The 71,317-nt window shown below is 48.6% G+C and overlaps 1 protein-coding gene across 3 annotated transcripts; it reads left to right on the forward strand.

Annotated features, from left to right (window-relative positions):
• Positions 1-8,909: 8,909 nt before the first annotated feature.
• Positions 8,910-51,659, forward strand: CAPN9 (calpain 9). 3 transcript variants are annotated; one of them, XM_040967855.1, is made up of 20 exons: positions 8,910-9,217; positions 17,579-17,648; positions 20,578-20,696; positions 23,444-23,577; positions 26,009-26,177; positions 27,463-27,546; positions 30,256-30,341; positions 32,584-32,661; positions 36,806-36,966; positions 38,273-38,430; positions 38,594-38,802; positions 41,972-42,008; positions 43,366-43,446; positions 44,505-44,562; positions 46,433-46,497; positions 46,931-46,999; positions 47,299-47,377; positions 48,597-48,713; positions 49,230-49,288; positions 51,390-51,659. In XM_040967855.1, the coding sequence occupies exons 1-20, from the start codon at positions 9,005-9,007 to the stop codon at positions 51,414-51,416; spliced, it is 2,073 nt and encodes a 690-aa protein (XP_040823789.1). In that variant the 5' UTR covers positions 8,910-9,004; the 3' UTR covers positions 51,417-51,659. The 3 variants fall into 3 exon arrangements, with proteins under 3 accessions (XP_040823789.1, XP_040823790.1, XP_040823791.1); XM_040967856.1 differs by lacking the exon at positions 32,584-32,661 and having other exon boundaries at positions 8,916-9,217; XM_040967857.1 differs by lacking the exons at positions 17,579-17,648; positions 20,578-20,696 and having other exon boundaries at positions 8,916-9,217.
• Positions 51,660-71,317: the final 19,658 nt, after the last annotated feature.

The raw sequence follows: 71,317 nt of genomic DNA on the forward strand, positions 1-71,317 counted from the left end.
TTGTCAAAGTGTAAAGTGTGATAATTTTCCAATTAAGTCCAAAATTTGTCTGCTACCCCAGGCTGAGGTTGGTGATTCTGTGCTGTAACTGAAGAGCAAGGTCAGTGGAGTGCCTCGCTTTGCTCTCAGATTGTGTCTTATTGTGAAACATGTTTCGCTGATAGTTATCCCTGTTGTAGGGTCTCAGTGATCATTTTTCTTCTGTTTTCAGCAAGACACAATAGCAGTTATCTTCTTTTTCCATCCCCAGAAAAGTTCACGATTCCTAACTGAAGTTTACAGAATGTTAAACTCTTCCAAGAAAACTGTGCCTGAGCCCAGTGGGTTCTACACAGAGCTGCACAGTACATAGAGCTACTCGTAACAGCTGGGATCTGACAAATTGGGTAGAAAGAAACATCTCTAGTGTGCATCCCAGAAGCTCTCTGTTTATGTAGTCTATGGTCAATCCTGACAAATAAAGACTACGTCATACAACTAAAGACTGGCCCACTAATAGACAATGCGCCAACACAGAGTCCCATCTGCCTGTCCAAATAAAGTTTTACTGGAACACAGACACATTCATTCATTAGTTCACTTATAGTAGACAGCTGCTTTCATGTTGTGAACAGGATTGAGTGGTTGTAACAGAGAGTAGAAACTACCAAGCACATTTATAACCTGCCCCTTACAGAGCAAGCTTGCTGAACCCAACCCTGCTCTGTTAATTCAAGATGCCAATGGCAGAGGTGCCAGAGCTGCATTTGAATATGATGTTTCCATGTAAAAATTAGCTTTAGACACATCTACCGTGTGTGCAGCACCTGTGTAATATATGTTGTTACTTTTCTTTCCATATAGGAAGGAGTGACCTCCCAGGGAATTCTGCACATAATCATAACCAAAAGTTTCGACAACATAATTTATCCAACTCGTAATGAATATCCCAGGCAGAAACAGCCATCGGGGCCTATCCGGACAATGATTAGAACTGCCTGTTGAAAATGGAATCACTAATGAAAACTTGCTGTTGGCAAAGCTTATATATGCAACATTTGAGCCTTGGACACTATGGAAACTTTGGATTGATTAAAAGAAAACTGTGAGTAGAAGAAGCTGTTGTCAGGACAACCTAAGGAGGACAGGTGCTAAGTGATTAATCAGCTCTTCTGTATAAACTTTAAGTGGGAAAGAATTTGTCCTGATGAAAATTACTTTCAAGTAATAAAAATAGAAAATGTTTCATCAGTTAACTTTCAGAAAAATGAAACTGATTTAAGTAGATGACATAAAAATTGACTCAGGAATTAAATTGGCTAAGCAGATTTTATTCCCAAAAATATTTTCCAGTGAAAATTTATCACTATTGGCAGAAATCTTGAATAAAATATTTTTATTTAAAATGCAAAAATGTGTGGTACCCTCTGCTGTTTTGTTGCTGATTCCCTCATCCGCGAATGGTGCTGGCCAGGCCTGGGGTGCTTTTTATATATCAGTGAGGGTGAGGTCCAAGGAAAGTTAGAACAAAAATATTGTTTCCAAGTCTATTTTCTGCTTGCAGACTTATTTGCATAAATACTATGATAGCCAACGTGTCACTGGTCTGAACCCTGTGTATTTGCTTTGGTGCTTGCCACTAGGGAGTGTGTACAGCAAACAGCTCTGCTCACCTTTGAATCAATTTCGATAAGGAATGGCTGTCCCAGTGGAAAATGTTGTCAGTCTTTTTGCATCAAAGCCCCGTGTCCTTTTGCCCCTGAGATACTACTCTTGCAAAAACTGTGTCCTAGCAATAATATTTATTGAATATTCAGTCTTCATTTATGGAAAACATTGCAAAAAAAATTTGGAGAGCTGTGAGTTCATGCATTCCTGCTGTAGAGGAGAGAATTCAGAGTGGGCTAGGAAGATCAGTCACAGGAGGATGGTAAGGTGAGGGGTGTTTGCTAAGCAGAGACAACAGTACAGGGGTCCATGGGATTCCTCAATCTCCTTCAAGCCTCTCAGCCAGTCCATTGAAGAGCTAAAGGACTCCTCCTAGCTGGACTCTGGTAAGAGAAAGAATACCCCAAACAGCCATATTACTAACAGATCACCCCATAGATGATTCCACAGTAACTAGGTAAGCTGACTAGTTATAAGTGTTTGGCCTAAGGTGTCTTTGCTGCCAAGGTGGGCAAAAGATCTATTTGTTGTAGTTAAAATGCTTCAAACACAAAAACCTAGCTTGATTGAGCACTTGGTTATTTAGACCACTTAGATTAATCAACAGTGAGGAGTCTGGTGGATGGGTGAGTGAGCCTCTTCCATCATCTTTTGCAAGCACCCTTACCTCTAAGTCAGTGAAGGGTCTTCTATGTGCAGGATTCAAACTTGGTGAACCAAAGGTCCTGGAGGACCCCTGCATCCATCACCACATTTGCCCCTTCAACAGGCAAAAAGGCCTCACTGAAGGAAGCCAAATGCTGCCTCTACCCTACCTACACCATTCCCTCGAGTCTCTCAATGCTTGGCAACAGCGCACCTGCAGAAGGGACAAAGAATTTAGGTGGGGAATCTTGAAGCTCTCCCTTCTCCTGTTCTTCTGGGATCAAGGTTCTAAGTCTGTTTTCTACAGAGAGGCACACTTAGGTAAGATGACTGACATGAACACTCCAGTGAGCAAAGGAGGACCCTTGTGTCTCGCTGGTGCTTCTTAGAAGTGACCCTGATGCCCAGAAGGAACTCTCACTCCTCCAAAAACAACAAGGGAAAAGCACAATCCTGTTCACTCCTGCTCAGACATTCAAAATCTCTTTGCCAGGAATTGCTTCTTATATCTTAACTCCTGTTGGCAAGCCCCTTAGGTCACAGCAGACGGACCTACTCATGACACTAAGTGTCCCAACTATGAACCCCAGATGTTCTTTGGGAAGCATGGCACCAGTTCCTCCATTTGGTTGATCCCTGGTTGTAACCGGAACCCATCAATCAGACTGTCAACAAACATTTACTGAGTACTTACAAACACATGGAAGTTGGAAAGTTGACAAAGAATACTATAGGCAGCTCTATGTCATCAGTTGGAAAACCTCAGTGACATGCACAGTTTTCCATCAACATTTGATACCAGTAAAGACCCAAGAAGAAACAGAAACTAAATAGCTAAGGAGGAGCCACATGTGTCGATCAAAATTCTACCCCAGACACTGTGCCTGAGTGAAAAACTGCTGCACACCTCTGAGGAACCAACTGTTCTCACCTTTTGGGAAAAATGGCAGTGGCCACTCTGCATAAGGTGCTGTCCTGGTGCTGGGAGACACAGAGCATATTTTCTTACTTTCAAGGGTCTGATGGCATGATACATGAAGATTTATATGGCATGACACATGAAGATTTATATGGGTTAAACTTCAGCCAGGATGCAATAACAGCAGCAATCCAATGATGTCATTTGCTAAGACTTCTGTGATGCAGGTCACTATTCCTCACTTTCACCCTTTGTAGCAGGGAATGTGGCACATATGCAGCAGAGAAATGGATAATAAGGTCATGTTAAATGCCGCTTATACTGCAGCTCCTTCAGCACATGAATTATTCTTGCTATGCCATTATATTCTTTCTCACTGAGTCAAAAAAGATCTCTGACATATTTACACGTCGTCCACAATCCCCAGTGGAAAAATTCCTACCTTGTGGGGTTTTGCGAGGATTTAATTAGTCTATGCCTGGCTATTTACTCAACGTGATTTCCTTCAGGCTTATCCATGCTGCTGCAAATGACAGAGTACATTCTTTTCTATGCCTGAATAAGTGTGTGTATGCACTCATGAAATACTTATATTTTCTTTCTTTACTCATCTGTTTATGGTCACTTAATCTTGGCTGTTGTGAGCAGTGCTGTAGTAAACATGGCAGTGTAGATACCTCCTGGACGCACAGATTTCCTTTCCTTTGGACAAATGCTCAGTAGAGAGATTGATAGTTCATATGGTATTGCTACCTTTAGTTTTTGAGACCATTCCGTACTGTTGTTCTTTTCCTTTTTTAGCATGAGACATGGTATATTTGTGCAATGAGATAGTATTCAGCCTTAAAATGGGAGGAAATTATGGCACACTATTCATAACACAAGCCATACTGTGACTGTGTATCATAGATGAGAGCATTATGTTAAATTGAACAAGCCAGTTACAAAAGAATCAATAATGGGTGACCCCACTTATAGAAGGTACCTGGAGTAGTAAAATGCACGAGCACAGAGAGGAAAACAGAGGTCAGCACGAGCAAGGGGGAGACGAGAACGAGAAGTAGTGTTCAATGGGTACAGAGTTTCTGTTTGGGCTGATGAAAAGAGATAGATAACGGTCACGGTTACCCAACATTGTGGAGGTACTCAATGCTACTAAACTGTGCACTTAACAATGACAATGCCTGTTATGTATATTTTACCACATACAAAAAGAGCCATTAAGGAAAGAGGGAGGGAGGAAAAAGAAAAAAGGAAGGAAGGAAAGGAAGAAGGGAAGAGGAGGGGCGAGCAGAAGGAAGGGAGTAATGAGCCCTTGTAAGCATTCACTGCTAGCTGTAGTGGAAATCCCGCCCCAGAGCTGGATCTCTGCCAGCAGACAGGGAAGGCATGCCCAGTACCATGAGGCTTACAGGCTGAGGCAACAATGCCAAGGCAAGCAGACTCCTGAAGGAGCGAAGGGCATACTACATAGGATTATGCCATGTTGTTCTATCAATAACTTCACGCCAGGGTCACCTGAGGAACTGAGATGTCAGAAAGGACCGCTTGGTCTACCTTTGCCATTCTGCAGCCGGTTCTACGGATGCTTCCAGGAGACATCCCTTCCCATCCCAGAGGCTCGTGACGGTGGTTGTAGTGACCCAAACAAACCAACTCATTGGAGTAAACCTGGTTTTCCTTCCCTTTGCTCCTCCTCTCTGTCCCCAAGTAGCTCCTAGTGACACTGCTACGATGCCCTGCTCTAACCCAGGCACCCCCCAGTCCTATTATCCTTCCAGAAAAACAGGGCCTCGGCCATGTCTTAGATGTCACTCCCCTGTGTGTTTGCTCTTGTGAATTCGCCCCTGTACTGACTGGGTTCTCTCTGTCCGTGGCACCCTCCAGTTCTGCAGCAGCCCAGCTGTAGCCTGAAGCAGCTTCTCCAGCACCCACTCCAGGGCAGCTCCCATGCCCTTTGGACTCTACATTCTGCTTCCTCTTGGACTTTTCACTCCCAGCCTGCAGGAACGCATCGGCGTCAACCAGCCTGCAGCCATAACTACTCACCCGGGCTACCTGGGCAGATTCCAGCAGCTCCTGGACACCTATAAGGACCAACACAACTTCAAATGAAGAACTTAAAACTACCTAAAATAAATAGGGGTGGCGAGTCCCCTTTGCTTCTTTTCCACAGAGTATTAACAAAGAGGGCTTGGCCTTTGAAACACTTTCTCTGTATTTGAAATGTATATACAACATCCTGTGGATGACTGGATAGAACTTTAGTCAGCTTTGCCAGCCAAGAGCGTCTTTCACACGGACCCCATGAGTTTGAGATGTAAACGTCCAGGGTGAGACATGTGTGAGTGTCCCAGGTCTCTCAGTGTCTGTGGGACAGTAGGAGTAGATGACTTGTTCAGGTACTGGGTAAAAATGAGCTGGAAACCACTGAGGGTGCCTGGGGAGCAGCAGCCCTTGCAGGGGCTAAGCCAAGGCCCTGATGGCTTGAAGTTTTGCTCTGTGGTATCCAGAGTCATGCCAAGTGCCCTGCTAGACAATGAGGTGGAGGCAAAACAAAACTTGTTTCCAGCAGGTCCTAGGGCATGCAGTAAAGAGAGAGGGGCAATGGGAAGGACAGCACAGAAAAGACAGACCCGGAAGGCACACCCAGATGCCAGGGTAAGGAGCATGGAACGTAGAAGTCACACAGCAGGTGCTTTTGCCCAGGCAAGAAAGATGCTGCTGACATGATAAATGGTCCTTGAAAGCACCTGCAGAGCTCAAAGCCACTCACATCTCAAGGCTGGTGACAAAGAGACGGGGCTTTATTGTAAGAAGGGCACTTCCCTCTCTCTGACTTAGTGGAAGGGGACAGGGTCCAGCAAGCCTCAAACAGTGCAGGGCAGTGGCACCGAGAGATTCAAGGTCAATATTGATTTTCCTGGGGCCAACATTGGGTCAATATTCATTCAGCAAATAGGCAGGAGGTAGGGTTGAACTGGGCATGGGGGAGTCCAGGGCTGTGTAGGGTCCTGCATACAAGACAGCCAGGGCAGTGCTGCAGGTAGTTGGCTGGCTGCCTGTGGCAGATCACCAGCTTCCCAGACGACAGACCTTGGGGATGAATAAGCAGCAACCCCTGAGAACACACTCCGGCTGCAGACACTCCCTGGGTCCTGCAAAGCAGGTAACAATATGAACTAAGGCTGTGGTGGGAGAGGACTGTTGTTGCTAAGCCCACTCTTGATGCTCCCCACTCCAAGGCATTTTTGTTTGACTCACAAATGACAAATACAGCTCTCTGATTATCTGGTAAATAAAGAAAGACTTTAAGGAGAACAGCTCATTCTCGCAGCACATAGTGAGGCCCTGTGGAGGTCAGGACTCTTAAGAATATGAGTCTCAGGGCTTGCAGAAGACCCAGTATTAAGGATATGTCTTATGGTTCTTGACAATGTTCTTTCAAGATCCTTTTGCTGGTTGCTGGGGCATCTGAAGGGGACATTCTCAGAAATCTGGGCTGGTAATCACTTTCCTGCTGAGGTGTCACTAGAAATGGATGGCCCTCTCCTTGTGCACCTGTCTCCCTTGCTGGCCTCCTTAATCACTGTGAAGCAGAGCTGACAGGGCTTGGGGTTTCTCCATCACAGTGAGCAGACAACCACCACCTGTCTGGACCAGGTGCTCCTGCCGCAGTGTGACACTCTAGGGTCTTTGGTGGGTGGACTAAGGGACATGACCAGTGAGCAAGCAAGGCTCAGAAGGGGACCAGGACAGCCAGTATCTGGGGATGGATAAGGGCTGCAGAGGACAGGAGGAATGCAGGGACACAGTTCTGTCCCCTGCACCTGCCGGGCTCCGTAGGCTGCTTTGCTTCTTGGCCCAGCCCTGGCGGCAGGCAGCTCTGATGGTCCTGACACACACTGCAGAGGTGGGAGGAGACAGCAGATGGCAGGGGTAACTCATCCAAAATCACTCTGGGCAAAAAGCTGAATTCCCCTGATCCTTTTCCAGCTGCAGTCACAGAACCCTGAAGATGGGGTAGCCACCAATCTCCAGACATCTACAGCTCATGGTTCTGGGGGCTGCAAGTCCAAGATCCAGTTACCAGCACATGTGGTGTCAGGTGAGGTTCTGCTTTCTGGCCCACGGCTGGTACCCTCTGGCTGTGTCCTCAGATGCTGGCCACTCTCTGGAGTCTCGCAGCTGAGGGCACTCATCCCGCTCCTGAGAGCCCCAGGCCTGTGGTTCCCAACTTCCACAGGCCCCACCTTCTAACAACCAGCATCACGATGGGCAGGATTCTAACACAAAGTTTGGGAACATATAGCAATCAAATGACAACGGAGTTCAACCTAGATGTCTCCTGCTCTTGTACCCAAGCAAAAGCCGATATGGGGGAGCACCATGCACTGATAAGATTTAAAAGTCCTTTTTGGCCAGTAGTGGAGGGGGCCCATACCCTAAAGACCTCTTGATCCCAAACTGAACTACAAAACAGCAGGATTTATGAAGGCAAAAGCCACAAACCAGGAGGGGTTCCGGTGGGCTGAGCTAATGCAGAACACTCTTAGGGATAAAAAATTACTTATCACTAACTTTGCAAGCCTTTGTTGTTGTACAAGGCAAAACTCATTTTTCTCCTAGTCACACTTGAGCAGCCTAGCCAGGGGTTCAAGTAGTCTTGCCTAGCCGCGTGTGGTTTTCTTAGTCTGGCTCCAGTCTTATGAATGGGGAAATTACCACACCCAAGTTGGAGCCCAGCTCAACATGGAGTCCGTTGTGTCAGGCCTGTTATTTCCCTGTCTTCCCTATAAAACAATATTCAGGACTCCCTGGGCTGAGTGAATGGTGAGCTTCTGTGGGAATTCCTGTCACAGCCTTTTAACTGCACCTCACTCTGGAGCCCAGGTCTCCACATGCTGACTGTGACCGTTAAGGGACCGCACAGAGTTCACTGCAGATCGCTCAGACCATCCGCAGTTCCCGTGGAGGCTAGTCATGTCACTGAAGCCTCTCTGTCCACTGGCCTGAAGCTTATCTCTGATGGGAGGCTCAGGTTGTGGGACCATGCATGGCAGGGACTTGATGAACATGATGTCTGGGTGTGGGGGTGTATCTGTGTATGTGCAGGGGGTGGTGTATGTGCCCTGGGGGTGGAAGTCACGAGCTCTGGGATGATTCACCTGTATCAGGAGGGAGAGTGCATGAAATCCACCCCTCAGCAGCCGCTGTGAATAAAGTTTTATTGGAACACTGAGTGCGCATTCATTAAGACAATGTTGATGGGTGTCCTGGCACTGCAACAAAGCAAGTGGTTGTCTGCCCCTTCCAGACGTTTTGGCTGAGCCCTGCTCCAAGTTAGACTGGGATCACCCCCTGTGAGGGCTGTGCAACCTTCATTTCTATTAGCATCCACTCCTAGGACTCACCAAGACCTCTCCCATTCACAGCCCCAACTGGGAGATGTGAGTTCAGCTGAGCTCAAGTGCTTGCCTGCTTCTGTCCCCAGAGAGTGAATGTGCCTCGCCCTCTGGGTCTCCCCTCTGCGTGCTCAACAGAGACGCTGCCCCTGCTGGGAGCTGCCGCTGAGTGTATAGCAGCCCTGAGTGATCAGGCAGCTCCTGCTGCAGTTTGCCATCAGGGTGTGCCCACTGCAGGCCAGCAGGGAGGCACCCAACAAATAGGTGGAGGCCAGCTGCTCCCACCCCTCAGCCCCAGGCCCTCAGAGCAGTTCCCAGGCTGGCACAAGTAGCTCACCTTTTCTCTCCCGTCTTTGACTGCAGCCAGCCAGCCAGCCAGGGAGCAGCCATGCCTTACCTCCACCGAGACTCGGGGCCCCAGGCGCACCCAACCCCCAAAGATGCCCGGATCACTCACTCCTTGGGCCAGAGCTTCGAGCAACTGAGGCAGGGGTGCCTGAGTAGGGGCACCCTGTTTGAGGATCCAGACTTTCCAGCCAGCAACTCGTCTCTGTTCTACAGCGAGAGGCCCCCGGTCCCCTTCGTGTGGAAACGGCCAGGGGTGAGTGGGGATGAGCAGGGCTGGGCTGCAGGGCCATTGCAACTGAGAGGGCAGCGAGCTCCTGGCATGGGAGGAGCAGCCATACTTGCATCTGCCTGCTCTTCCAGGGAAAACAGAGCAGGGCGAAAGCAGAAAACAGGAAATGCTGTGTGGGATTGAGACGCCCTGGATGGGTGCCCAGGGTGTGTGGCAGCCCCTCTGCTTCTTCTCCGAGCTCTCTGATTGCCCCCAGGACCAGAGCCCTGGAGTCAGCAGAGGGTCTTGTCAGCAGGTGGTGGAATCCAAGGGCACGGAGGCTGAAGGAGGGCACAGGGAACTGCCCACTCCCCTTGCGTGCATGACAGTGTGGGACTGATGAATAGATAGTGCTGCTTCATGGCTTAGTGAATTCCCCATTGATGGGTAATGACTGTGTGTTCCCCAAGGAGGAAGAAGAGGAGAATCAGGGTCAGGGCTGCCCCACACCGACAGGTTGGAGGAGGTAGGTCCCCCGAGGTACCAGCTGGTCCCTGGACTCAGAGTCAATATTTGCTGCATTAGCCGGGGCTCTGCCTCTGACCTGGCACTGGCTAGCTGCCATTGCCTTGGGGTGGGTACTGGCCAGGAAGTGACTCCCAGGGGAACAGGCTGCTTCCAGGCAAGAAAGGGCGGTGCCAAGGCTTTTGGACCCAAAGCAAGACCCTCAGTACTGGGCTACTCAGCCACTAACTTGTCCTGTGACTGTGGTCTCATCACTTCACTTCTTTGTGCTTCAGTCTTTTTGCTTGTGAGATGGGAACAATGGTGACTCATACAGCTCATTGGTTAATGCTCAGGAAGTGCTCAGTATCATTGCTCTCATACCATCACTAGTTCTGAATCTCACTTACCAGAAGCAAAGGACTCACCATAACTGTCTGTATCTTCCCACACCAAAATAACGCTGGAATTCTAACTGTATGACACATTTACTTGGAAAACTGCACACAAGAAAACCTCTGGACTCTTTAGGCATGGGACCTAAGCCTACATAAGTTGTTCTTTATGAAATAGTAAGGTCTATGTTGCTATCTCCTGTTGGAAGGTGTGTGAGCAGTGCGAATGTGAGTATACAAGTGTATGTATGCATATCTGACCAAGTGTAGGCGTGTGTGTGTGTGTGTGTGTGTGTGTGTGTGTGTGTGTGTATACTCAGCTACCCAGGCAAGCATTCACCCCATTGGGAGGGGGAAGAAACTTTCAGTCCCATCCTAGGGTCTTGCACATGGGGGAAACCATTGTAAACATTCAGCAGCCCTACATGAGCTGCGGAGAAAGCTCCCAGGCCATCTCCCTAAGACCACAGAAAGGTACTTGAAACTCAGTTTGGGCTCTCTGCATGAGGCCAAGAGCCATACGAGGTCATGGCTCTGACAGGTGCTGGGGATACATGTTTGGGGCAGGAGTAGCTAAGTGAGAAAAAGGACATTTCCAAAGAGGATCCAAGGCAGACAGTGGAGACTTCTGAGGGGACTGCCTAGAACCCTCCGGTCTTCTTGGGCTTGACTCCAGCCCTCAGCACACGAGCAGATGGGTGCAAGGGTGCTGTAGGCTGGGGGTGTGCTTACATTAGAAGGAGGAGATGCCTGGTCATCTCTCACCCCAGGCTGCCCCCTGTGATCACCTCAGGGCACTGCACAATCAGTAATATTCTCTACAGGTTCCTGATACACAGATCAGAAACACCTGCTAGGACTGGGTCAGGAGCTTCATCAGGGAAGACCTCACGTCCAGGCCACTGACCTCAAAACCACGGGTTTCACGTGAAATGGAGAGTTGGTTTGGTTCACAGAGCTCCCGGACACAGCACAGTGAAAGCTCAGCATGAGGGCTGGGTGAAGGACTAGGGTATCCCAGTCAGAGCTACCACAGCTCTCATCCTCCCGAGCCACCCTGCTGGGATCCACTCACTTTCTGGGCATTACCATGACCCTTCCCAAACCCCTAGGGGTCTCCACCCTTGGCAAACTGCCCTTCCTTCTTCCTTCCTTTCCCCAGTTGAGGTATTGCCTGGCCTGATGATCACATATCTGGGAACAGCCTGGCCTTCAGGTAAATGAGTCATGGCCTCCACCAATGCATAAAAAATGACCAACCGTTTTCACTTCGAGGGCTGTTGAAATCTGACAGATGTGTAGCAACTGCTGTGGTGCTGTGCCCAAAAGTGGGACGGTACTGTGATCCATTGGTGATGTCTGCCACAGGCACATGATGTTGTTTAGATGTCACAGTGACTGCTTCCCAGCCCTTCACTGAGCATGTCAAGGGCATGGCAGGCATAATTTCCATCCCAGAGGAGCATATAGTTTCATGAGGAAATACAATGAATGCGAACTGCATGCAACAACCCATGGCATATTGCACTGTTTTGGGTCGTGACGCTCCACTGTGAAGCTCACGAGTCCTAACCTATTGTGTGGCATCTGCCTCCCTCCTCCATCTATTCTGTTACTACAGTAGGTCCCCACTTCTGCTCCCTTTGACAGGGGAGGCCCCCTTGAAGCCTTGGTGGACAAATACGATGGGAAGGCTAGTGACACACACACAGAGATTTCTATGTGGGTTTTCCATGTTAGTGCCCAAACTTACCCCAGTTATCTCCTGTCTTGTACAAGGTGATTAAAGGAAAAATGAAAAGCTTCTCCAAAAAATATGCTAGAGTCACATGAAATGATCATGGCTTATTTTTAAGTTTTAAAGCAGGTGCATACTTAATAGAAAAAAAAAAACTAACTTGAACCTTCAAAATGGCTTACTTATCAAGGTTAAAAAAATAAGTCTCAAAGAACTCATGGAGCTTTCTGGTGCCATTTATTTCTTTATCTATTTACTTATTATTTTCCATTGTTGTAGGCATAGGGATTCTTCCTCCTTCTCCTTCCCCATTTTCCATTTCCTCCCATATTATTATAATAGTATAGTCTTTTAGTAACAGTTGCCAAGTTTAACATTCTGTGTTTAAGAACATCATGGAACTGTAAGTATAGCGAGATAGAAAAATCTAGTATCATATTATCAGGAGTCTTTTATTTATTCTGTGTGTGGTTCTGGAGCATCCAAGGGAATGGTTGACTGGAGAGAGATGCTTCCAAGCCCCAGCATCCAGGTGAGGCCTTGTCCACCTTGTCTATCTTGTCCACCTTGTCCACCACAGTCCTGGTGTCCTTGGCTCCTGGCAGTGTTCTGCTAATTTGCCAGGTCTGTTCCCTCAGGATTCAGCCTTCTTGCTGAGAAACGCCTCTCTCTCTTTGCCTCCCTCCTTAGCCAGACTCACCCATGACTTTCCCTGCACCCTGAACCAGCTCAGGATTTATGCAAGGGAGCCCCTTGCCTGGAGTACAGCCTGTACCCCCTCCTCGTGAGTGGGTGCTCCATCCACAGCATCCACATTTCCTTACTCCATCACTCTGCCTGGGAAATGCCCAGTCATCCTCAGTCCCTCCCCAACAAGGCCTGCTCTTCCCCAAGCACCCTCAGTGGTCTTTAGTTTGGAGTGTGTTGTTCAGTACAACCCTTACGGCAGCTTGACTGGCAGCGGGGGGTGCCTCTTAGCATTCTCTGAAAGCAGAGGCTCCTGGTGAGCAAAGCTGGGTTACCATCAAGCCCTCTGCCTCATGCCTGTAAGGCTGTCCCACCCACCTGCCCACAGCACTTCAGCCAGCAGGATGGCCTGCTCCCTGGACTCTGGCAGAAGTGTCCTGAGGGTTACATCTGTGGAACGCAGGGAAAAGAGCAGATGTAAGGGGCTGTCATGTCCCCAGGAAGGTCTTAGCCAAGTCCTGGGCACCTTGGAGTTGGGGTGGTCTCTCTGTGTTGTCCTAAGGCAGGATGCCAGGGTCCCCACGGATCAGGCATAGGCAGTGATACCCCCAAGATGCATGACCCTGAAGGGACTCACTCCTCCAGCCAGGCCTAAAGAGGCTATGCTCCTAGCAGTGGTGACAAACCCTTTCCCCACAAAGGAGCAACAGACCACAGCAGCCACCAGAGAGTCTCAGATTTCCCTTTCATAAAGTGGGGACAATTAGGCCACTTACCTTCTCCAGGGTCACTGTGTGACCAGCGTTTAGAAGAGCATTTGGCCCATACATACACTAAATATTAGCAGCTGCCACATCCATAGCTGTGGCTGCAGCCTCACACTTGCATTGCCCACCCTGGGAAGGTCCCCAGCTCTCGCACTTCACTCTGACATCACTTGGCCTGCAATGCCCCTCTGTCACCTCCAACACCTATTTGCCAAGTTGGAATTCCCAAGGTAAAAGCTCCAGTTCACGGCTCAGGAGACCAGCCCAGGAATATCAGAATCTCAAACCTGAGCTTCAAGAAGCTGTCATCTGCAGTGGGTCTCTCATTTCAACTCTCCCCCCAAATACTGGGGGAGGCCTGGAACCCAATGCCAGGGTTTTTACCTACAGGTCCTTCCACTGTGCTCGTCCTCCCCTTCCAGCCCTCCCTCTCTTGCCCTTCTATCTTTTTCTCTTAGTCACATTGTCCCCACCCAGGACTGAACAATCCCCCTATTTACTTTAACTCGGGTGCACTGGGTTGCTGCCCTTCCTGTGAATTCATTCTCAGAACCCGTCCTACCCTTGCCTTTGTTTACCTCTAAGATTGTCTTCCGTGTCTCAGCCTCACTCACAGAGACAGAGGGAAAGCTGGTGGCTTTGGGTTGAGGCTTTGCACTGAGCCCTGTAGACTCCAGAAAAAGTAGGCACCAAGGGGCTGGGCAGGGGCAGGGGCCAGCATGGAGAGTCATCCTACAGGGACAAGGTCCCTGGCTGCTTTCCACTTGTTGTAGACACAGAGCACCTCCCGACAGCAAGAACAGAGTGACCATGGGGCTTGGGGTAGGGGACAGGAGGAAGGTTGCCCTCCCCAGCACCATCTGCTTGCTAAATACAGCCAGGGCAGGAGAGGGGAGGGCAGGCAGTGTGCAAAACCACAGGTGATTAGGGTGATGGGCAGCCAGATTTGCTCTCAGCAGAAACCAGGGCAAGCAACACTTAACTGAGAGGCTGTGAGAGAAGGTAGGATTCTGCTCCAGAAGGTATGGTCTATACCACACCTTGTGCAAAGGACTGACTGTGTGCCTAAGTGCAACTGAGTCCTCAGAGAGGCAAGGGTATTTAGGGGGTTTCTCCCAGTCGCTGGGCACCCTGGCTCTAAGCCTGCAGGCTGAGGGCACACCCTCTTGGGGTGCAACCCAAGCTCTCCATGGTGCTCCTTGTTCTCTTCCTGTCTGTCTGTGAGTACCCATCTGCCTTCTCCCTGCAGGTCCTTCCCAGCCCTCGCCCCACATGTACTCAGCACCCTCCTCTCTGGAGGTGCCCTCTAGCATGCCCTCCACACATTGCCCATGGCCAAGACTTCTCATACACAGAAACTCTGAACTAACTCTGCGTCTGCCCCAGACCAGCAGTTATCCTGGGACATCCCTGGGGTCTCCACAGCCGCCACAGTGTTGGGCACACAGCTATAGAGTGTGCCAACCAACATCTCCAGACCTTATTACAACGGTGGCATTTCCTGCTTAAAAGCTCTGCTTTGTCCCCCATCCCTGGGTACTGGGACATTTGGGAAGATGAGTGTGGCTTCTGCCTTTAACTCTCTCCTTCCCCCAGAGACAAGAAGAAATAGAGAATTTGGAAACAATGATTTCATCCACTTTTTCCTAACCCTCAGTCCTTCCCACTCTGGTCAATCATGTGATCACCTTAAAAGTTAAAAATTAAAAAAAAAAAAAGCTCTGCTCTGGAGAGGCCTTTGGCTAGCCCTGTGATGCTGTATAATAGTCATGAGAGGCCCTGAAAGCAGCCATCCCAGGATGCGCAATGTTAATGTCAAGGAAAAGCCATCTTATGCTACGGTGGGGCTGTCGCCCTGGGGGATCCTGGGGTCCCCAGGCACAATCTGAATTCACTGGATGCTTGTCAAGACTTCTGTGGTAGAAACTTCATTATCCCTTGGTGATTATTCCTGAGTTTTTTTCCTTTTGTATTTTCTCCTAGCTGCATGCAATTTGATAAATACTTCCTAAACAAAACAACTAGTTGGACCCAGTGACAGTTGCAGGTGCATCTGGTTGGGCCAGGCCAGTGGGAGGTTGAATAATGGTAAAGAATAGTGAAGATGGGGCCCGGCGCAGTGGCGCAAGTGGTTAAGTCCTCGCCTTGCACGCCCGGGATCCCATATGGGCGCCGGTTCTAATCCCGGCAGCCCCTCTTCCCTTCCAGCTCCCTGCCTGTGGCCTGGGAAGGCAGTCCAGGACGGCCCAAAGCTTTGGGACCCTGCACCCGCGTGGGAGACCCGGAAGAGGCTCCTGGCTTCGGATCGGCATAGTATCGGCCCGTTGCGCTCACTTGGGGAGTGAATCATCGGATGGAAGATCTTCCTCTCTGTCTCTCCTCTCTGTATATCCGCCTTTCCAATGAAAAAAATAATAAAAATAAATCTTTAAAAAAAAAAAAAGAATAGTGAAGATGGAAAGGAGACAGGGCGTTAAGCAGCACAGCCTACCCTGGGAGGCTGGTCAAACCTGCTGGGCAGGGATCTGCAGGCTTTCAGAGCCCATTTTATGTCCCCCATGTGTGGGGTGGCAGCAGGAACATTGCTGCTTAGCGGAGTTCCCTGGGCTGCGGGACCCCAAGCTGATGATCTTTGAGGATACAGCCTTGGGAAGCTAAGTGGCCTGCCTGCAGTCTCTCCTGTTTTTTCTCAAACATTTTCCTGGTTTGCATTGTCCCTCTGGGCTCAGCTCTGAGCCCTCAGCAAACACCTATGCTGGTCCAGGTCAAGGAGGGCACACTATGCCTCCTTGTCCAGATGGAAGGATGAAGGGGTGGCAGAAGCAAGCCAGGACACTGGCGCCAAGGCACTGCCTCCTTGCCCTGGTTGCCTAGTCCCCAACATTGGAGAGTAGGAACAATGAATGAAAAGGCTCCCAGGCTACTGGGCACTGAGGGTGGGAATGCATGAACTTGTGAGGCCTCCCAAGAGGAGAGGCTAGTGTTCCCAACGCAGTGACTCTGCTAGGCTGGGCTTTGGGAACCCTGTGACACAGCCTCCTTCCTGGCTCTGCTTACATGTGTACTTCAGGAGCTAGCCAATCCAGGCAGCTACCCCAGGGCAGGTGGCCCAGGGTTCTGTCACCTCCAGGCTGGTGCATTATGGAGGAGGTGGATGGCAGAGCCATTTCAGAGCTCAGCTTTTTGCCCTGGAAATCTCTTTGACATCAACCATCCCCGAATCCCTTGGATTCCTCTATTTTCTGTTGCTAAAACCACCATGGCAGAGACTGGGTGTGTCATAAAGAAAAGAGGGTCACTTGGGCTTCTGGATCTGAAGATCCAAGGATCAAGGGTGGCATCTGGAGGTGGCCTTTTCGCTAGCAGAGGTCCAAGAGGGCACTGGGCTTCACGTGGGAACAGGACAGAGAGCACACATTTAAGTCTCATCTGGCCTCCCTCAATTCCTATAAAAGCCATCAATATTTACCCATGGGGTCCCCTCTAATCCTAATCATCCCCCATAAGGCTCTGCTCTATACACTGCAGTCAGAGTAAGCACCCACCCTCTGAATACCTCACCATGGGGACCAAACACCATTAAGAGCTTCACAGGGGACAAACCACATCCAAAACACAGCATGCTGTTGGTTCCTTTGAGACCAGAGAGGATGTTGTATCCTAGGGCGCCTGAGGATAACCAATCCAGTTCCCAGGAGCCTCATCAAGATCTTCAACACTGGCACATCAGCCCATGCAGTTTGGGCCATCTTCCACTGCTTTTGCAAATGCATTAGCAGGGAGCTGGATCAGAAGCAGAGCAGCCAGGACTCCAACCAGCAGTCTTACAGGTTGCTGGCTTTGTGGGTAGTGGCTTAACTCTTTATGCACAGTGCTGGCTCCCATATATGTGTTTTCACCTTGATGCACTTTGATCTCTGAAGAACAGGGTGGGGAGTGCAGATCAGTGTTGGATCCCAGGGACATACCTGTGGTGCACGCTCACCTTGCCTCACCTCACCTCACCTCATACTAAGATCACGAAGTTCATAGGTGGGAAGTTGGCACTGGAACACTTAGCCCTTGCCTCCCAGTGCACAGCCTAGGTGATAAGAACCCTCTGGGTGGAGCTGTCAGCCTGCGCTCTGCAGCCAGGTATGGCATGCGGGGCTGATGGCTAAGAACTCAGGACCCTCCACAGACACAAGCAACAGGAGAAGAGCCTGGGTGCTGGGACATAGGGCCTGGGCAGCGTTTCTCCCCTTTTGGCCCATGCAGGGATATAAATCACCTCCTTTCCAGAGATCCCCTCTGGTAATACTCTGTGTTCCTCCAGGAAATTGTGAAAAACCCAGAATTCATTCTTGGAGGGGCCACCAGGACTGACATCTGCCAGGGGGAACTTGGTAAGTGTTGGGATAGGTGGTGAGGGTGTGGCACTTGGCGAGAGCGGTGCTGGGCAAAAAGCACTGGGGGGTCAGCACCACAAGGCTGTGAGCTGCACAGAGGAGGCCCCTGGCTTGAGGGAGCAGCACTACAACCCTTGCCACTTCCTCCTCTCCAGGGTGGGACCATGCCCTTCTGAACAGAGCTCTGTGGCCTCCACCATCCTGGCACTCACACATCTCTGGGGCTGTGATTGATACTTAGGACCTCCACACTGAGCAACTGAATGAGCCCCAACACAGAATCCAAAAGTCACAAACCTGCACTGATGATGGTTAATGAAGAAGGTGTACCGCTGTACCGAAGTCTCTGAGACAGCAATTTGTCAGGAACAGGAGCTTACTTCCCCATTCTGGAGGTTGGAAGCCCAAGGTCCAGGCCTGCAGACACGTGGTTCCATGCATTACTTCTTCATGAGAGAGGGGTTGGAGGCTTAAGCATCCTCCTGTGGCAGAAGGGATAGATGCAACAGTGGGAACCAGTGCAGTGACCTCGCATGACAGAATGGCAGCAAAGCAGATAGCCTCCTTGTGTGAAGTCTCTTGTTAAAGGACCTCACTCCCACGCACAAGGGAAGTGCCTTTGTGATCCGTTGTCCTGCCGAAGGCCTCACTTCTTGGCACCATTCTACTGATCACTTGATGGCCAGAGGGGATAAAGTGACGGCATAATTGCCTGGCTGGTGTGTGCTTAGGCATGTAGAGAGATCAACACATACACAGGTGACTGATAGATAAGGAGGCAGGCAGATAGAGGGCAATTGGGTAGCTGATAGTTGAAAGATGAAAGTAGCTGATACCTACATATACACGGCCATACAGGGAAGGAAGATAGATGTGTAGATCATGATAGATATGAAGACACAGAGCAAGGTAGGCGAGCAGATGCAAGACAGATGACAGGAAGATGACAGATGCTTGGATGGAGAGAATTGCACATTCTAGAAATAAGTTGACTTTTCAAAACTTTGCATCCAGGCAGTCTTCCTTGGCCATGCTGAGCCTTCCCTAGGAGATTGTTTCTACCCTTCTCTTCACCACCCACTCCTCCACCTCTGTTCCAGAGTCCTACATTGCAATATGATGGAAAAATATTTGTACCAAATCCTTTGTTTTCCAAAATTTTGGCTTGGGACAATGGTGCAAAAATATAGAGTTTCACTTTTTATTTCTCCTTAGTAGAAAGTCGATTCAAAATATCACTTTGTGACATTTTATTATGCCCATAGTACATAGCATATGGCCAACCTATGAAGGACAATAATGAAATGAACCCCTGCGAGCTATCTCCATCTGCAGTAAGAAACAGGTGTCACCAGCATCACTGGTTGCTCCTCCTGGTAGTGTCCTGAAGCCATCATCCAACTGGCCATGTGACAAAGTGGCCTGCAGAGATTGCCTCCTCTTGGGCCTCTCACTGGGTGGCCAGTCTTGCCCGCTGTCCAGGCCCTACAGAGACAAAAGCCATCTTGTTCTGTTCCTGACTGCATAATGGCTTATGAATTGTGTAAGAAGTATGAGCCACGTCTCCACTTCAACAGCTCAGAGCATTCCCAGCTAGACAGATGTTGAGTGGCATGCTCCAGCCACAAACAGACATGTGTTCTGGGACATGGAAGAGAAGCTGGGGATCATCTCACAACGGCAGTGACTCCATCAGCCTTGGGCTGGCCCTGTTCACCTCTGACCTGAGTGTCTTTCCTCATCTTTGCATCTTGGCATGGTGCGGTGTCAGCTACCAGGAAGCTGCTCAGCAGCTTGTCAAATTGATGATCCTGCAAGCCTGTAGCCCACATCACTCCTCACTGGCAACCCTTTAAGTCCACCTGAGGCTCCCCCAGGTCACCAGAGGATGTATCAGGTACCAGTGTGTGTGTGTGCTGGAGCTGAAGTTAGGCTGGCCCACACCCTGCCTGGAGACCCTCGGAGAGCCAGGATGGAGTAAGTCCATTACTGACATCCGGGCCCTGGCGAGCCTCTCTTGCTTGTGTCTGATAACCCTAAAATGGTTCTATTACAGTGTCCAGAGTCCCAGGGACCTAGTCCTTTCCAGAAACGTGCCCTTTGAGCAACTGATGCCAAGTGGGATGGTGATACTGTTTACTGAACACAAAGAGACCTGGATGAAGCTCAGAGCTCCTGTCAGATAACTGGACAGGCCCCGGATATATTCCCACGTCTTCCAGGCTGTGAGGCACATCTGGTGCAGACAAAGGAACAGAAAAGATGCTGCTGGGTGCTGGACATCATTTCTCAGTCTTCTTCCAGATACGTACCAATCTAAAGACATAGCTGGCGAGTTCAGAAGATGAGTTAACATGTGTGAAGAAGGCAAGGTGTTTGAAAGTACACAGAGCTGCCCTGAGCTGCTGCTGCTGTGTAGCCACCAACTATCACCACCGATGCCTACGCTGAGTCCTCATGAGGGAGGGAGTGGAGGAGCAGCAGCTGCACATTTAGCCCCCACCCCCCAGGCCTACAGGGGCCATTTTCGCATCCCCCTCCTCTCCAGGCCTGCTACCTCAGCCCACGTGGGACACCATGCTGCCTTGGTTGCCTAGAGAAGAAGTTGCTGGAATTTTACAGCCGCAGGGCCTAATGGAACCATCTGTCTGAATCCCACAATCTCACATGAGCAAATCCTCCAACAGTGCCAAGGAGCAGGCAGTGTCTGTCTTTGCCAGGCTGGGCAGGAGAAGGGCAGGCCAGGGGAGCTGAAAGGAAGGACAGAGGCACTTGTCCATTTTCTAAATGCAGAACAGATGTGGCCACCCCGGATCTACCCACCTGTCCTCCTGGTCCACCCCTTGTCACACACATACACATGTACCCCCACCCCATCTGCTGTGAAGCAGCACTGGGAACCAGGCCCTCTGATTTTGTTTTATAGGTGACTGCTGGCTGCTAGCTGCTATTGCTTCCCTCACACTTAATGACAGAGCGCTGGCCAGAGTGGTCCCCCAGGACCAAAGCTTCGGCTCTGGTTATGCTGGGATATTCCATTTCCAGGTAAGAAGGAGGTGGGCTGGTGGAATTGCTTCTCTGTGGCCCAGTGGCAAGATGCCACATGTGTCTTTTCCCTGCCCAGTCACCCTGGCATGAACATGATCTTGTCTGTGTAAGAGGCAGGATCCTGAAAGACACAAAAAAACCACCTGTTATTGTAGAATCACATCTAAATGCATCAGAGCAATAAAAGCACTGTGTGCTGGGCTGACTGCAAGCATGCAGGAAAGCTGTGAGTGATATTTTAGCGAACACAGAAGGGTTTGTATTGTAATTTTATTTCGGATTTCATGTGCTGCATGCATAAATGGCCTAGACCATTTATACCTCTGGGAGAACTGGATGATGTTCATGAACAGAAAAGCTCTCTTATTGATGAAATTGAAATTACGGCCGGGGGGAGGGAGGGAACCCCACAGAGACAGCTTTGGTTGGAGTCTGTGTAACCCAGTGCTGAGCCATTGACGCTGGCCTGGCTGAAACTAGGAGTTAAGCACTCCTTAAGGGCAGGTATCAAGCATGTGAGCCTTCCCCTACAGCATCCCAGGGTGTGCATGAGCAGGACATGGACTCACATCCTCATATGGAGCCAGCACTCAAACCCAGGCACCCCCATCTGGTTTGCACGTGTCCCAAAGAACCTCTTAGCCACTCCACCAAGCACCTGCTCTTTCCTTTGGTCCCCACTCAAGTGGTAGTTTCAGGCAGATTTCTCAATGAGCCTTCTCATGCTAGTCTGAGAAAAGGGAAGACTGGAAGCTGCCCGTGGTTTTGGGCAGGAGACCATCAAAAAGGTAAACCTGCCCCTAGCCCCAGCTGCTCACACACAGGCCTGCCTTTGGGGTCAGTGCTGTCCCTCTGCCACTGAGCCTGCAGTGTAGAAGCAGTTCTGGTTCTGACAGCACGTAAGTGTCTTATGGGCTGAGCCAAGGCAGCAGACAGGAAGCTTAGGTTGCAGGGAGGCCATGGCCATGGCCAGTACTCAGGCTTTCTGTACCTGCTGGGGGTAGAGCCACTTTGGAGTCCAAAAAGATTTTATTCCTATCCTCCATAGGCAGGACCCCAGCTCTCCTGGACTCCTGCCTCTGGCCCAACACAACAGCTCTGAAACATGCTGTGAATCCAGGCATGGGAGGTAGGGAGCAGGTGGTTAACTCAGAAATTGCAGACCACTACCCCGTGGCCTGGGGTGCCCTGGGTCCTGTGCAACGTCACAGCTGAGAAGTCCCTTGGCAATATTCTGATTCTCATTTTGCTGAGTCCCAGGGAAGGAAAAGTGGCTGATCCAAGGTCACAAAACAATCAGCCACTGAGCAAGCCCAGTGGTCTGGCATGCTGCTCCCAGGCTGCCCCCTCAAGCAGGGGGCTGGAATGCCCCCTGCCTGGCTGGGAACTGGACCCACGGGTGCTGAAAATGCTCCACTTGCTTCCCATCTCAGCCTCCTGGGAGGCACAGCATTAGAAACAGACCCCTTCCATCTGTCACACTCTGCTCCTGACCCTCAGGTAGGTGTGTGACAGAGCCATCTCACTGTCCCTGCCAGGTCCCCGGAGTCTGACCCTCCAAGGCAGATCTCCCTTGCATGCCCTTCCCTCTGCTTTCTCCAACCCTCCTTCACCCCATGTCAGGGCCTGGGACTTAGACTTCTGCTGCACCTGAAGCCACAGGTGCTCCCCCTGCCCCCCCCCCCCGCCCACCCAAGAACCTAAAAGGATGATGTGCCAGGAGGCAAGGTGCCAGGTGAAAGCCCTGAGTGAAAGTCCAGCTTGGGCAGGTGGCAGGAAGGTTCCTTAAAACAACACAATCTCAGGTCAGGCCTGATTGAATTTGGATTGCTGATGTCAAGGGATGCTCAGGATACCATGGCAACACTGTTTAAATACATGGCTTCCAGAGGCACAACACCCATCCTCCTTTTTTGACATTTTCTTTGTTCTCACACTTCACTGTTGCCCTGCAGTCTCCTTCTGGCCAACCGAACCAGGAGAAATGGGGCAGAGGCAGATCCCCACGGAGCCAAAGAAAGGCAGAGAAACTAACGTGACCTCTGTTCACACCATCCCTCCTGCATTTGCGGACCACATATACATGTCTACACAGGCACACAAACACACATACTGCTCTGGCAGACATGTGAGCAAATGCAGACATTTCCATATATACAAGACATAAATGAGTGTGTGCCTGCCTGTGCACCCTCCATATGTGTGTGCCCACATGCACACACATGTATTCACACTTGCCCACACTGCCTTCACAGCTCAGACCCCCGGCACAAGGAAAGCCAGGTCCAACTGGCATTCCTTGTGTAGGTGGACACAAAATTAGCCTTAGGGCTCCACCTATGGGCAAGGAGTGAGTTCACCACAGAGCAAAAACCTGGTGGGGAAAACCGGGGCCCTGTGAGAGGAGGCATCACACACCGTCATCCTCAAAGCCCTACCAGCAAGTCCTTCTTGTGAAGAAGAACAAGGAGGCTAAAGCCCCGTGGAGTGTCTGCATGTGACTGCTGTCCCCCAGCACTTGGCTGACCCTGAGATGCAGAGCTGTTGTCAGTGGTGAGGAGAAAGCTCAGTACCACAGGCAGTGGTTGACACCCCAGGGGTCCCTCCACGGGGTCCACGTGGGACCTTTCTCAGGCTTGCAAAGGCAGTTTGCTCAGAGGAGAGCAGGGGCAATGGTTAAGGGGGCAGTATTACTTCCTGTGTGACTCACCCTCCATGCTTTCTGTCTGAACCCTGGGCCATAGTTCTGGCAGCACAGCGAGTGGGTGGATGTGGTGATTGATGACCGACTGCCCACCTTCAGGGACCGCTTGGTTTTCCTCCACTCTGCTGACCACCGGGAATTCTGGGCCGCCTTGCTGGAAAAGGCCTACGCCAAGTGAGTAGCAGCATGCCCTTTGGAGAAAGCCTAGTCTCCGCTCTGCAGGGCGTGGCAGGGAAGGCCGAGGGCCTGGGTCTGCAGGTGAGGCAAGGGTGGGGATCTGGGGCCTGGTTTTCCATTACAGTCTAGATGTGCCCTTAGGTGCAAGGACCACACACATCCCCTTCTTCTCCCACCCCCAAATCACTATTCTTGCCTTTGGAGACCTGGTGGGAGAAGAGCTGGGTTGGGGGAAGCAAGTGGCAGGCAGCTGTGGCCGTGCCAGTAACACATGGCTCTTTGCATTCTCATGAGACCCTACTGTGGCTAAAACCTCTGGGCTGTTGAGCAGGTGACTGTTGAGGCACTCATTATCCCTCTTTTGGGATGCTTTTTGGGTAAAATCCCAGGTCCACATCAGCCACCTACACATGGATGCTTCAAGCACTGCTACTCACAGTTGAAAAAAAAAAAAAAACCTGGGAACAACCAAGATGAATAATGGGCAAGCTACAGCATTTAATGGGATACTAGTCAAAGATTAAAAGCAATGAATCTTAAATGCCTATTGCTAAGAAGCAAAGAAACCAACCTGAAAAGGCTGCGTGCTGCAGGAGCCCAGTGACATGCCGTTCTGGAAAAGGTGAAACCACGAAGACAGAAAACAGGCCAGCAGTTGCCAAGGTTTTATGGAAAAGGGGAAGGGAGGGGACTGAGCAGCAGGCAGAGCACAGTCTGTCACTGATTTCTTTGTGAAACTGCTCTGTGTGATACTGTCAGGGTGGACAGGTGACAATAGGCATGTGCCACATCTGTACAAGTTCCCACAGCCAAAAATGAGCTTCCTATATGCACAAGTTAGGAGTCACCCAACAGGATGGGGGCTTCTAGGCTGAAACACAGACTACAGCAAGATACCCCAACTGCATTACAAATCAAGAAACAACCTCCCTGAAGGGGGGGAAGGGCTAGGTACTGACTGGTGTGCAGTCTGTAGGATTGCAGGCCAAAGAAATTGCACATCAAATTGTTTTTCAAAGAGCACAGGAGGAAAATCCTGGCACAGCTAAAGCTGTATCCTGAACGGGAGAGTCAGTCAGTCAGGGTGGTGTGAGGCAGGTTTCCCATCATCGGGATAGGAGGTCTAAGTATTGGTGGCTGGAACCATCCATGCCTTGGTGGGTTAGAACTGAGTGCACCCTAACGAACAGAGATGGTTAACCATGTGTATACACATGGCGTAATGTGCACACTCACTGTGCACTCCTTGCTTTGCCAACTGTGCAAAGACCTAGAAGTGACTGCAACCATGGCCACAAGTACATCTACTTCCCAAGTCTTAGTTCTTCCTTTTCCATTGAAAGGAACCAGGATTCCTTGGAGATAAGGCTGGTTGTAGAAAATAACACAGAATGAACATTTTATAATTCCTGAAAGTGAGAACACACACACACAATCTCAAGACTACAGGAGCCAATTGAAGGGACTCTCAATAACCAAAACTACGGCAGAACAATTCAACTCAGAAAATAAACAAAGCAGGAGCAGATTATGAAATGAAGCCAATATCCATGAGTCTGTGCTGATTTTAATATGTGACTGAATAAATACGTGGACGCAAATGAACAAATCTCCCCATGCAGAATAATTCCAGGTCAATTGTGTTGATCTGACCTCATGGGAGTTGTTTAAATTCACATTTTTGAAATGTGCCCTGCCCATGGTGACTTCCTTCCCACGAGTGAGGTGCAGAAAGCAGAGGGAAGAGCTGCTTCTCCCCAAGACACCTCCCCACCATATCACCTCGCCCAGGCGCTCAGGGCCGCTTCCAGCAGTCATCAGTCACATGGAGAGCATGAGCCTTCGATAATGTGACTAGGATACTTTACTTGTGTGGCCTTCCTCCTGATCCTCCACCCCCCCCCCCAAAAAAAAAAAACCCTGGTGAGAGAAGTAACAGATGTATCTAAGAGACAGGCACGCTCAAACTACCCTAGCAGCATTCCTCCGATCCACCTGTCAACATCATCAAAAGGGAAAGCTCAGCCATTTTCCTGGCCACAGGGAGCCTGCGGTGTCCCCAGCATGATCCTGGAACAGCCAAAGGACGTGAAATAAAAACTGAGAGCATCCGAAGCTGTGGACTGCAGGTAGCACGAACTGACTGGCCCAGTCATCATGATGCACGATGGAAGTGGGGTGTGGAGAATAGGGGGAGCACTATACACTCCTCTGCGAGTTCTACAGTGAAGTTTTATCTAAATATTCAAGCAGAGTCTGTTGCATATCTCATATTAATACGAGAGATGACCATGAGGCCAGAAAAGAAGGGTAAGGTCCTCAACTCTTGGTGCACACACCATGAGTGAGCTCGTCTGACCCCAGGCACTGAGGGCTGCCCCTGGTTGCCGCTCCGGTTCCCTGCTGCAATGGTCGTGCTGTCTTGCAGGCTGAATGGGAGCTACGAAGCTCTGAAGGGTGGCAGCACCATTGAGGCCATGGAGGACTTCACCGGGGGCGTGGCAGAGAACTTCCTAACCAGAGATGCTCCAGAGAATTTCTACGAGATTCTTGAGAAAGCTTTGAAGAGGGGCTCCTTGCTGGGCTGCTCCATTGATGTAAGTTTGCATCACTCTTCACACACTGGCTTTCTTCCCAGGGTGCAGAGGGGCTGTAGGGCAACTCCAGGAGCCCTGGCCACCCTAAGGGCAGGGAATGACCACGGTGGGGAGGGTCCATGCTGATTTCTGCAGATTAAAACACTTGTTCTTAGTTAATAGTCTCCAAGTCACTCACATAGGCTATTCTTGCTCTGCAGGTGGAGCGATCCCAAGATGTACAAAGGCACATTGTCTCTCTCTCCCCACAACTTCCTGTCTTTCTCTCTCCATCACTTCCTATGCTGTCTTCTACAGCCCCACCACAAGTCCCTTTACACTTCTCTCTCTCTCTTTTTAAGTATTTATTTATTTTTATTGGAAAGGCAGATATACAGAGAGGAGGAGAGACAGAAAAGAAGATCTTTCATGCATCGATTCATTCCCCAAGCAGCCACAACAGCCAGAGCTGAATTGAGCTGAAGCCCAGAGCCTCTTCCGGGTCTCCCACACAGGTGCAGGATTCCAAGGCTTTCCCAGGCCACAAGCAGAAAGCTGGATGGGAAGCAAGGTTGCTGACATTAGAATCGGTGCCCATATGGGATTCCAGGTGTGCAAGGTGCGGGTGTGCAACTGCTAGGCTATCGAGCCGGGCTCCCTTTGCACTTCTCTTATCACTCAGACAGCCACACTTATCCACACAGAAACATAGGGGTAGACGGCTTTCATTTTCCTAAAACGGAAGTCTTCAATAGAGTTTTCTCAAATTTGGTTTTTTTTATTTCATACATTGTGAAAATACATCACACCAACTGATAAAAATCAAATAGCAGTTTTCCAATTACCTCTTGCAAATTAATGCACAGGTGCAATTTCACCTCAACTATGCTTTTGGAATTTATTCATATTTTCTCTTTTGCTAACAAATTATCCTCCACACTTTCAAATTTGTGACACAGAGCCACATGTTAGGTGCTCACCTACTTCTCAGTATCTCGTTGGTATATGTAATTGTCTCTCATGCTATTCCTCATGTCAGTAAGAGTCAAATTGCTCTGTCTTGGGGACAGAAAAATGAAGTCTTCTCTGGAATCCGTGCTATGATCGAGGGTTCGCCCACCCTTGGAGGAAACTGGCCTTGCTGTCACTGATGGACATTCTAGAGGTGTCCTGTGTACCCAATTTCAGTGGCCCACGCGTGTGGTCAGCACCTGAGGGAGCAGGAGGCACTGGTGGGTGTGTTGGGGCTGGGCGTGGAGCTGAGTTGTCTTAGCCAGTGGCTCTGACCCTGTTTATCCTGTTTTAGACCAGAAACGCTGCCGAATCCGAGGCGCGGACACCTTTTGGTCTGATTAGGGGCCACGCCTACACTGTAACTGGGATCGACCAGGTAGGTGAGCAGAACCGCTGTTACAGGGTACGAAAGAGATGTGGCAATGCCGCCCCCTCCTGCATGCATCAGGGCATAGCAACCTGGACCAACTCATTTTAGAGGTTTCCTCTGAGAGAGGCAAACTGGAATTCAAAACAGAAGAGAGTGGGCGTGAGAGCTGTGTGATTCCATCATGGCACCACTTCTTTAGCAGGTTTGGGAGCCCAGTGTTATGTCTTTGTTCTTTTCTTTCCCAGTCCCCTATCAGTCCCGAGTTAGGATTTTCCAAAGAAGCAGCGCTAGCAGCAGGTGTACTGGGTGGACTTGGACCCGCACTTACAGAGGCAGGGCGAAGGGCCGCGGGCAGCCCCTGGAGGCTGAGGTCCAGGGAAGCCCCTGGTTTACTTCTAGTCCCAACCTGAAGAGAAGCCCAAGAACCAGGATGGTCAAACAGAAGACCAGAAAACCCCATGTCCCATTCCATCAGTGGGCCAAAAGAAGAGTTCTCCTGGCCTCCGTCTTTTTGTTCAAGAGAGCAAGACGAGGCCTGTCCACGCAGGACAGGCAGCTGGCCTCTGCCAACTGGAACTCAATTCCATCTAGGAGCAGCCTTGTGGACGTGAGCAGAATCAACTGCTAAGCAGGTGTCTGGGCACTCCCCTGGCCTAGTGTGGCAGACACACAATATGAACCACCACAAGTGGGTTCTCTACGGCTGTCATCAAAGCGGCCACCCAGACCCCAGAAAGCACCTCACTGACTTTGCTGCAAGTGCTGGTTTGGGGAGGCATGGTGAGGGACCTGAGGGAGAGAGAAAGGAAAAGCATATGCTGCAAGAGGAAGGCAAGATCTGAAGTTTTCACCCAGTCCTTCTGAACCCCCACCTGTAAGCTCAGCACCAGGCCCGGAGGCTGCCCCTGCCGGTGCCACAGCCCTCCTGGGTGTGCCTCAAGCCCTGGGTGGGGGCGGGGAAACACAGGTGCCTCTGCTGTCCCACCACAGCCCACAGGTTAAGTGATATGTTCTGTATGTGAGGGGAGTAAGAAACCCTAGGAGACCCCATCTGCTTCCCTCCTCACTGGCTGGATTCTCCAAGATAGAACTTCAGTCACTTGTGTTGATGCTTTTGGTCCTTCGTGCCTGGCGACACAGGCCTTGCCGATCACTCCCTTGAGAAGATGTGCGATCTGGGGATAGATCCTTTAAAACATTCTTTCATTGGTTCAACAGTGCCCTCCTATCACTTCAGTTCAGTTGTTTCTTCCACCTTCAAGGAACGTATTTCCAATCAATGAGCTCCCTCGGCGGGGAGCTACAAGCTATATCTCGGGCTCTGGAGAGCTGACATTGTCTGAATTATTTTTATACATTGGAAATACAGACTAAGCCAAATGCAAGAAGACTAAGCATTATGATAGTCGAAGTTTCTGGTTAGTCGATAGATGGAAGTCTCATTTCCCTTCTCTCGCATCCGAAATCTTTCTCAACTGCATTGGCCTTGTCTTGTGCCAGGGCACAGCAGGAGGGCATGGCTGAACTGACTTTGTTCCCTGGCTCAAGAGTTATCAAGATCAAGCACAAACCTTCACTTGATACCCAAGTGAAAGGGGACTATTAGATTTAGAAGACAGAAATTTTCTTTATCCTTGCTGTTATTTAAGTTCTTTATTAACAGACTTATTTTATTATTGGCTGCCATGGCTGAGGCTGCACCTGGGTGAAGCCAGGAACCAAGAATTCCATCCAGATCCCCCAAGTCATGAGTCAACTTCTACTGCTTTCTTGGGCACATCAGCAGGGAGCTGGATTGGAAGAGGAAGGAGCAGCCAGGATTGGACCTGGCACTCACGTATGGGATGAACCTGCACTTCCATTTGGGATGTCTGCACGGCAAGCTGTGGCTTATCCCGCTATACCACAATGGCAGCCCCAAGGATGGCTCTGCCCTCCTAAGCTGTAAGTGGGGACACTCTAACAAATAGGCCCTAAGGGGTTCTAGTTTACGGAAAATGACTCATTTGTGTGAAGATTTACATGAACTCATGCCTAGACTCTGCTTCCCAGATGTGACAAAGCCACTCTGAAGTGATCATTAAAGCATCGTTGGAAACACCAGCAACGATGGCCCATGGGAATTACAACAGTGCGAGTGCTGGTTAAGAACTGATGAATTATGCTTGGTGTGGTATTCTAGTGGCTAAAGTTCTTGCCTTGCATGCACCGAAATCCCATATGGGCGCCGGTTCTAATCCCAGCTGCCCTATTTCCCACCCAGTTCCCCACTTGTGACCTGGGAAAGCAGTTGAGGATAACCCAAAGCCTTGAGACCCTGCACCTACATGGGAGACCTGGAAGAAGTTCCTCCTCTTGGCTTTGGATTGGTTCAGCTCCAGCTGTTGTAGCCACCTAAGAAGTGAATCAGCAGATGGAAGATTTTTCCCTCTTTCTCTCCTCTTTGTAGATTTGATTTTCCAATTATATATATATATATATGTAGATACATACATATAATTAGAATATGTGTACATGTATATTATATATGTATATATGTGTGTATATATAAATGTACATATATTCATATATATAAAGAACTGATGAGCTTTTATCTGTCCTCGGAATTGTGCTAGCTCTGGATACAGAGGAACCATCCTGGAGACTAAAGATAGAGAGGTGTCCTGTCCCTGCCTTATGGGTCATTTCACATTTCCCTGATGCTTTTCCCTTCAGGTAAACTTTCGTGGTCAGAAAGTGGAACTCATCAGAGTCCGGAACCCCTGGGGCCATGTCGAGTGGAACGGGTCCTGGAGCGACAGGTCAGTCACCTTGTGCCATCTCTCCAGCTGGTTCCACGCGTGTGGGGTCAGAACTGTCTTGTGCGAAGCTGTGAGGGAGGTGTGGCTTGTCTGTAATTCTCCCTGGCTCCCACGCTGCATTGGAGGTAGCCTCTCTTTCTCCTTTTTGGGACCCTGGGTCCAGTGACTGTTGAACCTCTCAAGAAATATTTTTAGACCAGCTCTGTTGAACTGTCACATAACTGTACATATGTCAATGAATGAGTTACGTTCCATGGAAACGGTTTATATCTCCGTGATGCTGTCAAAGGCTTTATCTAGTTATAGGTAATTCCCATAAGAGGTGTGTGTGTTTGGGGAGTAGTGACTTGGCAAGGAGTATCTGCAGTACTGATATCCCTGAAATAGTCAAGTCGGGTGGGCAGTTAAGAGGTTTGTCTCTGATGGTCACTGACCCTGCCGGAGGCTCCTTGGCCCAGCAGAGACAGAAGTAGAATTGGAAATTCATGTCTTGCAATTAATTAACCTGAGTCATTTGGCTCCCAGTTACAAAGAAAAGTTTGTCTCTGTTGAATTTCTCCACTGTCCCTTGGTAAGCTGCTCCAGTGATTGGGAATCAAGGACATTTGGGCATGTGTGTGGCCAGGCCACTGGGTGGGAGCTGTCCCTCTGCATCCCCTGTCTTTGGTTCTGGCAGTCCTTCCTTGCCCTCAACCCATGGTTTATGGGGCTTTGGGAGCCCTGAAATTAGCATAAAATTGGGGTGAAATTGAGCTGGTGTGTGTGTGCTCAGACCTAAGAAAGCCCCCCTGGTCCCCACACATCACTCTGGTAACTGTTTTGTGAACCATACCCTAGTGTGGAAGCAGAGGCTACAGGTGCACCTCTCCAACTGCTGGCATCTGCTGGCATCTCCATCCAGGCTCTGGTGCCCATCCTCCCTTATCTCAACCTTGGCTTCCATCTCCTCAGAACCCAAGGACTGGGGATTAGTGTAGGCCATACCTATGTGGAAGGAGAGGAGGGACCAGCCAACCTCTCCTGATAGAAACAGAAAGAACTGGAAACCACTGTGGCAAAGACCATGTGATGTCATAAGATGGACCATACCCCTCATTATAACAGGAACACAGCTGTTTCCCCTTCTCTCCACAGTTTCCCTAGAGGCAGAAGGAAAGAGAAAGCTTTGGGTCTGGAGGTCAAGTGTGGACAGACACTTGGCTCCTCCCACACAGCCTCCAGGTTGCTATGGCACCTGTTGTAGGAGAGCAGCATAGAAACTTGTTTGGGCTGCTGTGTGGATGATCTGCACTGGAGCCATTTAGAACACCTCTTAAGTCACAGCACTGGTATGGTTTGATTAGAACTCGCAGTAAACTGTGAAGGCCTGAGCTGTGGACTGAGGGTACTGAGAGGTAGAGACTTGTCTAATGATGGCATCTAAGAGATGGGCCTAGGCCATGGCAAGAGTGTCCTTGGAAGACATTTCTCAAGAAGATTGGTTACAAAAACACTGAGATGAGTATGCTCTGCTTCCCAGCAAGTGGCGGTCCTTCATGAACACTCTGTCATGCCATCCTCTGGCTTCCCAAGATGGCTGAACCCACTAGTCTACCAGTCTCAGCGTGTGAACCCCAAGCCTACGAGTCAGGATGGCTTCCTGGGGACTCTGGAATAGCACCAGTTCTGGAGTTCTTGGCTGTATGAGCCTCCTGGAGGGATGTTCCTGCCAAGTTCTTCACTTAGATTTCTTGCACTCACCACCCTCGCCAGCACCGAAGATGAGGCTAAGGTGTAGCTGGTCGGTGGGCCTACCTGAGTCCTTCATGTCCATGGAACCAACCTCATAGAATCCTGCCTGACTTCTCAGCAAGCTCAGGTAAAGAAAGTGCTTGGCACGTAAAACACCAAGCATGGGCAGTGTCAGCTTATAAACTGGGCCATGTTGGAATGCTGGAATCCAGAACAAGAGTCAGTCAGCCTGGGTTCCCACAGAGCTCTCCAGTAACTCCTTTGGCATTCAACTCTGTCCATGATAATCTTGTACATGGAAGATCAGATGGCCCTGCAGCACCTGAGCAGCCCTCATGCTTGGGAGCCTCAATCTCTGTGTCCCTGGAGTATTTCAGGGGCCCAGCGAGTAGTTAAGGAGCAGGACTTATTCCCTACAAAAATCCATGCCAATGCTCCAAGGCATGACAGCCCCTCACATTGAGGCTGTTCTCTGTGACCTTGCCCTAAACATTGCTTTGTTTGCTCCTAGCTCTCCCGAGTGGCGCTCTGTCAACCTGGCTGAGCAAAAGCGCCTGTGCCACATGGCTCTAGATGATGGAGAATTCTGGTAAGGTACCCCACCCCTCTCTTTTTTCACTTCTGCATTGAGTGTCCAGCAGGTACAAGTGTACCTTACCTTCCTGAAGTGAATGAAGCACCATTCTCCTTCATCCCCCACGGTCTTCCTTCCATCCTTCATCAACAATCTACCTTAACCCTTCTCCCCCCAATACACATACCCATTCACTCAGTACAGCGGAAAAATTAGTGTGAGGTATGCTTTGGGTGAGTTTATGCAAGAGTCCTGGGAATCAGTGCCATGCATAAGGGAGGTGCTGGGACCACTGGTCCCAAACCCAATCTCCCTCCTCCAGCCTCCTCATCATCCAAGTTTTCACGGTTAATTTGAGGACGGACAGCCCTGCTGTCTGCTCTGTGTGCCTCCTTCATGCCCAGCAATGGCAGGGACCTTTGAAAGCAGCTACGGCGGGGGCATCTAAAACAGACACCTGAGCGGGAAGTAAACCTTCCTTCTCTGGGGCTGAATGCTTCCATGTACCTGGACACTCTCGATGGGTGTCTGTCCTTGGGGGTCTCTCCATCTTCATTCTTCCTGTTTGGGATCCAGAAGCAGTTAGATCCCTCCACCCTGAAAGCCCACACAGTGTTGATTTCTCGCTATGCTGCATTTCATGCGCTCCCAGTCAAACCATGCCTGAGCACAGGTCTTTTCAGTAACTTTTTTTTTAAGTACAAAAGCAAATCCACAACACACTTGCATTCCAGCTTTTTCCATCTGTTACTTTTTACAGCGTTACAGTTGTCTTAGTCTGTTCATCATCATACTGATACATCATACTACTGGTACATCATACTACCATGGATTTTGCTTTATAATGGCCAGTTTATTTCTCAAGGTACTGGAGTGTCCAAGCCCAAGACCCTGGCAGACTCAGTGTCTGGTAAGGGATTGCTTGGCTCCATGGGTGACCCTGCCCTGGTAGAAGCTCTCTCCAGCCCTTTTTTAAGAGCATTAATCCCACTCAGGAGGGTTCCACCCTCATGATTTAATCGTTCCCTCCCTACCCCCTTTCTAGCTCCCTCGCTGGAGCTGAGCTTCAGCCTAAGAATTCTGAGAGGAGACAAAACCTTCAGACCATAGCAGCAGGTGCCAGATGTGCCAACTATTTTGCCACTATAGAATGTGGGCACACATTTTTCAACGCTATACTTCTTTTTTTTCTAATTTTTATTAGAAAGTCATATTATACAGAGCTAGGAAGAGAGACTGAGAGAAAGATCTTCTGACTGTTGATTCACTTCTCAAGCAGCCGCAATACCTAAGTTGAGCCAATCTGAAGCCAGGAGCTAGGAGTCAGGAGCCTCTTTTGGGTCTCCCATGCAGGTGCAGGGCCCCAAGGTTTGGGGCCGTCCTCTGCTGCTTTCCCAGGCCACAAGCAGGGAGCTGGATGGGAACTGGGGTCACCAGGATTAGAACCAGCTTCCATATGGAATCCCGGCATGTGCAAGGCAATGATTTTAGCCACTAGGCTACCATGCCAGGCCCTAACCCTGATATTTCTACACACCTTCCAATTCCACTGCTAAGCAAACATCACATACTTTGGAAGGTTGTTGCCGTAGCCTCAGCCTTTGAGGCAACAGTGACTTGCAATGATACAAGCTGCTGTTACAATTAGACCCAAAAGCTGTAAAGATTCAGACACGCTCTATGTCTCATTGTTAGCAGTCCAACAAGGCTGAGCCTAGTCTGTGAGTTTCATTCGGTGATTAATGACCCAATGTCCTTCTACTGTGTGGTTCTACTATTTCCTGGGTCACATTGTCATCTAAAGGCAGCCAGCAGAAGAAAAATAAAAGGTCAAGTTTGGAAGGCTCCCCTGCTTTCTAAAAGCCTTGCCCTAGAGGTGAGACCTGTCACTGCTCACTCCCCACCTCTAAATGGAGGGAGCCAATAAAGTCCCTGACCCTCCGCTGGTGGGAGCTCACCATCTCTGTCTCATGAACCATGAAGTTCCCAGAAATCTGCAGTTTGCCATGCAAGATGTTGAATTAGAAATTATTGGCAAACTGAATTTGGATTTTGAGGAAAGAGGCTCTGGGTTGGAATCACACAAGAAAAATGAAAACTGCAAGTGAAACACTGAGGTCTGGAATGAGTTGCATCTCATGAGTTGTCATGAACAAGAAATAGAAGCCCTAAAATTTGAGAGAGGCTACCTGAGGTTACAGTTGATCTGGGACAGATGGAAAAAGAAGTTGGGCAGAGGAAACCAGGAAATCCACAGTGGGAGGTTGAGTGAAGGAGAGTGCCCTGGTTGGTGCACCTGACCCAAAGCAGGTGCACCTCACGCCTGGGTTTGGAGCTGCCAAAGTGATGCATGGTGTCCTTTTACCAGAATTCTGTGTATGGAGCCCCTCTTCCTGTTTATTCCAAAGTCCATCATGGCTCCTTTCCATTTCCAACTCTCTCCTCTCCCTTCACTTATAAACCCGACATGTCATCCGGGGCTTTCACCCCTTTTCCTCCTACCTGAAAGAGAAAAGCCTCTCTTAATTCACTCAAGCTACCGACCTGTTTCTTCCCTCCACTCTAGAGCAAAACTTCTGCTATCCTGCTTCTTGCCTTTCCTGACCCTGATCAACCAAGGTGTGTACCCCCACCCCATCCCACTGGCCCTGCTTTTCTCAAGGTCACCACCAACTTCCATTGGCTAAGTCTGACATCTTGATCTATCAGCAGCAGGTGACCTGGTGCTCCTTTTCAAGGTCGTGTCCTCATCCTTTCTTGCCTTCCCCCAATCCCTGCCTGTTACTGCTGAAGTATCCTAAGGATCTATCCAGAATCCCTTTCCTCACTGTCTACTCACATTCTTCAGATGATCTCATTGGATGCCATGACACCGACAATTCCCATGTCTATAGCCTCAGCTCTCTAGAATTTCACATTCATATATTCAACCTCCCACTCAAAATCTTCCCCTGAATATCCAGTATCCAATAGATCAACAAGTCCAAATCTACCTCCTGAGCTTCTCCTTCAACCTCCTTCACCATAGCCAGCCTCATCTCCATCCTTCTGATAGCTCAAGCTGACATCTCAATTTCTTGCATTGCTCCTTCCTCACATCCAGTCCAGTGACAAGTCCTCTGGAATTCCCACTATGTTATGATCAGAATGTAGCCTGAGTGTGTCCTTCCAGAGACTCTTGTGTTGGAAACTTTAAGAGGTGGAGCCTAGTGGGAGGTGGCTAGATCAGAGGAGGTGCCTTGATACAGCCTTCAAGGAAGCCTGCTTAGTTCCCCCTGGAGCAGGCTGTTATACAGAGAGCAAGGCCGGCTCCTGCATCCTTTCTGCTTCCTGTCTTAACAGGTGACTTCCCTCTTCCTCATGTTCATGGCATGCTCCCTGCCATGTTGTGACATAGCCAGTAGGCCTTCATAGAGGCCTGACCCAGGGAGCCCCTGAGATTGGACTTTGACATCCAAAACTGTGAGATATGCCACTCTTTTTTTTATACATCACACAATCTCAAGTATTTGTATCGCAACAGAAAACAATGCAAGACATGGTCTCAATTCTGGCCATGGCTCACTGCCGCCTGGGCTGCCACGCTACCCTGAACCATCTTTGCCTCTTACCTGAATCATAGAATTAACCTTTAGCAGGTCTTCCTGCTTCTCGCTACACCCTGACGTCTGTTCTCAATGTAGCAGCTGTGGACCTCTGAACACCTTCTCCTGGCTTCCGGTCTTCTCAGGGCCACAGCACAAATCCCTACATCTCCTGACCTACCACTCCTCCTGGCCTTACTCCCTACTGATGCCTAATGCCTCATTGGCATCCTGAGCACCTTAGGGCCTTGCTCCCTGTCTGCCCGGAGTCACTCTGCCCCATCCTCAAGGATTCAAGTCTCCAAGGAACACATGCTTAAGCCATCAGGCCTTCCCTTAACTCCTTCTTTAACTCCTCTAATTTCCAACTCCTGCACGCCCGTCCTCCAGCGTGACTTAACTCTTCTCTGCAGCCCTTTTGTCATCAATCTTTATTTTTTGCATCTTTAATGTACCATGTTTGGTTACTGTCTTTGTCTTTTCCTTCTCCTCCAACCTTGAGGACAAGCATCAGATGACGGAACAAGTGAACGAATGGCGTCATCCCCATTTGCCCTCTGCACGCTGTGTTGCAGGATGGCGTTTGAGGATTTCAAGACCCACTTTGACAAGGTGGAGATCTGCAATCTCACCCCAGATGCCCTGGAGGAAGATGTGCTGCACAAGTGGGAGGTGATTGTCCATCAAGGAAGCTGGGTGCGCGGCTCCACAGCTGGGGGCTGTCGCAATTTCCTGGGTGAGTCATCTTCCTGTCCCTTGGTCACAGCTAAGTGTCCTGTCCAACCCAGGGGCATCAGAAAGAATCAGGGCCAGGAAGGAGAAAGCTCAAAGCATGAATTAACAAGATTCCAAGGATGACAGGGAAAATAAGTTACAGAGGCTTAGTAGGAATTTGGGAAGAATCACTCAGGTAGACGACCTTGCTTCACCCCTCAACCTCAAGGGTTTTGGGCTTTTTGTAATTTGTTTTTTCCCTTTCATGAGTAATAGAGCAACTTACATCAGTTTAACAACAGAAAGGATGGATTGTTCTATATGACTGAAAAGCTCCCAGAAGTAGCATAGGCTTCAGGCGCAGTTCTATCAGGATTCCCACTCTCCCGCTGTCCTCTAGCTGGCTTTCTTTACAATCACAGAAGGACTGCTAGACACTCCCAAGGTTCCCTGAGTGCCCATCCATCTGTGTGCTGGGAGCTACTAAGGACATCATCCAGGAAGTATCCTCCACCTCCCTTCTGGTAGAAATTCCTAAAACCAATATTTCTTGGTGAACTCCAGAAGCAGATGGGCTTTGTTCAAATTTTCATGGGCAAGAGGGACTGACACAGCTCATTCTTTTTTTTTTTTAAAGATTTATTTTTATTATTTTTTATTGGAAAGGCAGATATACAGAGAGGAGAGACAGAGAGGAAGATCTTCCATCCGATGATTCATCGGCAACGGCCGATACTATGCCGATCCGAAGCCAGGAGCCTCTTCCGGGTCTCCCACGCGGGTGCAGGGTCCCAAAGCTTTGGGCCGTCCTCGACTGCTTTCCCGGGCCACAGGCAGGGAGCTGGAAAGGAAGCGGGGCTGCCGGGATTAGAACCGGAGCCCATATGGGATCCCGGGCGTGCAAGGCGAGGACTTAACCACTGCGCCACTGCGCCACTGCGCCGGGCCCAAGAGCTCATTCTTGAATTGGGAGTGAGATCAAACTTACACTGCACATGAATAAATGTCATGCTAAAGGGAAAAATAAAGTAAACTACCACAAACTTGAGCTGTCTAGGCCCCAAAGAATGTCATCACAAAGTTTTGTGAGAAATGGACTAATGGACAGTGGAAATGTCTGGGAAGGACACTGGGCATTGTTCCTAGGGGTTATGGAAAGTGAGGTAAGAGGGCTGATGGAAATGAAAGGAAAGATACTGCTTAGTTCAAGTTGGGAGCATCTGGCTGTAGTAGAGCACGGTGTGTGTGTGTGTGTGTGTGTGTGTGTGTGTGTGTGTGTGTGTGTGTGTGTGTGTGTGTGTAAGTCATCTCCCTCCTTTACATGGCAGATACCTTTTGGACCAATCCACAAATAAAACTCTCCCTGACTGAGACAGATGAAGGACAAGAGGAGTGCACGTTCCTTGTAGCCCTGATGCAGAAGGATCGAAGGAAACTCAAGAGATTTGGCGCTGACGTGCTGACTATTGGCTATGCCATTTACCAGGTAGGTGGGAGTCCAGGTGCCCCCAGTGTCTTCCATCTGAGCTCGCTGCTCTCAGTCTCAATACTTGCAACTCAATGACCAGTCTCCCCAAAATGTCTGAAAAGCCTGGCCTGATGCCCCTGCTCAGTCTAGCATTTCCCTCCCCCAATATTTTTCATTGCAGTGCCCTGACAAAGAAGAACACCTCAACAAAGATTTCTTCAGATACCACTCCTCCCAGGCCAGGAGCAAAACGTTCATCAACCTGCGGGAAGTGTCCGGCAGGTTCAGGCTGCCCCCTGGAGAGTACATCCTGATCCCCAGCACCTTTGAACCTCACCAGGAGGCTGATTTCTGCTTGAGAATCTTTTCGGAGAAGAAAGCCATTACTCGGTGAGGATCAGGAATGGGTGCCGTGAGTGGATCCTTCATCATGCTGTCCCTCTCTGCAAAGGGGTTGGGGACTGCTGGAGCCAAGGCCCCGTGGCTTCCTCCCTTCTACCTAAGAAATAAGGTAGCCTTTAAATTCACTTGCAAATGGGGTTCATTTCCACTTCAATTCTGCTCTTCCATACAGCAAACTATCCAACAATTGTTCTCTCCAGCTGCTCCCAGAACCCTGTCCCTAAGACACTCTAGGGTGTAGCTCTTTGTTTTCAGTCCCTAATACCAAGCAGTTTCCATGACCTGTTCTGGGCTGTTTACTTTTCATGCCTCTTGCGCTTACCTGCCGGGTCTGTGTCCTGCCAGAGGAGTTGCCCAGGCTCCTCCCCTCTCCCAATACAGATTTTGCGCACGCCAGGAGGTCCATGAGCTAGCCCTACTCAGTTCACTGCCTGTCCTAGCAGGAACAGTGGCTTTTCCTGACAGGCCTTCAACCCAAGCTGGTTCTTACTGTTGGATGTTTCAGCCCAGCCGTGGCTCGTCTATACCCACATACAGCTTACACATGGCTCAGTAGGGGCTGAGACCTAGCCTTGTCCGTCCTACATCTACCCTGGTCCTCCAGAGCACCAAATGGTGTTGGAGTCTAGCCCAGCTTGGTGCATCCAGTCCCAGTCCACACTTGTGCTAAGTGAGACTATAGCCGTATCCTGATCAGAACGCAGCCCCCATTCCAGCCCTGTGTTCCTTGGTGGGAACCTCCATCCCCAATTAGGGTGTCCCCTTAGCCCCATATATCACATGCATGCCAGTAGTTGCTCTGACTCAGCTTGGCACAGCCCCTCACCTGTCCCAGCCCTTGCCTTAGACACTGTATCTTGGCGTCCCTGGCTCAAGCAGACCAGTAGGTGCAAGAGCCTAGCTTGGCATGACCTGTGCTCCATCCTGGTTTCTAGTTTCACTTGTGGGCTAAGGTTTGCTCAGTCCTGCCTGGTACACCCCGTTCCATTACCAATCCACATGTTATCCAGCCACTAGAGCTACTTTGCCCAGCTTGTCTGACCCCCAGGTCTGGATCATGTGTTCACCAGCCCAAGCTATGATCCACCAGGGGCGTTTCCCAAGTTCCTCCACTTGACCCACTCCCAGACCCAGTTCTCATACATGCCATTGGGTTTTAGGCCAGTGTCCGGCATAGTCTAGCCTTCCTATTGGCCTTGTATGAGCTGGTGAACACTGCAGCCTGGCCCACCCTACACTCTAGTCAGGATGCACATTTGGGTGTTGCTGCCTTGACCAGTCCAGACTGTTATTGGTTCCTTTACCTGTGAGTGATGGCAGGCTCCTTGGTCACACCTTGTTTATTCCATCACCCCTTCAACTCTTGAGCTAACCAGTGGGGCTAGTATTTCCACGGGTTTTGGCCCACACATCCCCCACAGAATCTACCCCAGGATGTTGTTCTCTCGTGTGCTACTTAATGTCATAGCCCTGCCTAATGAGACCTGTCTCCAGATCCATCATCATGTCAGGTAATAGGATATGATCCTGCTAGACAAGCCTCAAGCCTTAGCTTTTGCATGGACTGGAGTTCAGTGATTACAAGTACTACACAGTATTTAAAGGAGTTTGGTATATCAGTCTTATCCATAAATATCATCTGGTTCCTCTCCTCCAACCTACTGGGTATCATTACCCTCCCTTACCTTCAAAGGAAAAGTTACTCTGCCGTTGGGATTCTTTAGGATTGACTGACATCCCAGACATATAGTGGGCTTAACATGGAGAAACCTAAGCAGCAATTCAAAGCCCCAAAACCTCAGAGCTGGCCGCGGGGCATCCACGTAGTGACTGAAATCAGGGCTCTGAGCATGGAGACAATCCTGGCCTGGCACCCACCAGCAGCGAACAGGCTGCTGGAAGTTTAAATCCCCAGTTCCCAAGTTCGCCCCCTCACCAATCCCATCCCCTACGCCATGATGGCAGCCCGTGGGGCCCTGGGCCCACCCAACTCTCCAAACGTCCTCCTTCAGTGAACTCATCATGAAGGGAGCAGTCTCTGGAGGTCAGGCAGGCCCAGGGACAAGTCACCACGTGGACGCTGTGGCTGGAATCGGAGCTCCAAGCATGGAGATGATCTGGGTCTGGCACCCACCAAGGAGTGCTTCAAATTTTAATCTGTAAGATTGGATTCCTCCAAATGTTTTTCGAGTCAACAAGAGCTGAAGCATACTTTTGAGTCAAAGTGGTTGGGTTCCTGCTGCCCATATGGGATACTTGGATTCAGTTCCTGGCCTCCAGCCATTGCAGAAATTTTGGGAGTAAACAAGCAGAGAGAAGTGTTCTTTCTCTCTCTCATGAGCCTTTTCTCTCTCCCCAACCTTGTTCATTTGAAAATGTGAAAGCTCTCCTTAGATTAAATAGTCTCCAACATGTGTGTCTCTCCTTTGGAGAGGCACAGTTTATGGGAAGTGACTTTATACTAAGCCTGTTGAATTGACATTTCAGTGGAGACTACCAATTTTTTTCAGTGTAAGGATTTTTTTAATGGGGAGAAAGAGAACGAGTGAGAGAGAGAATCTTCTATCTGAAACAGCAAATAGTGATCCTGCTGAAGCCAGGAGCCTGGTATTCAAGGTGTTTCTCCCATTTTGGTGGCAGTGACCCAGGTACTTGTGCCATCATCTGCTACTTCCCAGGGTGTGCATTATCAGGAGGCTGGATCAGAAGCAGAGCTGGAAATGGAACCAGGCACTCTGGATATAAGATGTGGTGTCCCAAGTAGGACTGTAACCATGTTGCCAAGGATCTACTCCAAGTCTCTGCTGTTTTACATCATACTTCATCAATAGCTCTTGCTAAAGTACATCATGGAGACATGGAAGCTGGCAGCGACTGCAGGTTTAGCATTTGAACTTCTCTCAAAGTTTGGAACCTGAAAGTTCTCATTTGCAAGAGCTTTCTTTGCCCCCTTTTATCAGCACCAGGGTCAGGGTCTGAGTGATTGAAGTGGGGTCTTCATCACACCTGGGTCTTCAGACTGTATGATGTGAAAACAGCACTGAACCAGAAGAGCAGAGGAACAGGACCTTCTGATTTCCGTGGGCCCCTCAGCTGTGCTGAATACGACAAGAAGTGATGATGTGCAATTGAGACAGTGTGTTTTCTGTCCCTACAGGGATGTGGATGGAAACATAGGCATTGACCTTCCTGAGGTAAGATTCCTGAGGCTGCTGGTGGCTCTGGAGCCCTTCCTTCTACCCCACAGGGTCATTTAAAACTAATCAGGTAAGCTCTTAACACATCGACTGAACTCCTTGCCTATATCAGGCCCAGTCTTTGGTGCTAGAAACAGATTCATATCCTCAAAGATTGCACCATCTGTCAAGACAGATGATTAGGCAAGTAATTCCAAGTAAGGAAGATAAGTGGCTAACACAGACAAGTAGCAGGAAGCCCGACAATCCCAAGGCCCAACTTAGGGGCCAGACTTCCTTCGGCCTGCTCATCTGTATTGAAAGAAATTTGTGAGAGGCCATTGGTTTGAACTGAGCTCCTGCACTAAGTCCATCAGACCAAACGAAACTGAAGTCGCTCGTGCTGACATTCCATGGCACTGAGTAAAAACTAAGTTGTTTATTCGACCCGTGTGAAACTAGGGACCCATATTGTGGCCCAGATGGTTAAACCAATGCTTATGACACCAGCATTCAAAATTAAAATGCCAGTTTAAATCCTTGCTGCTCTACTCCTGATTCTGCTCCATCCTGGGACACCTGGGAAAGCAATGGAAGATGACCCAAGTACTTAAGGACACCCAAATGGGAAAATGGTATGGAGTTCCTGGCCTCTGGCTTAAGCCTGGAACAGCCCCAGCCATTCCTGCCATTTGTGAGTGAATCAACGGATGGAAGGTACATATTCCCTTCCTCTTTCTCTCTTTCTTTTAAGTAAATAAAATAAATTCTTTTTATAGAAGAGAACAGGAGAATGATGAGACCCAAATGTCCAAAGAGGCCAGTTTAAGCTGGTGTGATAAGGATATACTCTGCTTTTTTAACACTCACAAAGACTGAGACTTGGAATAAGCAGATACTAAGCAGTTTGCTTGTTAGCATATGCTGTTTCCTGTCTTACTCAAGTCACCTGACCCAAACCTACTGCTCTGCCAAGCCCAGCAGAGCTCTTTCTGCTTTTCATAGGGTTCTGCCTGACTCGTGAATCATTAATAAAATCCAACTAGATCTTGAATTTCATTTTGTTGAAATTTTGCCTTTGGACATCTGCAAAGCAGAAGGGCTCACTGGGTCCAATTCACAAAATCCTCCAGACTTACATTCTAAAGAACACATACAAGGAATGGAGACTACCACTCCTAATGCTGCAACCAGCAGTCCGTGCATACCACACCAAGATGGCGTTGACATGCAGCTAGGCATGGGAGTTCCCCACTTTTCCCTTGGGGACAGCACTGTCTCCTGCCAGAACTTTCTTTTCCTGCTATTTCTTTAGAAAAGCAGATGTCATTCCTTGGTGGATATTTTCATGTGAAATCTTTTGGTTATTTTTCAGCCTCCAAAGCCTAACCCGCCTGGCCAGGAAACAGAGGAAGAACAGCAGTTCCGGGCCGTGTTTGAACAAGTGGCTGGCAAGGTAGGGTCCCTCCAGCCGTGGATTCCTCACCGGACTGATGGCCTGGGCCCAGTAGAGGCTGGTAGTTGTGGGATGAGGTAGGGCTGGTTGCAAAGTGAGACCAAACCAGGTCACATGAAGCTTAAAGATGGCTTTGCCCACTGCGTGTCTGATAATTGCCTGCCTCGGCTGATGGGGCAAGAGATCCCAGAGAGCTCAGAACCAAGACAGACACCTTCTTTGGGAGGCTGGAGAAGGCCTCAAAGAGGGTCCTTTGAACTCTGTCTGGAAATCATTGCCATCAGAATGCCCTGGGTTCTGGTTCAAGGCAGTGATGACCAGGAGAAGCCATCATTAAGTTGCAAATACTGATGCAAAGGACTCTCTCTGGTTTCCTGTCCTTAGTCTGTCACCCTGTTCCCAGGCTCTGGATGGCTCAGCTTTCTTGCTGAAGGTCTTAGGTACTGACTCATACAAGTTAGGGTCTTCCTGCTTCACATGAAGAAAATAGAAGACTTACTCGTAGAAACTGCCCTTTCCAATAAGTGAATTCATGTCAAGATGCTGATGACCGTATTAGCTTCCTGGACTTCTAACTATTGTTCCTGGATTAGGAAAGGGGTGTCTCAGATGGGGTGGCCCTGATGACGCAGTAGTGGGAAGTGAAATAGGTACCTGGGAGATAAATATCAGACAATGGTACGTCAGTCACGGAAATAATGCAGTAGGGCATGGAGACTTGTTGACCACTACTAAAGCACTCACTGGCCATGACTGAGTGTTCTAAGCCCCCACTACCCAGGCCCAGTGACTTCAGGGACAGAACTCAAGCAGGAGCAGATGGGAATAGCTGCACAGGACACTGTACTCCTGGCCTTCTCCTGCTTAGTCCTCTCAGCCTGAGTTGAGCCCCCTGCAAGAAAGGAGTTTGGCCATAGCTACATGGGACACAGGTGCATCTGCCCATAGCAGGGGAGTGAGGCCAATTGCTCAGCTGAACCCAATCAAGCTCAGCACTGCAGGAAATTAGCACAAAAGGAGTGAGAGGCCAGGAAGAGCCATTGTCTCCATCTCCACAGGACATGGAAGTGACAGCAGAGGAGCTGGAGCACATTCTAAACGCTGTGCTGGAGAAGAGTAAGTGCTGCACCCCCTGAACCCTGAGCCCCTGTTGAGGGGTGGCAAGGCCTGGGTCCCCTTCAGGTCCATCCACATACCACCATCCTTCCTTCTACCCCAGCCCCAACACCACTCCTCAGAGACACAGACCTGCTCCCTGGGGCAAACAGGTGGAGGATTCACTAGGGCTTTCTTTATCTAGTTCCTAATTGCGGAAATGATGTAAGCTCAGGCTCTAAATTCCAAAATGCACAAAAGCCTAATGACAAAGATTGAAGTCACCATGCTCTCACCACCAAAAAATAGTCATATGTGTGTCTGTGTGTGTGGATGTTAGATGTAGGTATCTCTGTGTGATCCGTGTGTGTACATACAGAGTCCATTTTCACTACAGGAAACCCTATGCCCATGAGCAGTCACCCCTCCTTTCACCCAGCTTCCCCCTAACCCTTAGAAACCACTACTCCACTCTCCATTTTTAAAACTGATATATTCTTAAATAATGTTTCATAGTTTATATAATTTATATATTCTTACATAATTCAAATTAAAGGAATCACAAAACAGGTTTTGAATGTTCCTCAATGCTATGCATGTATCTGTTATATTTTTCCTTTTTATAGTCAAATAATATTTCATTACATGGATAGATCCAATTTTACTTACTTGTCTGTTGATAGACATGTGAATTATTCTGACTGATTTTTTTTGTTTGTTTTTTATGAGTAACACAGCAGTGAACATTCATGAACAAGTCTTTTGGGTGGGCATGCCTTCATTTCTTTGGAGTCTGTCATTAAGAGAATTGCTGAGTCCCATCATACTCTAGGCTTGATAATATAAGGAACTGCTCAGTTGTTCTCCAAAGTGACCATTTTACATTTCTCCCAGCAGTGTAGCGGTGCTCAAACTTTTCCAGCCATTTCAAATCCTGCCTTTAACCTCAACTTTCACAAGTATTTCCTCAAGTCATTAAATATGCTTGAACCATGAAAGCATGGTTCCCTCAGGATTATGTAATATCCTGTCATAAGAACATAGCCTCATCAATAGACCATTTCTACCTAGCAGTCATTTACATGATTTCTCCATTTTTGCCAATATAAATAATCTGATGGTAAAAAGCTTGGTATGCTTAATGTCCTTTCTAAACTTTCTCAATTTTAACTGATCATTAACAATTGTACATAGTTATGGAATGCATGTGTGGAATACGTAATGAGATCAGATCAGGGTAACTACCATAACCATACTTCCAAAGTTTATCCTTTCTGTGTTACTTAGGATTTTTTTTTATTATTAAAAAAATCTTTTTTATTAAGATTTATTTTTTATTATTTTTATTGGAAAGGCAGATATACAGAGAGGAGAGACAGAGAGGAAGATCTTCCGTCCGATGATTCACTTCCCAAGTGAGCGCAACGGCCAATGCTATGCCTATCAGAAGCCAGGAGCCTCTTCCGGGTCTCCCACGTGGGTTCAGGGTCCCAAAGCTTTGGGCCGTCCTCGACTGCTTTCCCAGGCCACAGGCAGGGAGCTGGAAGGGAAGAGGGGCCACTGGGATTAGAACCGGTGCCCATATGGGATCCCGGGGGTGCAAGGCGAGGACCTTAACCACTTGCGCCACCACACCAGGCCCTACTTAGGATTTTTAAAAGCAGAACAAAATGCATGAAGGAGAATTCCATTTTTAAGGCCTTCTTTGTGTTTCATCAATTTTCTCTTTGAAAGATCGTGTCGCTCTTACCAGCATCATAAGAAAATGTCCACCTGGTGCTCCCATCCTCATGGAGCTATTCACCCCATATATTCACGCCCTTAGCCAACAGGGAACATGGATTTGTCTGCTCAGGGGTCAAGTGAGTGAAGCTTTTGTGTGTGATTTCAGAAAAGGACATCAAAGTCAAGAGGCTGAGCCTGCTCTCGTGCAAAAACATCATCTCACTAATGGATGTATCCTTTCCAATACTTGAGCAAAAATGGGATTGCTCCTGGGCTTCAGTGGAGTGCAGTCTTCCTGGGACAGTGACACTGTGTCTTCACACAGCCCACCAAGACCTGGCTATCCCTGGGCTGCCAATGCATCTGATCTGAGAGACACAGGGTTGCCCAACGGGAGGACCTAGGAAGGGACTTGAGACCTGTGACCATGTGGGAGCCCTATCCATTCTGTCCTCGTGCCAGCCCATGCCACCCTTATGACCCTTCTTTAGAGATTCATGGTTCAATCATTATAGCCACATCCTCAGGATCCTGATCCGTGTCACCCATGTTGCCCAGACCAGGGCACTGACCCTCCCCAGATCCTCCTAAGTCCTAGAACTGAGGTCCCCTCAAGGTGTCCCAGGCTGAAATGCCACTTGCTCCTTTAACCCACCTGGCACAGAGCAGCAGCAACGGGAAGCTGGAGTTCACTGAGTTCAAAGTGTTCTGGGACAAGCTGAAGCAGTGGCTGGTATGTAACCTAGCACTGAACCTGAGCTCTGCGTGGCCTAGAGAGCCTACTCTCAGCGGGTGGGATTTCAAAAGGCCTACGTGCTGCAGGCTGGGGTGTTGTGCATGGAAGCAGATGAGGGCAGACGGCATGACACCATCCTGATGCTAATGGATGCGCTCCAATGTTTCAGAAGCAAAAGAGCACCTCCTAACCATTGCCTTGGCACCCCCAGAAGGAGCTGTCCTCCTGGGCTGGCTGGCCCACTGATGTCACCCTCTGGGTGCTCTCATTCAATGTCCCTGCTCTCCTTCCTGCAGAGCCTTTTCCTTCAGTTTGATGCTGACAAATCTGGCACCATGTCTTCCTATGAGCTGCGAACCGCACTGAAAGCAGCAGGTGAGCGTAGCCTTGGCCATGAAGGTGGGGACAGGCAGAAGCTCTCCATGTGGTTCCCTCCCAGGGGAAACATGCTGCTGCAAACACTCTCAACTTCATGGTCAGACAAAGAGGCAGAGAGAACACAGGGAGGACCAGCTGGGGCCTTTCTATGGAGAAGCAGCCAAAATGAGCTGTAAACGTGGAATGCACCACAGCTGAGAAGGAGGGCTGGTTTCTTAGGGGCTGGACACCCCGTTTCCAAGGCATGAGGGCCTAAGCAGGGGATAATCTTCAGAGAGCAGGGACAAGCCCTTTATGTGGGGAAGAGTTGCTTCACACCCCACTCTTTCAAACCCCCAGAGGGCAAATGACAAGATTCAGGACCAGTGATATGCCCCATTGTGCAGGCTCCAGAAACCCTGTGCTTCCAGTCCAATGGGAGACTTGGAAGAAAAAGCAAGATAACCCAGGTCACACATTGTAACTCCCCTGTGCATGCTTCTGGGAAGGGAAGATAAAGACTGAAATGAGAAAGGCAGGATGCTCCTAAGAGCATAACTTAGAAATCAAGGTACTAAATATCAGATCTAGAAGGAACATATTTGACAAATGGGGAGAAGTCCATAGATGTAAACTCTGAAGTTCATGACCAGAGCATCCCTGGGACTAACTCTAGGCCTCCTGACCGCAGCCTGACCTCCTCCCTCTATTGGGGATGTGTGGGCACGAGCTGTGATGTGGTGTCCACTGTGGGCAGCAGTGTTTCCTCCAAGACACATTTCTAGACACCCCCCCCCCAATTATCTTTGACTTAAAACATCCTTGAGAAAGTTTGACTCGATGCAAGTGTCTTAATCAGTATCCTCTGGAAGTGAGCTCACCAACAGAACTGAAGGGGAGGAGGTGCGGCAGCGAGTGTGGGGCTCACACAGCATCCAGCACTAGGCTCCCTGAAGAGGAAACTTGCTTTTCCATAGCAAGACCCTGGGTGCAGAGAAGGGGACAGTGTAGAGTCCAAATCAAGACCCAGACTCATGAAACTCAAGAGACATCAAATTCAGAACACTGATGAGTTCCCCTGCCTCCCACAGTACACACATACACACACACACACACACACACCCACACACACACGGCATCCAGACCCAGGGCAGGGGCACACTGGACCTGGGGATCATGTTTCATTAGGTCCAGGGGCATAGGAAGGCATGTCCTCCTTCTGTACCCCCCTCTCTAGGCTTCCAGCTGGACAATCACCTCCTACAGCTGATTGTCCTCAGGTATGCGGATGAAGACCTGCAACTGGACTTCGATGACTTCCTCAACTGCCTAGTTCGGCTAGAAAATGCGAGCCGTAAGTGTCGTGCAGGCTCCCGCCTCACCCAGCTCCTACCTGCTGAGAGCATCCACGGCCCTTTCCTTCAGGGATTTCGTTAGAGACACTGAACAGCTCTCAGCCTTTTGCAGAACTTGATGCACATGAGCTTTTCTGGGGTCTGTGGGTTCCTAGGGACCTGTTATATCCAAGAGTTAACACTGGGAAAATATCTGGAGCTAGGACCCACATGCAAAGTGACCTACTGCCCAGAAACCAGCTCCCACCCAGTGAGCAATGCACTGCCCATGACAGCTCAGCTTCTGCTTCTGATACCACGGGCTTCACCAGGACTCAAAGAGACTTCACTGGGTGGGGAAAAAAAAATGCCCCTACAGCCTGCCTGGGCCTGGTCAGCCTTGCTAGATCAATTCCTGTTTCCCACCAGAGGGAGCAGCTCCCCACAGGCTCTAAGTAGAATGGGTCCTTTGGTGGCTGGGAAACAAACCTGGCCTTGGAGTTGTGTTAACAACCTTTCTCATGTCTGTCTCCCAGGAGTGTTCCAGGCTCTCAGTACAGAGAACAAGGAGCTCATTCATCTCAACATAAATGAGGTATGGCCAAGCCAGGCCCTCCATGCAGAGGGAGCTTGCCCAGACCCAGCAGAGTCCACACAGCACAAATGCTAGCTGAGCACAGAGTTTTGGGTGAGGATGAATTCTTAGCTGTGGGAGGGAACACAATGATGCAATAGCCAATACTTTGGAGGTACTGTTCATTTAATGATGGATTTAATCGCTCGGTAGTCCCAAGAGGTAAGTACCATAGTGGTCCTTTTTCACAAGGCTGGAAACTGAGACATCAGAAATTAATCACCTTACACTCTGCCTTTTTGTCCTTCTGTCCCTCCTATCAATTGGGCTGCTCAACTTGCCTGCCTTCCAGCTTCCCTTCGCTCCTACTGCCATGTGACCCTTGTAATGTGCGTGTGTGTGTATTATAAAGCTTGTGCCAGTTACAGTGGCTATCACAGCGATGGTGGTGGGACTGAGAGAACATTGATCAGAGCTCCAGAGGCAGGGAAGGAGCATGTCAGGGCACTTTTGTGGTCTTCTTGCCTGTTGCTTAGAGCTCATTCTGTGGGCCTGCTGCCTGGGACTCACCCCTGGGAGTTCATCAAAAATGCAGAGTACCAGGCCTTACCCCACAGCTGCTCCAGCAGGGGCCATCTTTACAGGATCCACAGATGGTCCCGTGCACACACAGCCTGAGGACAGTGCAGGTCAGAGGAGACGGCAACATTCTCCCTTGTAATTTCTGCCTCTTCCTTTCCGTTCTTTCCCTTCCCCGCAACTCTGGTCTCCCTCTGTTTTCCTTTGGACTCTCCCATCCTAAAGCCAAGCAGCCTAACCTCCTCTTCAGTCTCTGGGTCTTACTGTCCTGCCCTCACACCATAGACATCAGCTCATTCTCAAATCCAGGAGTAATTTTGAAACTGAATACCAAGGAAATGTCCTGACTGTCCAAGACCCAGAGAGCAAGGGTGGTGTTTATGGGATGGGGCATGGGCCTTCCTCTATCCCTTGTAGTCTCATGTTGACTCACCAACCTGCTTGTCCCTCAAGTACACCATTTGCAGAAACAGTCCCAGGCTTTTAATGATTTTTAAATTCCTAGAATTTGGCAATCGTTAAAGTCAATTTGCCACTGCTTTTTTTGTGGATGTATCTCAGATTACCAGACACATTTCAATTTCCCTGAGAATAGAAACAATGCTTTCCTCCTCGGATAGTCCCTTGCTCCTTTAGCATGTTGGATATACCCAGAAAATGTAATTCATTTGAGAGACAAATGTAAAAAAAAAAAAAAAAAGAATCCAAAGACAGAGGAGTGTCTTCAAACTATTACATGAAGACACAACACCCATCTTGATTTCTCATCTACTTCTGATTTTGCCATGAATATAGAGAAGGAAGTGTGATGCTTCATTCACAGGAGAAGGGATGAGAGGGCAGCCAGCAGACTAGTCAACTCCCCTGCAGTACAGGGAGGAAGCACTCCCTTGCCTCAGGTTCAAGGTCTCTCTATTCCTCCAAGTGTCCACAAGGGTAGAGGCTGTCAAGTGTTGCTGCCCCACCATATCGTTGTTATAGTCCGAGGCAACAGGAAATCCCTTTGCCTTCTCTCCTTTGCACCTGACCTATAGCTACATGTTAGCATCACCTGATGCAATTTTACAATTCTGCTGCCTCATACTGCCCCTCATCCATGAAACCAAAATTTCTGGATGGTTTTCAAATTCTCCTCCTGGGTCCAGTTTGCCCAGAAAGTTGGGGCACCTGTTTTAAATCATGCCCTCTTCACACATAGCAAACTGGCCAAAATGGCTTCACCTGCAACCACCAGGTTACCAGAACTGGCGATTCTCCCTAGGCTCCATCATCTCCTCTGTCTGTCTAACCCTCCGTGTTTGAGATACACTCACTCAGAAAGGCTCAGGGCCTCCAGACAATTTAGGGTGGTGAAGACTCATTAACTTAAAAAAAAAAAAAGGCAGCTTCCTTTTGAAGCAGCAGTCCAGGTTTGTAGGGAAAATAACCAGGGGACAGAGCCCCTATGGTATAAACAAACTCATGGGGCACTCCTGAGGCTGGTGATGGTGTGGGGGAACCAAAGGCTTCATTCCTCTTTCTCTCTCTCTCTCTCTCTTCCCAGTTCATCAACTTGACAATGAACATCTGAGGCCACCCTGATGGAGATGCAGCCTGCCCAGCTAACGTTGGCCTTCAGACCATGAACTACAGACCTGCCCATGGCATAAAGGGGTCATGCCCAGGGCTCCCTCCCCTTCTGTCATTGAGTTCTCGCCATCCCCACATCACTCTGTGATGAATGACATGAACTCAGCTGCAGTCTCTGAGTTGCACTACCCGCTATTAAAATCACTGCCTTAAGGTGACCGATGGTTTCAGACATTACTAGCATTGCAGCCCTCTGCTTTTCTTTCCTGTTCCCAGTAAATTATGCAAAGTTTCAGTGCCCAGAACCCCGGCTTCAATCATCACCCTCGGATATCCTCTAGAAAGCAATGTTTGTCCAGATGTGTGTGTATGGAGGCTGACAAAAAGGAGACGCTGTGAAGTTACCACTCAGCATTATTGGCCTTACCATGTGTGTTTCCTCAATGGGGTGGACATCAGAGTACTGAAGTCTCCAATAAAAGAGAAACAATATGGAAATTTCTACCTCCCCCTCCTCCAGGAGCTGGCAGTGAAGACAGTCTGTCCTGCCCAGACATTCTTTGTGTTCAAAATTTTGCATTAGAAGAGCCATGTGGTTTCTTCTCCAGGAGAACAGAGAAGCCACACGTTAGCTTTCTGGCAGCAAATGGAAAATCTCACTGAATCAGAATAACGGGGAATAGCATGAGAACACCATGCATGAATAAATGATCTCGCTCTCTCTCTTGCTAAGAGATAAGACAGAGAGGAAGATCATCCCTCCGCTGGTACACTCCCCAGGTTGCCACAATGGCCAGAGCTTAGCTGATCTGAACCTGCTTTAGGCCATCCTCCACTTCCCAGACCACAAGCAGGGAACAAGATGGAGCTGGATGGGAAGTGGAGCAGCTGGGACATGAACCGGCACCCATATAGGATGGTAGTGCATACAAGGCAAGGATTTAGCCACTGAGCTATCACACTGGGTTCTGGGTCTCTCTAATTTTGATTTACTTGTGATAGATGAAGAAGGAGATAGGGGCTGGGGAGTGAGAAGAAGGCAGTAAGGAGAACCGTTGTGGTGAAGATTCAGTTAGAAGTGAAGCTTCGCAAAGCCCTTGCCTGAACTCATGGCTGAGGAAACCATTGTGCTGTGGTTTCTTCCTTTCTTTCCCAGCCATCCCTGGGTTTTCCCAGCAGTGAATGCAGAACAGGGGCAGGCCCAGGGCCACCACCTCATGGTGGGGCACGTTAGGACAGTCACATGGTGCTGACTCTTATGCTTGGGCTGTGCTCACTCTCATTGGTTCAGGCTGCCGCCATATTGTCTTTTAAATATTGTGACTATTAGCTCTGCTCAAGGATAGAACTTGGAGCAAGTGCTCACAATATGATCCCCTTCTCCTACTGTGATCTCCACAGCACACAGTCAGTTCTTCACATTCTTATGCACACAGTAGTCACTCACCTGATTTTTCCCAGAATGCAAGTTTGATGTGAGAAAAAATCCGTCATGTGCAGTAAAGAACAGCACAATTCAAAATAACTTATCGAAAATAATGGATGATAGAGGCTCATTCAAAATGCCAAAAGAAATGCAGCTTCCATCAGGAATTCTGTTTTTCCAGCAAAACCAGAAAATTTGAGGAACAACTTTCAGTTAAACCAAGCCTTGGACACCTTAATCTGAATCTTCCACTAAAAAAACATTAGCAGGGGAACTGGCACAATGGTACCGCCCACTGATCTTCTGCATACAGTGCCAGCATCCCACATAGGCACAGATTCATTTCCTGGCTGTTTTGCTTCCATTTCAGCTCCCTGCTTATGGCCTGGAAATACAATTGAGAATGGCTCAAGCCCTTGGGCTCCTTAACCCGTGTGAGAGACCCCAAAGAGGCTGCTTTGGGTTGCAGACTGGTTCTGCTCCAGCCGTTGCAGACATTTGGGTAGTGAACCAGTGAATGGAAGGTGTCTGTGTGTGTATGTAACTATGATTTTCAAATAAATAAGTCTTTTTTTTTTTTAAAGGTTGTTCTTTTTAAAAATTAGCTAAATTAAATTAAAGAAGTTTTAGGGCCCGGCGCAGTGGCGCAGTGGTTAAGGTCCTCTCCTTGCACAGCCAGGATCCCATATGGGCGCCGGTTCTATCCTGGCAGCCCCGCTTCCCATCCAGCTCCCTGCCTGTGGCCCGGGAAAGCAGTCGAGGATGGCCCAAAGCTTTGGGACCCTGCACCCACGTGGGAGACCTGGAAGAGGCTCCTGGCTTCGGATCGGCATAGTATCAACCATTGCGCTCACTTGGGGAGTGAATCATCGGACGGAACATCTTCATCTCTGTCTCTTCTCTCTGTATATCTGCCTTTCCAATTAAAAAATAATAAAAATAAATCTTTTTTTTTTTTTTAAAAAAGAAGTTTTAGCTAATCTGACTCCAAAAAGACACATGTTCAGAAAAGTCAGGAATGTAAGAACATGACTGCTGACTACCGAAATGAGAACAAGTGGCTATCTGGACTAAGGCTTGCCACTTCCACACCGTGTTTCTAGTAGTTCTGTCCAGTGTTTCAGGAGTGACAAACAGCAATGAGATGCATAAAGATGAGGAAGGAAGAGGTTAATCTGTCTTTATTCACAAGTGTCATGAATCTACACCAAGAAAATCTTGAAGATACTCTGTAGAAGCTGCAGAAATCGGGTACATGAGAAGCACCACTGTCAAATGAAGAGCCGAGTGCACTATTCGATTTTAAAACTGCCCAGACAGCTATAATAATCAAGAGGTTGTGATTTTGGCACAAGGAAAAAAGATACATATAAATTGGAAAGAATAAAAATCCAGAAATAAAGTAGTATCATGGTGTTCTCATAAAATTATTTCCAGTTGGTTGGATTGCACTTGTTTAAAGCTGATTCAATGGGGGAAATTAAAGTCTTTTAAACAAATGATCTTGGAATAATTTCTTATCTATACATCCATATGCCAAGAAAGGGGGACTAGGGCTTTTATTTCACACTCAATATAAGAACCTTATATATGTCAGACTTAAATATGAAAGCTAAACATGCACAATTTTCTAGAAAAAAGGGAAACCCACAGGACTGGGACTAAGTCTTCCTGATCTTGAACTAGCCAAAAATCTCTTAGCTATGACACCAAAAGTCTAAATCTTAAGAGAAAATTTTAGCAAGTTAGACTTCACTGAAACAAAAACAATTGCCTCCAAAAGGCATATTGTAAAAAATAAAAATAAAAGTCACAGACTGGAACAAAATATTCACAAACCACATGTCTGATGAATGATGCTATGTATTCAAGAATACATAAAGGCTTCAATTCAAGAAGAATACAAGTGATGTAATTTCTTAAATGAGAACAGATTTAAGTAAATATTTTTCCAAAGAGGATATACAAATGACTAATAAGCACATGAAAAGATATTTAATGTCATTAGTCTTTAAAGAAATATACACACACATACATTCAAAGCCTCAATGAGATTCCACACAGATTCACTGGGTTGGTGTTCATGAAAAAGACTGATCAGAGTAAATGATGGTGAGGATGAGCAAAAGCTGAAGCCACACCCACTGCTGGTGGGAATGTAAACAAGCACAGTCAATTTGAAAAACAGTTTGCTTGATAGGGCCTGATTCAATGGCTCAATGGCTAAATCTTCACCTTGCAAATACCAGGATCCCATGTCCTGGCTGCTCTACTTCCCATCCAGCTCCCTGCATGTGGCCTGAAAAAGCAGTCGAGGATGGCCCAAAGCCGTGGGAACCCACACCCAAGTAGGAGACCCAGAAGAAGCTCCTGCCTCCTGGCTTCAGATCAGCTTAGCTCTCATTATTGTGGCCACTTGGGGAGTAAACCAGTGGACAGAAAATCTTTCTCTCTATCTCTCCTTCACTCCATAAAGCTGATCTGCCTTCCAATGAAAATAAATAAATCTTTAAAAAGAAAAAGCAAAGTATGATGGCTTTCTTTGAAAGTTAGACATACACTGAACCACATAAACTAGCAATTCCAACTCTGCCCAAGAAAAAATAAAAATATGTAAACAAATACAGAAAAATTTATATGAGATTATCCATAGTGGTATTGTTTATGAAAGCAAAAATTTTCTTAACGGGATTTACTTACCAACAAAAACAGACTACTACTGATATATAACAGCACTCTAAAATGTTAAAAGGAAAATGGAATTTAAACATGTTTATTTTGGTGCAAAAGTCTTCAAATCCAAGCATAGCATTTCCCATGATCTTTTTTTAAATACCACCATTTACTTAAACTCTAAGAAATGGATTTTTGAGGTGACAGAGATGTCCTAAAACTATATTAAAATGATGACTATTCAACTCTATAAATTTACTGGACAGTGTTTTTTATACCTTTATGATGGATATGTTTTGCAGTGTGTTATTATGCCTCAGGCAAGCTGTGAATGACTGGTTTGTGTTCAATTACTTTAAGTGAATCAATGCTTGTGTTTTTCCTTGATTTCAACAACTGTTGTTTTTTCTCGTCCTTTATAGGACAAGAGTTCTTTTTGAGGATAGTGGCCAGCAACTCAACAAAATGTGAATTAAGCTAAGCTAGAACATATCTTAGGAGGCTAATCTGTCTACTAAATTTGCAACTTAGGATAAGAAACATTAGTTTGGTTTAAACCCCTTCCCTGACTGCAGGGATGATCTTAACACTATTGAACAATCACATGGCCATTGGTCAAGTCACTGCACTCAATGGGTTCAGCCTCCAGGGCCCTCCAGACTGTAGGACATATATTTTGATTATTCGCTTGTGATTAGTATGGGCAGATCCATAGGATCACAGGAAAAGGAGGGAATGCCAGGGCACAAGGAGATCCAGACCTTGTCAGTGTGTTACAGTGCGAGACAAAATCAAAGTTGCTTTCTGACTTCATTTTATTCTTTCAAAAAAGTTACACTTTAAGTAGTTCATTTAAAATTATGCAGTCTGGCCCGGCGCAGTGGCGCAGTGGTTAAGGTCCTCTCCTTGCATGCCCAGGATCCCATATGGGCGCCGGTTCTAATGTTGGCAGCCCCGCTTCCCATCCAGCTCCCTGCCTGTGGCCTGGGAAAGCAGTCGAGGATGGCCCAAAGCTTTGGGAACCTGCACCCGTGTGGGAGACCCAGAAGAGGCTCCTGGCTTCTGATAGGCATAGCATAGGCCGTTGCAGTCACTTGGGGAGTAAATCATCGGACGGAAGATCTTCATCTCTGTCTCTCTTCTCTGTATATCCACCTTTCAAATAAAATCTTAAAAAAAAAAATTATGCAGTCTTAGGTGTTTGGGAATCTCATCTCTGTAAGAACAACTTTTAAAAGCAGGTCAAACTGAGGGGCTCCTAAAGTGGCAGAGGAACAAGGTGCATGAAAACATTGTCACCTGCCCTTGTTCAAGCAAAAGGTGAAAGATGGTCAAACTTCCATCGAATCAAGTCTCCAGTGTGGAGAGTTTGTGATGCCACTTGAGTAACTCAAAAGCTATTCTTACAGTAGTTTAAGTGGCTGATGACATGATGTTAACAAGTGATCCTCTCCCCTCTGTATGTGAGGAGGTGTATGAACGGCTCATGTTAAGGAAGGATTCACCTGGAGGGGCTGGGACAGATTTTATCTTGACACCTCCCTCAAGAGTAGCTGCCTGTTCACTTGAGTGGGCTCAGCACACACAGGATAGCCACTGACATCCAGGGATCTTAACTTCCCTAAACTCAAACTGGATAATAAATTAAAATTCCACACATGATAGCACAGTGGGACTTTGAGCACTCAAAGTCCCCAGTAAAGTACAGTACTGACACAAAAGGTAAAAACCCTGTATGTAAAAATCCACAGGCCCTGTGACAGACAGAGCAGAAGCATGCTGTGGCCCATTAGTAAAGAAGGTCACTCTCAGAGACCCATCACATCAAGCTACAGACAAGCCACTGTCCCCAGCATCTCTCCCACAGGGCAGTCCCCAGGCCCAATGCCCATGGCCCATGGTCAGCTCTATCGAACATGCAACCAACCGGAGAGAACGGACACTTTCTCTCCATGATCTCAGGCCAAACCCCTTGGGTCCTTTGTCTGGATAAAACTACAGACCACAGTCACGTTTATCTGAAATGTAGTGCCTGCCCTGGGCTCTCCCACCCTATCTTGTGAAGAGCCACTTCGTGCCGTGAGAGGCCAGGGCTCCAGAAAAGCAAGAGCGTGTGACTCGGGGAGCAGGCTAAAGCTGCTAGTGCCAGTCTTATTCAGTGTACTAGATCACGTGTGGAAACAAAGCACCGTTATACCGAGAGCCAGGACTGCCTGGCAAGCACTGCGGTGAGGGTTGCCTGGTTACTGCAGCTGTGCATCAGCCAGAGACTGGGCTTGCTACCGATGCTAGCCCGGTGCAAGTCCCTAGCAACATGGTGCCTCCCTCAGCGGGAAGAGAAAAAAGAGCGCAGAGAGGGAAAGACTCCACAATAACTGAAATCCAACTGTGTCTCTCGGCTGGAAGGATTTAAAGCAGCCATGCTCTTAGGGAATCAATCGGTTTATTACCAGTCCTCTAGAGGGAAAAGTTACTGTCTTCCCAAGAAAAGGAAAACAATCAGTCAAGAAGCTGGACCACAAGGAGCAAATACAAGATCACCGCAGTGGAAATGGCATTGGATTTTGTGTTTTGGTCTACAGCTTATGTCCGGCTAGCAGTGTGACCTTAACCGTATCATACTACTTCTCTGGGTTGCCTTGCACTGTGTGTTCTGTGATTGCTTCTCTCACTCTCTGATCTTGAAGGCTGAGTCAAATATGGTTCAGTCTTGGCCAAAATTAGTGGGTGGAGAGGAAAGAGAACAGGGGACCTCCTGATGGGGAATTCATGTGATTCCCTGAGATGGGTGTGGTCCTCCAGGGGTTATTTCTAGGTCACATCAGCACCTGGCTGCTTGCACAATGTTCTGTACTCTTTCCTTTCAGCACCTCAACACACTCGTAATTTCTTCCATCTCATGAACTTAGTCAACCCAACTTACACATGAGTTAGCATCTCGTCTCTCCCAGTCTATCTTTGAGATTGCTGCACAGTGATCACTTCTCAATGTACCAGACAGCTTCCTCTGTTGGAACAGAGGTAGTCACCTGAAAATGGGTCAATCCTAGAGCCAGACGTAGCATGTGTCAGCAACCTGATGTGAGGTCTCTGAAGCACCAGGAGGCCCTGAGACTGGCTCCTTCTTTTCTGAACACCACCATACCCCAGCTACTGTTCCTTCCCACATCTTTGCTCCCAGCATCACTGGAATGCTACCCTCCCTTTTTTCCCTACTTCAATGTTGGTGCTCACTTCTCCGTCTCCACAATACCCCCAGTGAAGGTTTCTATTCATGTGGTTTCAATCACCCTTTCTGTGCCATTACCAAACCCGTGTCTACTAGCTTCTCTAGGATGTTGGATGTTGGACTAGGATGTTGGTCCTGAGCACTCCTATAAACACTGTTTTAGACATGTAAATATAAGCCTGGCATCATATCACAGCAGGTTAAGCCAATGTTCCTGTAAGCACCCAAGTCCTGGCAGGTGGCTCAAGTGTTCAGGCCCTTGCCACCTACCTGGGGGACCTGAATAGAGTTCCAAGCTCCTGGCTTTGGTCTGGCCCATCTCCAGCTGTTGTGGCCATTTGGGGGAGTGAGTCAGCAGATGAAAACTCTCACACACACACACCATGTAGCCTGGTGCTGTGATGCCTACACCCATGTCACTGGTCCTGAAGCAGGTCTTCCTGAGCATTGTTAGCAGCTGTCCTCATTCTCTGCTGCTGCAGTCCCAGCCCCTGAACACATTGGCACCTAGTCCCACCCACATGGCTCTCCCCGGGCCAGGGTGGCATACCACTAGTGGTGGTACAGCCTCCTTCTTGGCCCATATTCCTGATTCATGGGGCACTTATTTTTCCAGTCAAAAAATTTTCCTCAAACAAGTCACACCTCCAGAACATGTGGCTCAAGGAATTTTACTCCCATAATGCTGAAAGAATTGTGTCAAGATTTATGGAGGCACATGCGTGAATTGGAGTGTTCTGTACAGTCACCATGTATGGAAATCACTTAGAAGCTTCCAGATGCTATCCGGGTATTAAATCTTGGAAAATGAAATGTGACTTTTAAAAAATAAGGTTTTCATTAAGACAAATGATGTCATTTCCTGAGAAAGAACTGAGCCAGGAAAGAAAAAGTCCCATACACTCAGGCTTTTGCATTGTAGGACATCAGAAGTTCAAACCAAGGCTTCTTTGTATGCTCTGCAAGCCAAGGGCTTATACTACTTTTCATTGTCAATGAGGAAGAAAGAAAACTGAGGAGGACTTTGATGTTCAGTCTGAACCTCTTTCCTCCTCATGTCCCAAATATCCACTCTCTGCCAGAGGTCTACTGATTAATACAAACCGATCAGGGCTTCCTCCGTAAAGTCAGGAATCCTAATGCCATGTAAGAGGGTGGAAAAGGCATGGAGAAGCAACCACTTGTTTATGTCTCCTCACCACCTGGAGGACATGTGCTGGCCAACCCACAGCTGGAGGGAGAGAAAGAGTGATACATGATATCAGTGGGTATGATTGCTAACTGTGACCATCAGACAGAGGAGCCAGTGGCACTGCCAGCGAAAAAGGTCCATCATGACAAACAGCCCATTGTACTTTGAGATTTGCAAATCACCATTGTGCAGGCATCCTGATGAGCTTGGGGATGTAAGAGTAGATTGTGGGATTCTAGACTAGGAGTTTGAGTTGGAAAGGTACTGATTCAGGTAGATCACTCCCAATCAAAACCCAAATTTTCACAAGAAAATGAGTCTCAAATGGAATACCTAGTGAAGAAGAGCCTAGAGTAACCCAATGCTATGACACAGAAGGGAGGAGACACTTTAAAATTAATTAATGTATTTATTTGAAAAGCAATGTGAAGGGGAGGAGTGAGAGAGAGATTCTTTTACCCATTGGTTCGCTGTACAAATGGCTGCAAGAGTTTGGGCTAGACCAGGCCAGAGCAAGGAGTCTGGAACTCCATTTAGGTCTCCCCCAAGGGTGGCATGGGCACAAGCACCTGTGCCATCCTCTGCTGACATCCCAGGTGCATCAGCAAGAGCTGGATTAGCAACAGAGCACCCTGAGCCATTTTAGAAATAATGAAACGAAAAGAATGTCAAGGGAAGATGAGAGGCATCATGCAGCCCAGGGTTTTGCTGGAGCAGAGGAGAATGGGACTGGAACATGTGTGTTTGAATCTGAAGCCCATGTTTTTCCCTCCGTTGCTTCTGGAATGAAAGTGCCACTCTTCAACTCAATGTCTGCCTCTTGTTGGGCCTCCAAGTCTTGGAGAAATGCAGCAAACTACTAGATCTTCAGAAAAAGAGCATGTTCACTCCAAGTCACAGACAGGGAGTTGTAATGGGCCAGTAGTAAGGATCTGGAGGGATGTGGAAGTATACACCCCAGATCAAGGGTCACACAACTCAGAAAGTGGGCAAGTAGCCTGACGGTTGAGATACCTATATCCCACATTGAAGTTCCTGGCTTCTAGCCCTGGCTCTAGGACCTAACTCCAAGTTCCTATCAATGCAAACTCTGAGACACACCAACTGATGGGAAGTAGTTGGGTCCCTGCCACACACATGGGAGATCTGGGTTGAATTCTCAGCTGCTGACTTTGGCCCTGCTTAATAGAGCCTATGGAGTGCCTTTGGGAAGTGAACCAGTGGATGGGCGTACTCTTGAATGCTCCCTCTCCCTCCCTCTCCATGGACAAGCCACAATAGTATAACAGATGTTAAGTAGGGAAGTCCCTTGGGTCTCAGGAACCAAAGACCAAGTACCATACACAGTCCTGCTGCTGAGAGCAGACTATTGTGAAGAAGTGATGCCTGTTTGCTGCTGGAAACTCAGGGAAATCTTTGATGCTGGTGAATAATTTGAGTGTGTCCAAGATCACCAGAGGTTTGTAAGAGGCCAGTTTGGGATGGAACAATTACAATTACAATTGCTGTTAATCACGCAGTCAGCATGTTGGCGGGGAAGAACCTGAGCTTAGGCCTTAGAGAACTCCATGAGCAGCAGGGACAAGAGAGGGCACTGGATTACAGGTGTGCCAGGATGGCTGTTTCAAGCAGAGCGTGCTGAACTCTTTGCATGACCACTGAGATCATCCTCGAGGGCCTCCCACGGACCAGGCATGGTGCTGTGCCTTGGAGAAGGGACTCTGCGCAGGCCCGATTTCAGACCCTCAGGAGCTCTGCTGTGTGGGCCAAGGCAGTAACGAGGCCAACACACAGCAGCTGTGACACAGAGGGCCAAGTGCTCCGTGGAGCAGTGTGAGGCATGCCACCTGGGCCACCTGGACCCTGACCCCTGGCCCTAATTTTGGAGTGACTTCTTTTTACTTGCTTCATATTGGCCAGTGGGATAACTGGAGAATTAGAAAGCCTTGTTTGTGCAGGAGTCCTCTCTCTCTTGTTCTTGGTCACCAAAGTAAGAACATAGTGTATCTGGGAGAGACATGCAATGCAATGTCCCAGTGGCAGTTAATCAGAGACATGAGTAAATCCGAGACCAAAACATTTCTCCTTGAACCTCAATCTCTGACTCAGAACTAAATCAATGTCTATTCTAAAGCATGGAAGTCTCATGCTGAGCTATCACAATGTAGGGCTGATACATCATTTGAACAGCAAGGAGCCAGCATTGTTTCGGTTACTTTGGGATGGGAAAGACAGACAAACAGAGAGACTGACAGAGAGAGAGAGATTAAAGGAGATTCAAACAAAAGCCTGGAGTAACATAAAAGGGGCAGAGTCTAAGAGCAGGCTGGTGGTAGAGGAAGTAGGGAGCTCCAGCTGGATGCTGCAGCGGGAGGCTGTGGATGCACTGTGAAGGACCTTGAGGCCACGTGGAGAAGCTTATGCTCGGCCCCATGGTGACAGGGAGTAGCTGGTCCTCATGCTGGATGAGATAAGCTTCAGGCAGAAATCAGAGGACAAGCTTTGGACAGACAGCTCTGCCTCCCTAGGCAGACAAAATTATAAACACGCTTGTTCTTAGAACCTTCCTACAGTGGCATCCGTCAGCCTTGCCTAGGGCTTCGGTACCATGGTCTCACCCACATCCATCACAGAGGAGTCTGCCTGCCCACACCACCCAGCTCATTCACAAGAGAGAGCCAAAATGGGGGTGGGACAGGGGCTCAATGAAGAGGGACCAGCTGAGGTAGACCAAGGAAGGGACACTGGGCAGTAAGGCCTTGACCAAATCTATCCAGCTCTTCTCAGCAGCCAGAGGTCAGAGTAGGCAAAAGTGAGAGATTCAGGGCCGGGGATCTTCCCACAAGGCATTACCTGGCAGCCATGGAGTTCTATAAATGAGACACAGTAAGATAGTAACAACAATACTAAAATCGAATAATTATAACAATATACTAGTATAAAATTTGTGTGAAACTACACATGCGTTCTCTCTCTCTCAAAATACCTATTGCCCTATAGATCTTTGTAACCCAAGTATTTTCTTATTAAGTCAAGAATTGGCACCATTTTGCTTACAGTAAGCATTTTATAGCTTATTATTGGTGTATCTGAGTTGTCAGCATCATTACTCACATGCTTTAGGGCTGTTATTAAGAATTACTTCCATGTAAGCACTCTAATACCAATGCAATCTATCTAACAACCCAGATGGTTGTTAAGTGGCCAACCAGCAGGTAACATATACTACACAAACATGCTGGAAAAAGGGATGACTGACATGCTCAGAAGGACAGGCATGAGATGGAAGAAGGATGGCATGAGATCTCATCATGCCACTTCGAATGATATGCAATGTGATTTCTATGTATTGCTTCTCTCTGAAATTTTCCATTTAATTTTTTCAGAGCACTACTGGTAACTGAGACTGCAGAACTTGAAGCCTATGGGACTCTCCCAGGGCCAAGGTACTGTGCACATCAAGTAACAAGCAATTTGTCTCCTCAGAATTGCCAGGAGATCCTCTGCAAAGACAGAGATGGGACAATTCACCCCGATCTAATTATGTCCATGGGGTGAGGGGAGGGTGCATGGAGGAAAATCCATTCCACTTCTTTTCCTCTACCACTTGGCTTCTGCTTACTCTCCCACAACCAGGTGTGCTGATGGGAAGGCAGTGTCCATGCTGGGGAGGAGGTCATGGCTTGGGCCATAGAACTAAAACATCCTTGGAAAAAGCACCTTCTTGTGCATCTGGTAAAAACAGTTCCTCTGTCCACAGCAAGAGCTGGGCTGCAGCTGGCTGGTATGGCTACCAGGCGACTGCAGGGTGTACACTCTGAGATCCTTAGGTGGGGAAAAGAAAACTCCCTACTTGCCCTGCCAAGTGGATAGTCACACTGGCAGCCTTGTGTTTCAGAGGGGAGGTGAAAAGTTGGCTGGGGAGAAAGCCAAATGTGTTCCCACAGTAAACGAATCAATAGCACCAATCCTGGATAGGAGCTGTAGGCTCTGGGGCAGCTGGACCAGCAGCCTGGTGGGTGGAAAGCTGGCTTGACCTGGATGTCCAGAAATAGCCCACACTGAAGCCTGCTGGAGAACTTTCTCCCCCAAAAGCCTGGAGAACTCACACTTCAGCTCCTAGGTCTCTGCAGAAGCCAGCAAGGCTTTCTTCATCTCCATGGGCCAGCAGACAGCAGTCTTGCATCCTCAAAGGTGGCAGACTCCTTTGCACAATTTGAGAGACTGCACTCCCCATACCCCAAACTGCCTGTGCCAGATTTTTTTTTTTTTTACTTACATTAAAGAGAACTGGAAAACTGACAAAACCACCCATGCATTCAGAAGCCAGATGGCTTTGAGAAGCGATTGTGGGATACCACAGGTGGTATGGTTTGCCTCCAGCAAATAGGCTCCACTGGGCAGCGCCGCTTATGTGGTGCCAAAGCTGGACTAAATCACTTCTGAAACAGGATGCTGGGATGCTGCACCCTAGCCAGCTGTGGACCCAGAGCCAGAGGAAACGGTCCTAACTAGAGCATCTGTGTCCAATTACTCAGGAGGCATGCAGCACTGTGGAGAGCACATTTTTTTCCAACAACCCGGGAAAGGAACACATGTGGGATCCAAAGGACCTCCCCCGCCCCACTTCCCGTCCAAGTCACGCTGCCAGGGTGGTAGCAGAAGGTCAGTGTCGGACAGCCACGTCAGGCCTCAGGGGCCTGGCCAGGACAGCTCCAGGAGGCCCTCACCAGCGTTGTAGAAGTGACTTTTACACTTCTGGATCAGAATCTGAAAAATAACTTGCAAAAAATGATGAGTGTTTGCTTTTACAAAATGCACACACACTCAAGAATTTTGTCTCTGCTATCCTTGGGGACTTGTAGGCTGAGCTAGGCCTGCTCTGGTCCTTAATTGATTGCTGAGCAGGTCTTGGCATCAGTACTCTCCATCTACCCAGTGGATTTCAAAGCTTCTGAGACCCAGCAATCCTTCTTAGGAGGCCTGCAAACTCCTCTGTGTCTGGTCTATCCAAGGTCTCATCCACCTCGTCTCACAGCCCCCAGTAAGGTCCTCATCACTCCTCATATTGTCCTGTTTGGGCCATAATCCCAGAACACACATCCTAGATGGTATGGTGTAACCAGGCAGTTAGCTAAGTCAGCTGCAGCTGTTGTACCCCTGCAAAATAATGCTGTCTAATTGTTAGCTTGATATGCCAGCCTCTCTAGGATACACCGTCACATCTGGGCCCAGGGCATATGCTCAGATCCTGCCCCAATCATATATCCAAAAGGGACTTACCCCTGTCCTTACAAAAGAAAGTGGATAAGTGGGGAGAGCTGTTTCCACTGAGAACTGCTGTCAGATTTGCCACTCCTATTTTCCACTTAGTGATATTGCCCCTGATTTCTTTCTCATTCATGGACAACCTTTGGCCCACGTGTACAGCGTATTTCTCTGTGTACAGCAGTCACACTCATGTGTGAATGTACGCTTATTCCCTCACTGTTAAATAAATGTTATTTCTACTTACACACAATGTATTATGTCTGCTTAGTATTCCTATTTCTGCGGGAGACAAAAACCTGAATTGAAAATTAATGTACTTGTCCACCACAAACACCTTCATCTTCAGTGTTAAAACCCAAGTCTAACATCTTAAAATATCAAAATCCTGAATGGGATGTGTCTAAATCCTGAAGTGGCTAAATCCTTGCCTGCAAGCGTTGGGAGCCCGTATGGGCATTGGTTCAGGTTCCAGCTGCTCTACTTTCCACCCAGCACCCTGTTTGTGACCTAAGAAAGCAGTGAAGGATGACCCAAAGCCTCAGGAGCCTGCTTCCTCATGGGAGACCCAGAAGAAGCTCCTGGCTCTGGACACACTCAGCTCTAGCCATTGCAGCCACTTGGGGAGTGAATTAGTGGTTGGAAGATGTATATATCTGCCTTTCCAGTAAAAAATGAATAAATCTTTAAAAACAAATCAAAATCCTGAAATGAAAAAACAATTGAATAATTATTTGAGTACATATATTTACACTTTTAAAGAGGATTTATTTGAGGAATATAAACACAACCAAGTACCTCAGAGGTTACTTTACACAACAAAATGGGAGCAGCATATGATGGCAAGTGCATATACACAGGAACGCTGGTACCAGTCCACAGATATAACAGTTGGGAGAAAACCCATTATGCTCATCGACAGTGCAAAGTGAAATGTGGAAAGGGAGGCCCATGGTTGGTAATCATGTGCCTCTGACTTGATCGCTGTAGCCATCTAGGGCAGACAGCCTGTGTCTATCAAAATCCACATGGGTCTTCACTGCCCACACACGCAGTCGTCCAAAGAGGCTGATCCATCTTGCAGAAGTTCAGCATCTGGGATCACCTTGCTTGGGATTGTGTCTGTGCGAGTTATGATGGCCACCACAGTTTCTGGCTCAAGTCTGTGGCTTTTGTTGTCCTGAAGCCCTGGAAGGCTGCTTAGAGTTACCCGGGGCTTGGAGGCTGGTAGCCTGCTGCTGGCCTGGGATGGGACAGAGCCACAGGTCTTACCCTGAGAGACGTGTGCTGGTCAGGACATAGGGCCCCAAGAAAATCACAAAGTGAACAATAGGGGTTGTCTTCAAGTTGAGATTTTAGCCTGAACTAAATTAATGAAGTTGAATGCACCAGGGAAGCAGGAAACAGTGACTTTTTTCCAAGCATGAACTTCGCTGCTTAAGTCCAATTCCCCCTCCCTCTTTCGGACACTGTCTCTACCATTTCCAACAGACTTCAAAGAGGACATTCATTCACCTTCTGGCACTAAACATCCAACTCAGACCAAGTTACCTTCTGAGTATCACATGCACCTTAAAGCTGCAGACGGTGCCACTGCTGCATCTCTTGTTGCCTTGCAATGCAGATGACCCCCGCCAGCAGCCCCAGCACCCCTGCCATGGTTGCCAGTGGGAGGGATAGGGTGAGGGCATGAGTCAACAGAGCAGCATGATGGCAGTGAGGCTTAGCATGTGCCAGACACGGACCCAGGGGCTGGAAATTCTACAGGCTTGCCAGGCTCTCTCCCAAGGAGCTCCTGTTCTAGAGGACACGCAAATGAAGGGCACTTTCAGCTGGTTGCCAGAAGGCAAAACTTGCTTTGTCGTCTGACTCAATTCTCAAGACCCTTTGAGAGCCAACTCTTGTCCCTGTCAGTTTGCATTAAAGTTGGCTTTAGCAAATTCAAAAATAGCTGTGTGAATCACTCAGCAAGGTGTCCTCATGGAAGATGCCAGGGTCTGCTTGAGGACCCTGCAGGCTGAGGAGAGCAAGGCCACCTTGGACACCTGGGGCCTTGGGGTGGCGTCAACATCTATCTGTGTTTCTGATTCACCATTTGCTATGGAAGACAAATGTCAGGACAGGGACACACTGAGCAGCTCTCCGAGCTGTCAGATGATATGCCCCACAGCTTCAGGAGAAAGAAAAGCCTTGGGAGCTTGGTTTCAGGCTATAGGCACCGATGCATCTACTAACATGGAAAGCCAGGTCCTGCAAACTGGGATGTCCTTCCTCTCTCCTTTCATCTTCGTTCCAACCCTGTGAGACAGCACTGTCATTGCACCATATTACAGAGAAGAAAACTGAGGAATGCAGGAGCTAGGGATGTGGCTTCTGTCACTCATTCCTGTGAAGGCACCTGCAAGCTGAGATGAAACTGGAGCAAGTCTGTGCCCCCAACAACAGATATAACCAGTGGCCAGCACAGGGGAGTCCTCTAGTAAGCAACTGATTCAGAGAGTAGCACACTCTCTCAAATGGCGTTACAGAGTAGATGGGGCTGGAGTCGTATGGGATTTGGGATGCTGACAGTGGAGGGTGGGGAGGTTGAGGGAGAAGGAAAACCATCCAGGAGAATAGGCCCAGTGAGGACCCCGATGATAGAAAGCTGCCAGCAGCCCTGGCTGAGCTTGAGGCACAGCTGATGACAGGTAATGCCAAGAGAAATCATCCCTTGTGCCTGCCTCCAACGGGCCCTGGAGCCCTGCCATCTGCTTTCAAAGCACTACTCAGGCAAAAGCCTCTGCTGCAGGAAAGCCAAGGCCCCTCAATGGGATCAGCCGGGTATGCAAGGGCTGGAAGAGACCACCAGGTAGTGGGGGTCCAGGCTGCCAGGAGCAACTCTGGGCTCCTGCCCCTCCTGGTGCCCATGGCTGGCCAATCTTCCCAATCACTGTTTCCTCCACAACCCCAACTTCGTGCTGGCAGGAGCAGAGTATGCCTGAAGGAAATACTAGGCAGATTGATGATAGCAAGGTGGGAGTTAACCTGTTAGAGGAAACGTGAGCTTGACCCAGAGCCAGGCATCTGACACCTCCGCAGGGTCAGCTTGCATGGCTGGGAGAACCCAGGTGAAAGCAGATCAATACACACAGCCAAAGTGTCCCTAAGATGGGAACGAAGTCACAGAATGGCCTCATGCCCCCTTGTCACGGTGGGCATGGTCTTGGAGATCAAGACAAGAGGTGTATAGGAATATGTTGAGCTGTGTAGAAGGCCTCTTGCACTCCAGGAAGGGGAGCTACCTTCTGCATCTTCTCCTCCAACTGCCTCATTGAGTCATGTGCACCTGCTAACACAAGAACAGCTGTCATTGGTGAAGGGGCCACTACCTGCCAGGTATTAGTTGTTAGTTCATCCCTTGCAGCACCCCATGAGGTTGCTGCAAGCTTTCAGGAGAGGTTGTATCATCCACTGCCTTACTCCATCAGGAAGGACGGTAGGGCTGGGCAATCCTCCACTTGTCCACACATCCCTGCAGCTTTAGCCCAGCACTGGCTGAAGACTGGAGCCCCCAGCACTAGGACCCTGGCTCAGTGTGCAGTGGGTGTATGGCATGCCCATGCCATAGGAACTCAGCCCTGGGATTCTGGAGGCAATCTGTCTGTGTTTTGCCCCACTTCAACAGTGTCTGAGCAGTCAGTGATGCTTTTTCAGAAGCCAAAGCTTTAACCTGCTCTGTAACAAACTCTGAAAGCCACATAACACCCAGGAAAGGCTGCAGCATCCTCCAGGTCCTGCTGTGGGCACGGTTATCTGCAAGCATGCCAGTAGGTGAGGGAGAGCCAAGTACAGCGGGAGGCCTGGAACAACTGCCTGTGAACAGAACAGCCAGCCTCTCTGCTCTTGTTTCTTTAGCCGGAAAACAGAGAGCACCATAGTTGCCTCTCTCACAGAGGGTGATGGGATGAAGAGTGGCTCCTTGGAGGAACGCCTGCAGTCTGAACTCTAGCCCATTCTGGCTGGCTCTGTGAGGTCCAGCTTGTTTCTTTGTCAAGCGTGCAACCCCCAAAGGCCTGGCTGGGCCACAAGGCAGAGCTTCCCTTTGCTGCCCCTCTGCTATCACATTAATCTGTGACAACTGATGGGAGCAGTGGCCTGGAAGGAATGTGTCCCTGCAAAGTGAGTGGAGTAGTCCTGCAGGAGAGAGAGGATGGCACCAGCCAGCAGGGTGGCCTTGCATACTGTCTGGAAGAGCCATGTCACCAGGCTTTCCTCTCCTAAGGAAGCTAACACACCAACTCCCCCAGCCCAGCCGAGTGGCTCCGAAGGCTGAACTGGCAAGGGCCACATGGGGCTGGCCAGGAAGGGAGAGTTATCTGTATGTTATAAAGAAAAAAAACCAGACTTGTTGGAAGACACATGGTCTCAGCCTCCTGTCCTTGTGGCTCATGCTGTCCAGCGCAGGCCTTAGCAGCAGCACAGAGCTGTTTATTATACTTCTACAATGACAGGTTGCCCTGGAAAGAGATGGAGCTGCACCCAGCACTGCCCAAAAGAAGCACCATGCAGGTCACATGAGTCATCTACGAATTCTCTGATAGCTGCATGTCGAGATGTGAAAAGAAGCATGCAACACTTACTTTAACTAATAATATATCTAACCTTATAGAATCAAACTACTATTTCAATATCAATCAATGAGATATTTTACCTTCCCTCAGTCATACTACATGTTCAGAGGCTCCTTCTTCCAGCACATGTGTGTTAGCACCTGTCCCATTTCAAACGATCAGTGGCTACTCCAGGAGGCAGCTCAGCTCTGTTGAAAAGCAAGGTGAGTGACTGCACACATATTTGAAGCATGCACAAACGCTTGACTCTTAGTTTGGTCACTTGCTAATTCTGCAACCTTGGATAAGTTGCTTAGCCTGCCCAAACCTAGTTCACCATCTGGAAAATGGAATTAAAAGCATCGTGGGGGCTGGCACAGTAGCCTAGTGGCTAAGATCCTTAGCTTGCATGTGCCAGAATCCCATATGGGCACTGGTTTTTGTCCTGGCTGCTCCACTTCCCTTCAAGCTCCCTGCCTATGGCCTGGGAAAGCAGTTGAGAATGGTGCAAAGCCTTGGGACCCTGCACCCACATAGCAGACTCAGAAGAAGCTTCTAACTTCAGATTGGCTCAGCTCCGGCTGTTGCAGCCACTTGGGGAATGAACCAGCAGATGGATCTTTTTTCTCTGTCTCTCCTCTCTCTATAAATCTGACTTTTCAATAAAAAAAATAATACCATGCAGTATTGTTAGGTGTGAGTGGCATATGGTTGGCACATACTAGAGGCTTCATAAATAAGAACTCTTTTTATGGTCATTCACATGAGTCCCTGTGCACAGTGTTTAAGTGATCTGGGAGAGTCCGCTATCTCAGCCCAAATGAAGAGCCATACACACCACTCAGTCCCCAGGAGGAAATGGTATCTTGCTTCCTGAGACAGACATCTGAGAGGTGATAGGAGCAAGGTCACATTGAAGGTGCTGTGACTTTCCCCAGAACTCCTGCAGCTGTTAGTTTTCAAAGCCTTCTGTTAATGGTACTCAGAGGGTGGAAACCTAATTAATTTCTGATGTTTAGAGGTGGGAAGTGATTCGCTGGATTTGGTCATTAAGATGGAATCTCCGTAGGTGGCATTCTGAGGAGAGGGAAAGAGACCATCACATAGAGATGCAAAGATCCTTCTTGCCATCTGATGCCCCTGCCACCATGGATCTCTGCCAACAAGAAAGCCTGCCTTGCCTGTGAGCCTGCAGAACAATGAATCAAATGCAATCTTTTTCTTAATAAAGAAAGCTAGCTTTAGGTCTGTCTGTTAAGTTAATTAAAACACACACACACACACACACACACACACACACACACACACCCCAAAACAGCAGGACTACCAAGACCAGAATGATGGTAAAACCAGTGTTTATTGGGGTCTGCTCCAGGGTGAGGTTCATTGGTGCACAAGAGAGTGGGCCAGGAAAGTCGGGCAGGACTGAGGTATGCCTAGCTTAAGTGGTGATGATGAAGCTTGAGGTATGTGTTGTCTTCTGATTGGTCAGCTCCACTTAAATGAGTCGGGTGGTTATTTT

Source organism: Ochotona curzoniae, unplaced genomic scaffold (genome assembly GCF_017591425.1).
Source record: "Ochotona curzoniae isolate NIBS_2020 unplaced genomic scaffold, NIBS_Ocur_1.0 scaffold_4683, whole genome shotgun sequence".
Classification (NCBI taxonomy): Eukaryota; Metazoa; Chordata; class Mammalia; order Lagomorpha; family Ochotonidae; genus Ochotona; species Ochotona curzoniae.

What these genes read in the sequence shown, in the direction of transcription:
- CAPN9 (XM_040967855.1), top strand. Translation starts at nt 9,005, where the DNA reads ATGCCTTACCTCCACCGAGACTCGGGGCCCCAGGCGCACCCAACCCCC. An exon ending in CATCTGCCAGGGGGAACTTG is followed by an intron (nt 17,649 to 20,577) that starts GTAAGTGTTGGG and finishes TTTGTTTTATAG; the next exon opens with GTGACTGCTGGCTGCTAGCT. An exon ending in TAGGCATTGACCTTCCTGAG is followed by an intron (nt 42,009 to 43,365) that starts GTAAGATTCCTG and finishes GTTATTTTTCAG; the next exon opens with CCTCCAAAGCCTAACCCGCC.